The sequence below is a fragment of the Glycine max genome, chromosome 8, assembly GCF_000004515.6.
Source record: "Glycine max cultivar Williams 82 chromosome 8, Glycine_max_v4.0, whole genome shotgun sequence".
Lineage (NCBI taxonomy): Eukaryota > Viridiplantae > Streptophyta > Magnoliopsida > Fabales > Fabaceae > Glycine > Glycine max.
The window spans coordinates 25,370,979-25,443,067 of NC_038244.2; the positions used below are offsets into that span (position 1 = coordinate 25,370,979).

At 39.0% G+C, this 72,089-nt stretch overlaps 2 protein-coding genes across 2 annotated transcripts; one reads left to right on the top strand and one right to left on the bottom strand.

Moving 5' to 3' along the window:
• The first annotated feature begins 16,966 nt into the window (after positions 1 to 16,966).
• On the top strand, positions 16,967 to 17,476 carry LOC102669766 (uncharacterized). The gene has a single exon (XM_006586411.1). It carries the CDS (start codon positions 16,967 to 16,969, stop codon positions 17,474 to 17,476), a length of 510 nt encoding a protein of 169 aa, XP_006586474.1.
• Positions 17,477 to 29,992: 12,516 nt separating this feature from the next.
• Positions 29,993 to 30,328, bottom strand: LOC106799567 (troponin I 1-like). Its single transcript, XM_014778461.1, has one exon. It carries the CDS (start codon positions 30,326 to 30,328, stop codon positions 29,993 to 29,995), a length of 336 nt encoding a protein of 111 aa, XP_014633947.1.
• Positions 30,329 to 72,089: the final 41,761 nt, after the last annotated feature.

Genomic DNA, 72,089 nt, shown 5'->3' on the forward strand with positions numbered 1-72,089 from the left:
AACATGGTCCATGACATTTTTGTCAAGGTGAAACTGGAAGTAACAAGGACATCAACAATCCTAAATATGTTTGGCAGTAGACGAAGCAGTGATGTGACTCGATTCATCTTTTGCCCCAATTTTGCAAGACGGTTACTTCCATATTTCCACTTGACTTGATGAACTTTTTTGTAAAAGCATGAGCTTGGTTCAACCCTATAATCCAAGGAATGGCAATTCTGATCGCCAATATTTCAACAACATCTCATAGGGATGAATGACTCGGGCATACTTTAAGTTATGCATGGAAAATGTAATTATGAAATTGAGATGCCCGAAGAAACACCATTTCCTAGTTAACCATGCATTAGGTACCATGTTCAATTATTTTGTTTTGTTGTTGTGTGTGTGTGTTTTTTTTTTTTTTTAGAAATGGGTTTATGATCCCAACATGGTTGGCTCATGGTGCCTAACACATGCAACTAAGAATGTAGTGTGAAGTTTCACGCTTCCCGTTTTTTGTTTTTGTAGAGGAAAACACAAGGATGAGCAAACATGAAAACAAATGGTATGCAATTTTGCAGATCAAAAAGTTTGTTGAACGCATATGCATGATGATGCCATAACTCATGCAAAATGTGAGGCTGGAATATGATAATGGACAAATGCATGAACGATATGTTCATTATGCTGCCATGAAGAGATGCTTATGCAATGCATGATATGAATGCATTTTACGGACACGAGAGCCCGAAAAATTATCTCTTCTTACTTGCGCATTTGGGGGCGCAGTGCCCCATGTGTACAATTAAGAAGGTGATATGGACCTTCCGGCTTCCCGTGACAAAGGACGAGACCCACATACAATGCATGCTAGAGATAAAATGTGGGAGTGACTTGATTCGCACTGATTTTTGGAGTAAAAACATGGGATAAACTCATTTTTTTCAAAAAGTTATAACTAGTCAAGATCTAAGCGACAATACAAACTTCCTAGCGGTTTCTAATCATATGGTCCATTAAGTCTATCATATGCTGACAATAGCTGAGAAGTCCGTGGATCTCCTCGGGGGCAGAGTAGGTGTCCGCCACTGCTTTGGCCTTGGCTAGCAATGGGGGAAGTTCTTGACTCCTGTTCAAAGTAAGAGCAAATCGGTCCGTCCACATTGTTGCCTCTTGGTGCAATGAATCAATTACCCTTTCCCTTGCTTCCCTTTCTGCTGATATCTTGGCGTACTCATCCTCTAGCCTTTGCTCGTGAGTCGCCGCTAGATTTAGCTTCTCTTTGCACTTATCGATGATGGCCCACATATTCCCTTCAGTCTCGCTTAACTGTTGGGACAAATTTCTTTTCGACCTAAGGCAAACCTTTAGCTCGTCCTTCAAGATCATGCCTTTGACTCGTGATGATTCCTTTCACCTCTTCGGAGCTTGAGCTCACTATTGCTGCCCTATAAAGCCCCTCAAAACTTTGCTTTGGTCGTGTTCTTCCTTTCGGGCCTTCTTGGTTTCTCATTCCAAGGCTTCATCGGTGGCCATATTGACATCCCTTAGTTCATCATACTCTTTTCTGACTTTGATGGCTATGGACTTGAACTTCTCTTCGACTACCCTGGCTCTTTCAAGCTCTGCCTTTAGGGCTTGTACCTCATCACTTTCTTCCGAAGCTTTAACCTCATCGTCTCTCACAGTCTTTAGATTTGGGAGCTAATCCAATCCTTGTGTTCGGACTCTCAACCACTTATGATAGCCACCGATGATCCCATTACTGCTTCCCCTAAGCTCTCTGTCCTTTCTTCATGCCGCATCCCATGCCTTGCGAACTCCTTGGAGTACCTTTGCATTGGGGTCACTGAAACCCCGTGTAATGAAAGGCATGATGCTTTCGTCTAATGGCGCTCCTCTCATGGGGTAGCCAAGCTGTCTTATGGCGAGGACGGGATTATAATTAATACAACCCCATGTTCCCATCCAGGGAACATTTGGACATCCTTCGCATGAAGATACAATCCTGATTCTTCCTTCCTTCTAGCGAGGGAACCAATTAACAGACGCCCCTCCATGCTAGCCAAGAGTTGGTCCCAATTCGCCTTTCCTTTTTCGACGCACGAGCGGTGACCTTGTAGCGGATAGACGGGCCTGCCTTCTTGGAGAAAAAGGTGTGAAACTAACCACACATAGAGAGCCAGTGCACAACAAACAATTCTTGCGCTGCTCTTTTCACATCCCCGGTCGAACGTGTCATATAGGTCGGCTAGCATAGCGACAACCGGGCTTTCCTTGTGGTTATGATAGGCGAGAAAAGCGTCGATCGCTGCCAGGTCCACCAACCCATCCACACTCGAAAAGAGGACTCCTCCAAAGATCAACAGTGCGATAACGTCTATAAACGGGGCCCATTCGTTTCTACCTGCCAAGATTCTTGCTTTTGCCTCCAAACATTTTCTCGGTATCCCGACCACCCCATTTTTGACTTGCTTTTGGTGGTCTAATTCCTTCGCCAAGATTTGGAATATTTTACAAATTCTAGCTAATGAGGGATAGAACCCTGAGAAGAGGTATGGTTTCCTTCCCCCTAGAGGACATCCTAGGATTTCTTCGAATTCTTCCACCATGGGTGATAGTTGGAAGTCCCCAAAAGTGAAGCACCTCAACGGATGATCATAATACTGGGCAAGGGAGGCAATGGACTCTGTGGAGACTTCTACCCTAGCTAGGTCCCAAATCTTACCATAGGCTTTGCGGAAGGCTTGCCGTTGAAGTTGACCCATTAATTGCCCCAACTCTCGTAAACTAGTGACCTCTAAGCTCTTGATTTTGACTTGATAGAACCTCTTTTTAAACGAAGGCTTTTGACTTGATCCCATGTTTTACTAAAGTGAAATAAAATCTAGTGCGAATCAAAACTCCGACATCTATCATGGGTGGAATGGATGAATGCATGAAGAAATGCATATGACACAGATGCAATTTACGAATACGGGAGCCCGAGAAACTGTCTCCTTCTTAGATACAACGTCTAGGGGTAGCAAAGTGCCCCAACGTATGTATTTAAAACGGTGACACGGACCCTTCGTTGGTTTGCTAAAGTGAGGGGATCAAAGACGAAACCTACGCATGATGCATATGCGAAAGGCACAACACGGGGATGTACATAGTACGACAATATTCACAAACAAATATAAGCAAAAGGGTATATGATACTTATGCATGGCAGTGTGAAAAATGGCACGCAACGTGTTTGCTCCGTGCCCCTATTTAAGGGACCTATAAGGGAAAAAGCTAACTAGGCTTTTAGTAATAATCCCCAAGGTAGTCATATCTCTCTTGATGGTTTCTAGAGGTATCATCCCCTTCGAAGAACATATTGCAGCAGTAGGGACTACTACCAACAATAAGTTTTCAAAGAGAAAAGCTCTAGATGAGGGTTCACTGTAATCAAGCAAGTCGGAGACCTAGCATGATCACAGATTCACCTCCACTCCTTATGTTCCGATGAACCCGGCTATAGGGCCCTTTTTCACTCACAGTGTGTGCAAATAGTGTTGGTGTTTGTGTGCATCAAATGAATAAATATTTACCTCATGCATACATTTTAAAACGCACTAAAAGCAACAAAGAGTTTATATACACAAGTACATAATGAAGGAAAACAACCAAGGAGTAAGTCATGGTAAAGCATTTGCACAAGATTAAATGGCCTAACTCTCTAAAAATTGTCCCCAGTGGAGTCGCCAACTGTCGCAACCTACCCTTCGGCGGGAGGGCGACGCGTGACTCGCGGGATGCGTGTTCCACGAAAGGAATACGCGCGGAGTCGCCACCAATGTTTATTTGAGGAAAACGTCGGAAAAACCGGAAAAGACGCGATCTACGAACTTTTAAGTGAAAGGTTCGGGAGTTGTATTTACGCACGGGGAAGGTATCAGCACCCCACACGTCCGTCCCAAGGGACGGCAGCCTTTAATCGAATGTGCAAACATGACTTTGATTTTTACGTTCCCTTTTATGTCCTTATATCCTTTATACCCTTTTTATATTTTTCCTTTTTTGTGGTCGACAAGGGTGTTTCCCTTTGCTCCTATGTATTCCTCAATTTGGGATGAAAAAATCAGACCTACGTAGTTCTTTCTTATCAAGTGATTCTTTTTTACTTAAGTGGTGATCATTTTAAGGCGTTGGACCTTAAAAATGATCCATTTTACTTAGTGAGAAATTGAAATGACAAACTTCAAAAACCTATTTTTTATGGACGAGCTTGACTAGGCGAGTTGATTTTAGCCTTAGTTTCACTTTAGTTATTAATCAATTCGATTAAGAATGAGAAATCCCAAAGAGAAAACGTCCGATTGATTTTCCGCTTTATTTTGCTAAAAGATGTTTTTTTTTATTATTATATTATTTTTTACCTCTTTTTGATTTCCAACGTGGTTACGGCACGACCGAACGGTCGGAATTTATTTTAACCGAAGTTAACGGATAATACAATTCAAACGTTCGGTGGAAATTTATTTTATTTTTATGTTAAGCGAGAAATGACTTAAGTAAAATGGCTTAAGCACATCAACAGGGGGTATAAAAAGTAAACAAAACGAGAATAAAAATGCACGAAACACAATGTGGACCACTACGGGTACATAGAATGAATCGAAAAGCTTGGTTCGAGGTACTTACCCATTGAAGATCGAAGAACGATGAAGAACGAATGAAGAACGTCGAAGAACGGTTCAAATCTTTGCTAAATTCCTCACGGAAAACGTTACGGAAAAGTTTCGGAAGCGCCTCGGCTTAGATTTTCATCACGGAAACAATTTTTCCAAGCAAATTCGAAAGAGAGAGAAGTGCCAAAGGGGCTGAACCCTTTTCTTCTTCACTTCCTCCCCGATTTATAGCAAAATAGGGGAGGTGGTTGCCGCCCAGCTCGCCCAGGCGAGCCAGGTTGCTTCCTCCAGAAGCAACAACCTTCTGGAGGAATATTCTGGAGGGCCCAAATGGGCTTGGGTGCTATTTGCACCCCCATTTTTACTAAGTACACCCCCCTCTGCTTTTTTTGGTGATTCTTTTTTCGTAAAGTTACGGAAACTTACGAATTTCGTAACGATACTTGTTTTCTTTCCGTAATGTTACGGAACCTTGCGGATTACATAATCATCCCCTTTTTGACTTACGGAATGTTACGGAACCTCACTTAATTATGCAACGATGCTTCCATTCGATTTCCAGTGTGTCACGGAAACTTACGGATTGTGCATCAATATTTTTTTGGTTTTTCGGCATGTCCTTGAATTTCAAAAATTGCCTAATGATAGGTGCCAAGCACCTCACAAGGACCAAAGAAAGGTCGCATGTCATCAAGCAAAGGTCCCCGGACGAAATTAGGGTATGACACCTTCACCTGTACCTCATCCACTGCAAGTATATGTGATGGATCTGGGTTGTACCGTCTCAGTTGAGAGACATGAAACACAGGATGCAAATTCGATAAACTCGGAGGTAAGGCGATATGATAAGCTACAGGCCCAATCTTCTTCAAAATCTGATACGGACCTAGATACTTGGGTGTCAACTTCCTAGCCTTGAGAGCTCTTCCAACTCCGGTTACGGGAGAAACCTTCAAAAACACATGTTCTCCTTCCCGAAAATCTAGTGGCTTCCTCCTTCTATCATAATAGCTCTTCTGCCTATCCTGAGATGCTTTTATCTTCTCTCGAATCAACTTCACTTGTTCGTTAATCTGTTGTAGCATTTCAGGTCCAAGAAGTACTGCTTCTCCATCATCGTACCAACAAATAGGAGTTTTGCACTTTCGTCCATATAGAGCTTCAAAAGGAGCCATACCAATACTGGCTTGATAGCTATTGTTGTAAGTAAACTCAATCAATGGCAAACAATCCATCCAACTACCTTGTTGCTCTATAATACACGCCCGAAGTAGATCCTCTAGAGTCTGAATGGTTCGTTCAGTCTGACCATCTGTTTGAGGATGATAAGCTGAACTAAGCTTTAGCTTTGTCCCCAAGGCTTCATGTAGACTGGTCCGAAATCGTGAAGTGAACCTCGGATCCCTGTCAGATACAATACTAGAAGGAATTCCATGCAACCTTACCACTTCCTTGATGTACAACTCTACTAGCTTCTCCATTCTATACTTCATATTCACTGGGATAAAATGAGCAGATTTGGTGAGTCGATCAACTATGACCCACACAGCATCATGCCCACGACTAGTCTTGGGCAAACTAGATACAAAATCCATAGATATGCTCTCCCATTTCCATTCCGGAATTTCCAATGGTTTCAATTCTCCTGATGGTCGCTGGTGCTCAACCTTAGCCTTTTGACATGTCAAACATCTTGCTACATATTCAGCTACATCTTTCTTCATACCATGCCACCAAAAACTTCTCTTCAAATCTTGGTACATCTTAGTCATTCCTGGGTGGAAACTAAGACGACTTTTGTGCGCTTCCTCCAAAATCTTAACTTTCAAATCCTCTAAAGATGGCACACATATCCTCCCCTTGAATCTAATTAACCCGGTTGTGTCCTTCTCAAACTCCACATTCTTATCCCTCATTACATCTAACACCTTGCCTTGCAAAAACGGGTCATCCTCTTGAGCCTTGCGTATGTGATCTACGAATTCATTCGTGATCTGCAACGCTCCCACAAATAAGCTCTTGGGTCGCACCTCGATTGCTAGATTCAGATCTCGGAACTCCTCTATCAATCTCTGCTCCAAACTCATCATAGTCGTAACATGTAAGGACTTTCGGCTTAGCACATCGGCTACTACATTAGCCTTTCCCGGGTGGTAGGAAAGACCAAAATCATAATCCTTGAGGAACTCCATCCATCTTCGTTGCCTCATATTGAGTTCCTTCTGATCGAACAAGTATTTGAGACTCTTGTGATCACTGAAAACTTCAAAGCGAGTACCGTATAAGTAATGCCTCCAAATCTTTAAAGCAAAGACCACCGCTGCTAGTTCCAAGTCATGGGTCGGATAGTTAACTTCATGAGGACGTAATTGACGTGAGGCATACGCCACTACTCTTCCCTCTTGCATCAACACACATCCCAAGCCTTGCCCGCTTGCATCGCAATACACTTCAAATGTTCTCTTAGGGTCGGGCAAAATTAACACTGGAGCTGTCGTCAACCGTCTCTTCAACTCTTGGAAACTTTGATCACACTTCTCATTCCAGACAAACTTCTCATTCTTACGAGTCAACTTAGTTAGGGGCAATGCCAATTTAGAAAATCCCTCAATGAATTTTCTATAATAACCAGCCAACCCCAAGAAGCTTCGAACCTCCGTTGGAGTTGTCGGTTGTTGCCACTCCATAACCGACTCCACCTTGTTCGGATCCACCGCAACCCCATCCTTAGAAATCACATGCCCTAAGAACTGCACTTTCTCCAACCAAAAGTCACATTTCGACAGTTTGGCGAACAACTTCCTATCCCTCAGAATATGCAACACAATCCTCAAGTGCTTCTCATGCTCCTCCTTATTCCTCGAATACACTAGGATATCATCAATGAACACAACCACGAACTGGTCCAAGTAATCATGGAATATACGATTCATATAGTCCATGAAGATGGCAGGAGCATTAGTCACTCCAAATGGCATGACTAAATACTCGTAGTGCCCATACCGAGTCCGAAACGCAGTCTTTGGGATATCTTCCTTCTTAACTCGGATTTGATGATACCTCGATCGCAGATCGATCTTCGAAAATACCGTCGCTCCCCTCAATTGGTCAATCAAATCATCTATCCTTGGTAGAGGATATCTGTTCTTGATAGTGACCTTGTTTAACTGCCGGTAGTCTACACACATCCTCATACTTCCATCCTTCTTTTTAACCAACAAGACCGGCGCTCCCCACGGTGATGCGCTTGGACGAACAAATTGTTTGCTCAAAAGGTCCTGCACTTGTGCCTTCACCTCTGCTAGTTCCACCGGAGACATTCTATAAGGCGCAATCGACACTGGATTTGCCCCAGGCACCAAATCAATAATGAATTCCACTTCTCTCTCAGGTGGCAATTCACAAATGTCGTCAGGAAAAACTTCCGGAAATTCCGACACCACCGGTATACTATTAACTTCAGCGTCCTCTTCCACATACATCAAGAACAACACCATGTAAGTTCGAACATCACCCGTTCCTTCGTTGGCCGCGTCCTCTTTCAATGGTTCACTTGGAAATACATCTCCACCAAACACTAGCATCTTCTCCTTACAGTCTAGAAAGATATGGTTAGTAGATAACCAATCCATCCCCAAGATCACATCTAGATGAGCTAAAGGTAGGCAAATCAAATCCGCCATAAAAGATCGACCCTCAACAATTATAGGACACCTCAAACACACCCGAGAGGTGGTTACAGGCTCGCTCGTCGGAGTAGACACCACCATATCATATGGTAACTCCGTCGCACATAACCCCAACCTCTCTACACATGCATGAGATATGAAAGAATGCGTAGCACCTGAATCATAAAGTACATCTAGTAGTTTATCAGCAATCAAACACTTACCCCATATCAAATCGTCGGAGGCAGCTGCTTCTGAACCACTTATAGCAAACACCCGAGAGGGTACTTTTGGTCTTCCACCACTAGTGTTGTTGTTGCTAACATTACCGCTCCTTGTGGAATTAGTGGGTCCACGATTGACGGTGTTGGAATTGGCCGTTACCGTCGGTCTCCCTGTAACCCTACATTCCCGAGCATAATGGCCCACCTTGCCACAAACATAGCAACGACTCTCCTGTGTCTGCTGGAGCTGTGGGCAATTTCTCTTAAGATGCGGTCCTCCACACTGAAAACACTGTACTCCAGTCCCCCTTGACTGGCTCATGTTGGAGGTAGCCATAGGTTGCTTCCCTTTGTTGCTAGCATACGACTTCATCCTCTTGTTACCATTTCCTCTGAAAGGATGGTTTCTCTGAGGTCCTCCAACGCCTCTAGCTTGCCTCTCCTTCATCTTATCTTCAAAAATCCTGCACTTTGTCACCAACTGATTAAAATCCGTGATCTGCATATAATTAACTGCCTGTTGGATCTCCAACCGAAGCCTATTCTCAAACTGAGCACATAAATCTTCCTCATTCCGAGCATCTTGGTATTGAGGCCAATACTGCAGAAGCTCATTAAACTTAGCCGTGTACTCCCCAACAGACATGTTTCCTTGCCTCAAATCTAGAAATTCCCTCGCCTTCCTCTTCCTGAGATCTCGTGGAAAGTAATTCTCCAGGAATTTGTCCTTGAAGGCATTCCAAGGAATCACGCCTCCAGGTGCAACAAACGAAGGCTTCACGAACTTCCACCAATTCTCGGCCTCCCTTTGGAGCATAAATGTTGCATAAAGGACCTTATGCTCCTCAAGGCAACCCATCGCCTCGAAAATCTTCTCCGTCTCAGCTAACCACAACCTAGCACCCTCCGGATCATAGTCTCCACTGAACTTTGGCGGGTGGTTCTTACGGAAAGCCATGAGTCCCCGATACTCCGCCGGCTCCACATCACGTTCCTGCACTAGAGTTTCCAGCACAGCGGTGATGCGGTCAAGGACATCACGGTTCTGATCCCTACCACGTCCTGCCATACCTATCCTATAGGGAAACTATTAGCACCCAAGAAATCCTAAAGAGAGAGTGTACCACACAGGCTATGACAGTTATAACAACATCCTTCTCTTTATACATACTTATACCCACAACAACCCTATGAATCAGTCACACATCCATGCTCAAGACAAGAAGGCAGAAATACACACAATGTGTGACTTAACGTCACTCCCCGAAACCTACTCCCAAGTTTCAGAGATACACAGCATTCACACAGCAAGACCATAACAGGTTCACTAGAATCCAACTTTTGCTCTGATACCATCAATTGTGGCGTCCCTAAATTAATGACTGGTTTAATAGTAATAATTTAAATAACAAAAACCATGGTAAATTTTTTTTTCTTCTTTTTCTTTTTCATTTCTTTCTCTTTTCACCATAACTAGGTTTAGAAGGAAAATCCTCACTACAGAGTCCTGAATGGCCAGTTCACAACTCTATTCGGAGTCATTTCTTTCTTACCGCTCATAATCTCTAAACTATTTTGCTGTTTCAAAAGGAAGAATGTACCAGCCATTACTTTAGGTCGTCACATGAAAATAAAAGAATAAAATACGGTCGATAAACTCTTTTACAAATAAAGTTGCTAATGCTTTCTTTTCAAATAACAAGATCGATCATAAATGCATTCATCATTTAAAGCTGTCCAAAATATGGGAGTTTTACAAAATACATAGTGTCATCCAGAGCAAAGGTGTTCATAGTGGTGGCTTCAGCCACATGTATACAATCATCAAATTCCTATACAACAGGTCTACCCATACAAAAACAAAAGAGTAAACCTAACAGTCAGTCCTAGATACACCCACCCTCAAAAGTATACAAAACGAATCCAAAGAGCTGTCCACTAGGATGAAGAGCCTCCGCTGATCGTCATCTCCCCCGGGCCACCATCCTCCGTAGAATCTGCCTCAGATGCCAACATGACTTCCTCGGGAGAATCCACCTCAGGAAGTGGGTCCTCATCGCCCTCTAGAAAGTCAAGGGCATCCACAGCAGGCTCAGGAGGTAGCTCCTCCAGATCCTCCTCAGGGTCTTCCTCGGATGACGTTACCTCGATCACTTGGACGGGCTCCACTAGACGATATGGTGTAGGCGTGGGTAGTATCCACTCCACCGTGCGCTGAAGCGTCTGTGCAGGTTCATCTGGATGCACCAAAGAAGTAGCCGTGAATCGAATGGTGCCCCGAAATCGGCACCTCGTGTTGCCTTCGAGGGTCTCCCAGGCTCCCTCTAGGCACTCCATCTCTACTCGATCATGGATTAGCTGTGCCGCCATCACGATCCACAAGGAAGAAAAGAAAGGGGTAGACTCTTTCACAAGAATCTACTATGCCGCCGCACAATGCGTCTCATAACCACTACATGCAATTAAAAGGAGTATCTTAAGGCTTTTCATCTCTGGTAATCGATTACACAGCCTTGGTAATCGATTACCAGAGGCTAAACTTGAATTACACAGCCTCAGGACATGAAATATGCAAAAATGCACTGTGTAATCGATTACACATACCTGGTAATCGATTACCAGTGACCCATTCCTCTGTGTAATCGATTACACAGGCTGGTAATCGATTACCAGAGGCTTCCTTAGTTTCCTGACTTCGTTTTCAAGCCTGGTAATCGATTACACCCCTTGGTAATCGATTACCAGAGACCATCTTAGCCTCCTGTCTTCATTTTTAAGCCTTGTAATCGATTACCCACCCTTGGTAATCGATTACCAGAGGCCATAATCCACATATCACACAAAATTCACAGCTGGCCAGCCACCACAAGCCTCCTTGCTTTGTGGTCTTTGTTCCTTTTATCTGTTGACTGCCAGGAGCTTGCCTGTTTAGGTACATCACAGGTTCTCACTGACCGACTATGCCCGGGGTGGGTCGGGATTGGTCAAGCTTGGTTTTGGGCAATAGCACCCCACCTGACGTCCCAAAGGTCTCCTGACCCCCGCGACATATCTCCAGGTACCACTCTGTGGTCAACAATAAAAGTAGGAAGTTTCACCCTTCAACACTTCCTCATCTCAAGCTTGTAGGATTATGAGGTACCCATCACATGTGGTACTAGGTGGCGGTCGGGCGATGGTGCACAACAAGTTTTCCACATCCACAATGCGCGCATAAACCCACCATCCCCTGTTGCCCACCTCCAACTGAGCTCACGTACTCCCACGTAGCCCATATCCTCGTTTCTCTCAACACCGGGTCCCCATCAATCCTCCCAAGCTTCCACAACATCCAAGCAAAACAACATTCAAACAGAACAAGCTATCACAGCCAAGCAAAACAGAGCAAAGGCAGAAAACTCTGCCAAAACACCAACCAAAATCACAACTTTCCACACTTAAAGACCCCAGTAACAATTCCTTCGATCCAATTCATTAACCGTTGGATCGACTCCAGAATTTTTCTGCACTTGTGCAAAATCCTGCTGCACAATTTCACAGCAAAAATCTACACAAAGTGTAGATTTCGAAAATCACACTTCCCCTCATCCAATCTTGCCCAAATCAAATCCTACAAGTCCCAAATCATGTATCAATCATGTCTAAACCAAAATCAAGCCTTACAGCACAGCAACACAGAATCTAGGTGTCCAACACCCCTCAATTTAATGGATTTTCTAGGCTTGAGAAGTGAAATTTAGAATGAGGTAAATTTGAAGCAAACTCTCACCTCACACAAGTCCATAACATCTATTTAGACTTGTTCAAACTGGATTTACACCTAAAATCTCACCGAATCAAAATTTGACTCTTCAACACCCAATTTTGCCCTAGAAATGGCTCTTGGTTCACCTTGGTCATTTGTTTTTCTCCCTAGCACAGTCCAAGCTTTCTCATAAGTCCTAAATGACATTTCAAGCTAGGATTAACTCACTTTAACCTCCATTTACCACAGAATTCAGACTTAACCTTCTAACTCTCAAAGCCTCACTCTTTTTCCACTCATAACACCACATTCTCACTTTCCAACCCTAGGTTAACTCTTCCTTTCATCTCTAACAGTTTTCCATGAGCAATTTCAGTATATAAACATCACAAATATCATCACAAAAACCCTAAAACAGAATGGGTATGTTTAACTCATCCAAACATGGCAATTTCAACAAGCTTTCAACAAATGTCTTCACAAATAATCATCACACAGCAGAAACCTAGCAAGACTACCCATCATATCTCCCAAAACCCCATACCCACGAAAATCAAAGGAGAAAGAAGTCAACCCAAACCTAAATTTTCGAAGTCCCACTCGTAGCCACGCACTTCACGACCCCGAAAATGCCCTCCTTTCGCGATTTGGGGCAGAAATGATGGCCAAAGGTTGAAGCTTTGCTTGGAGCTTCAATGGAGAATGAAGAAGAAGAAAATGGAAACGTGAGGGAGAGAGAGAGCTGTCTGAAAAGTGTGGGGGCTGAGTGAAGAGAGAGAAAAGCTTTTTGGTTTTAAATGAAAGGGTTTTCTCTTTTTTTCTATTATTTTATTCAAGCTATGCCACATGTCTTCATTTGAGTGGAGCAAAAGGGCCCACTTTCCCTTTTTACTGTGACCCACACTCAGCCACAAAAGTGAGAAAAATCTGACCTTTGAAACACTAAAATCATGCCTCGGTTTGCGTGCCGTTTCTCTGGTTCCAGTTTCTCGCGTTTCTCTGCGTCTGTCAGGGCCAGTTTTCGAAAGTAGGCAATATATATATCAAAACGCTCACAATAAAACCCCGAGCGTGGTTCAGAGGTTGGTTTCGTTAAATTCTAAGTCGCACGCAAAACGATGATTTTTAGATTAATTACTTAAGAATTAACCCATAACCTCCCAGTTATGGATTTCTCTTCCATAATTAGCCTAACCTGCATATTTTGCCCCCACTATTCCTACTTCTACCAAGAACATATAGGCATATACACTGAATAATACTTATATATATAATCATTCAAAATACATCGCTTCCAAAAACTCCGGGTAGAAATTTCTAGGATGTTACAACCCGTTGGTGCGATCCAACGATGCCAATGGAAAAGCAAAGGTTGGCACGGAAGGGAGCGACAAAGTAAGCCCCACTTTGGATGAGGATGTCTCAGCCGGGAGATTCAATGAGAAGGAAGGAGACTTCGGCGGAAAGAAGGTTCCATTGAAGAAGTGAATGAGTTCCATCGGATCGTTCAACAAAGCGAATTCAAAGTAATTGAACAGCTCAACAAGACCCCAGCTAGGGTCTCTCTGTTGGAGCTACTCATGAGTTCCGAGCCTCATCGGGCACTGCTGGTTAAGGTATTAAATGAAGCCCATGTGGCCCAAGATATCTCTATGGAGGGCTTCGAGGGCATTGTCAAAAACATTACTACCAGTAATTACCTCACCTTCGCCGATGAGGAGATACCCTTCGAGGGGCGGGGACATAATAGGGCCTTGCATGTGTCTGTCAAGTGTATGGACCACATCGTGGCTACGATACTCATCGAAAATGGCTCATCACTTAACGTCATGACCAAGAGTACATTGGACAAGCTGCCTTTCAACATGTCACCTCTAAGGCCGAGCTCCATGATAGTACGTGCTTTTGACGGCAGCCGCAAAAACGTAATAAGGGAGATTGACCTCCCAATTCAGGTTGGACCTCACCTTTGTCAGATCACTTTCCAAGTGATGGATATCAACCTGGCCTATAGCTTCCTTTTATGCCGGCCTTGGATTCATATAGTCGAGGTGGTCCCTTCGACGCTCCACCAAAGGTTGAAGTTTGTGGTGGAAGGGCAGTTGATCATCGTCTCAGGGGAAGAAGACATTCTGGTAAGTTGTCCTTCCTCTACGCCCTATGTAGAGGCCATAGAGGAATCCTTGGAGATGGCTTTTCAATCATTCAAGGAAGTGAGCAACACCACTGTCGAGTCTTTCCCTATGCAACCATGTCCATCCAGTGCCACATTGATGGTGGCTCGAGTGATGTTGGGGCATGGGTACGAGCTCGGAATGGGCTTAGGTCGGAATGATTGCATGGCCAGCTTGGTGGAATTCAAGGAGAACCGTGGAAGGTTCGGGCTAGGATATAAGCCCACACATGCCAATGTGAGAAGAAGCGCCCTAGAAAGGAAGGGCAGAAGCATGGGCCAACAGCTAGGGCCACAATCGAAAGAGACTCCTCTATGTCACATAAGTGAAAGTTTTGTCAGTGCGGGCTGGATGTGTGAAGGGCGAGTCGCCATGATCCACGACAAAGTCCTCCAAGAGCATTTGAACTGGGTACAGTCGTGCCTTCCTGAGTTCGAGCTAGGAAACTGGCAGATTATCGAGCGACCCGAAGTTTCTGTGGCAAACATAATGTGATTTGTTAGTCTTAACCCTATAGCTGGGCCTAGGCTTTAGGGTTTTCTCCCTGTTAGGGCGTTCGTCTTTTGCTATCAGATATATATAAAATACGATCTTTTCTTCATTTGTTTTTGCATCTTCATCCATTCTCATTTGTTTGCATGTTTATTTTTGTTACGATTAAGCGGTACAGATCCAACGACGAGTCTTGTGAAGGTACTAATATCGAGGACCCTGACATCAATTTTGAGAAGATAGAAAACCAAGTTGAGGATGAAGAAGATAAATATTTAGGGTTTGCCCCAGACCTAGAAAGGATGGTCGCACGGGAAGACCGAGAAATGAAGCCACACCAAGAAAAGACGAAAATCCTGAACTTGGGTGTTGGCGAGGAAAAGAAAGAGGTAAAGGTTGGCATGGGCATGACCACATTAGTCTGAGATGAGTTGGTGGTTTTGCTATGAAACTACCAAGACATCTTCGCTTGGTCGTACCAAGATATTCTTGGTTTGAACCCCGACATTGTACAACATCGGTTACCACTGAATCCCGGTTGTTACCTGGTAAAACAAAAACTAAGAAGGATGAAGCCCGAGATGTCCTTAAAGATCAAAGAAGAGGTGAAAAAACAGTTCGACACTGGCTTTTTGGTTATGGCTGGATACCCTGAATGGGTAGCCAACATCATGCTAGTCCCTAAGAAAAAAGGTAAGGTACGGATGTGCGTGGATTATTAGGACCTAAACCGAGCCAGTCCAAAGGATAACTCTCCTTTACTGCATATTGATGCCCTCATGGATAACACAACCAATTTCGCTTTGTTTTCCGTCATGGACGGGTTCTTGGGTTACAATTAGATAAAGATGGCGCCAGAGGATATGGAGAAGACTATGTTTGTCACTTTGTGGGGAACATTATGTTACAAGGATGTCCTTTGGGCTCAAAAACACTGGGGCAACCTATCAACAGGCTATGGTGGCATTATTCCATGATATGATGCACAAAGAGATGGAAGTCTACGTGGATGACATGATTGCCAAGTCTAGAACTGAGGAGGAACATCTCATCAACTTGCAGAAGTTGTTCTAGAGACTGCGACAGTACCAGTTAAGATTGAATCCTGCCAAGTGCACCTTCGGGGTCAAGTCGGGAAAATTGCTCGGCTTTATCATAAGCTAGAAAGGGATAGAGGTGGATCCTGACAAGGTGAAGGCCATCCTTGAAATGCTCAAACCATGCACCGAAAAGCAGGTCTAAGGTTTCTTGGGATGCCTAAATTATATAGCAAGGTTCATATCGTAGCTCACCGCCACCTGTGAGCCTGTCTTTAAGATTTTGCCCAAGAATCAATCCGTCCAGTGGAATGACGACTGTCAAGTGTCATTCGGAAGGATCAAGCAATGCCTTATGAATCCTCCTGTGCTCATGCCACCGATGCCTGGGAGGTCTCTTATCCTATACATGATAGTGTTGGATGAGTCGATGGGGTGTATGCTAGGGGCAGCATGACGATTCCGAGAAGAGGGAACGGGTTGTCTACTACTTGAGCAAAAAGTTCACCGCTTGTGAGATGAATTACTCTTTGCTTGGAAGGATGTGTTGTGCCTTGGTGTGGGCAGCCCATTGTCTAAGGCAGTACATGCTAAGCCACACCACTTGGTTGGTATCCAAGATGGACCTAGTCAAGTACATTTTCAAGAAGCTCGCTCTCACCTGACGAATCGCTCGGTGGCAGGTTCTGCTGTCTGAGTTCGACATTGTTTATGTCACTCAAAAGGCAATAAAGGGAAGCGCCTTGGCAGACTATCTAGCTCAGGAGCCCCTCAATGACTACCAACCCAGGCATCCGGAATTCCCGGATGAGGACATCATGGCCTTGTTTGAGGAAGAAGTGGAGGATGAAGATAGGGATAAGTAAATCGTGTGGTTCGAAGGCCCATCCAATGCCCTAGGCCATGGAGTTGGGGCAGTTTTGGTCACTCCCGACAATCAATGCATACCTTTCATGGTAAGGTTGGGCTTCGATTGCACAAACAACATGGCAGAATACGAGGCATGTGCCCTTGGGATCAAAGCAGCAATTGACTTCAACGTTAAATTGCTCAAAGTATATGGAGACCTAGCCTTGGTGATCCATCAGTTGAAAGGAGAATGGGAGACTAGGGATCACAAATTGATACCTTATCAGGCCTACATCAAGAAATTGATGGAGTTCTTTGATGATATCTCCTTCCACCATATTCCCAGAGAGGAGAATCAAATGGTCGATGTGCTTGCCACTCTAGCATCCATGTTTCAGCTAACCCCACATGGAGACTTGCCGCACATTGAGTTCAGATGTCGTGGCAAGCCTGCACATTGCTGCTTGATAGAAGAGGAGCAAGACGATAAACCATGGTACTTCGACATTAAGCGATACGTCGAGGACAAGGAGTACCCACGGGAGGCTTCCGACAATGGCAAGAGGATGTTGCAAAGGTTAGCAACTGGCTTCTTTTTAAGCGGAGGTATCTTGTACAAGAAAAATCATGATATGGTCTTGCTCTGATGTGTGGACACCAAAGAGGCCAAACAAATGATCATGGAGGTGCATGAGGGGTCCTTTGGGACGCATGCCAATGGACATGCCATGGCCCGAAAGATTCTGAGGGCAGGGTATTACTGGCTCACCATGGAAAACGATTGTTGTATCCATGTGAGAAAATGCCACAAGTGCCAGGCATTCGTAGATAATGTCAATGCTCCGCCCATGCCTTTGAACGTGTTTGCAGCGCATGACCCTTCTCTATGTGATACAATCCTACCCCGCAAGGGCATTGGGTAGAAGACTCCAAGTAGATTGGGCTAGAGATCCAAGGGAAGGCTCTAGGGTTCTTATGAGCCTTAGGGTAGATTTCGAGCCCATGGGCTAAGTATGAGCCCGCTTATCTTTGTAAATATTAGAATAGGTATTTCCTTCGTCTGGGCCTTGTATTTTGGCCATTCTAGTAGTATAGGGTTTTAGCCTTGTATTTCGGGGCATTTTGAGTAGTTTTTGTAGTAAGGACTTTTTTTGTATTTTCATATTTTTTTGTCATGGGTGTGAGCTTAGCTATTATAGGGGGTGTGTAGCTAAGCTCTAGCTTCTCATCTCAAGAAGGTGAGCTTAGCTATTAGAGATGTATGTGTAGCTAAGCTCAATCTTCTTTAGGAATCTTCTTAAGGAAGCTTCTCAAGGAGGTGAGCTTAGTTATGAGAGGGGTGTGTGTAGCTAAGCTCTAGCTTCTCAAGGAAGTTTTCTTAAGAAAGCTTCTCAAGGAAGCTACCTAGTCTATAAATAGAAGCATGTGTAACACTTGTTGTAACTTTGATGAATGAGAGTCTTGTGAGACACAACTCAAAGTTCAACTTCTCTCCCTTTTTCTTCCTTCAATTTCGTGCTCCCCCCTCTCTCTTTCTTTTCCTCCATTGAAGCATCCTTCCAAGCTTCTTATCCAAGGCTCATCTTGGTGGTGAAGCTCTTTCTTCCATGGCTTATTCCCTAGTGGATGGTGCCTCCTCTCACCTCTTGTCCTTTGTCTTCCGCTGCATCTCCATGGTGGAAAATCACCATTAAAGGACCTCATTGAAGCTCAAAGATCCAGCCTCCATAGAAGCCCCACAAGCAAGCTTCCATCACTATGTGGGGAATAAATATGATCGAAGCTATTGAGCCCAAGGTTTCAAACAGACATCGGTTCATCTTGGTCGCCATTGAATACTTCACCAAATGGGTTGAAGCGGCTTCATACGCCAGGTTAACAAGGAGCGTGGTGGTTAGGTTCATCAAAAGGGAGATAATCTGTCGGTAGGGGTTGCCTAGGAAGATTATCACTGACAATGCGACCAATCTGAAAACCAAAATGATGAAATAATTGTGTGAGGATTTCAAGATCCAACATCACAATTCCATATCTTATAGGCCCAAGATGAATGGGGTAGTTGAGGCGGCAAACAAGAACATCAAGAAGACCGTTCAGAAAATGACCATGTCATACAAGGATTGGCACGAGATGCTCTCTTTCGCACTGCATGGTTATCGAACCTCAGTACGAACATCAATCGAGGAAACTCCATTTTCTTTAGTGTATGGGATGGAGGTCGTGTTGCCGTTTGAAGTAGAGGTACTCTCCTTAAGAATTCTGGTAGAATCTTGGTTGAAAGAGTTGGAATGGGCCCAAGCACGCTTTGATCAGCTAAACCTTATAAAAGGTAAGAGATTGGAAACCATGAGCCATGGGCGATTATATCATATGATGTAAGCTCCATTGGAGCTTGAAGGCCTAGGATCTTCTTCATCAATGGATTCCTTTTCTTCTTGGAAGATGAATGGTAGCGAAATGGAGAAGGAAGAGAGAAAGGAGACGCCACTTCAAGGAGAAGTGAGCCTAGAAGAAGCTCACCACCATAGGAGGCCATGGATAAGAGCTTGGAGGAAGAAGGAGACGAATGAAGGGAGAGGGAGAGAAGAGCACGGAATTTGGTGTTCTAAAAGAGCTCTGAAATCTGAAGTTTAATATTCAAATGATCAAAGTTGAAAAAATGCACACACATGACCTCTATTTATAGCCTAAGTGTCACACAAAATTGGAGGGAAATTTGAATTTCTATTCAAATTTCACTTGAATTTGAAATTGAATTTGTGGAGCCAAAATTTCACTAATTATGATTAGTGAATTTTAACTATGGTTCAGCCCACTAATCCAAGATCAAGTTCAAGATTCTCCACTAAGTGTGCTTAGGTGTCATGAGGCATGTAAAGCATGAAAAACATGCACAAAGTATGACTATATATGATGTGGCAATGGGGTGTAGCAAGAAAATGCTAACCTCCCCCTCTAAAATTTAATTGGATTGGGCTTCTCTCAATTCAATTAAATTTATTTCTCAACACACACATCAAATATTCACTTAATGCTGTGAAATTACAAACTACCCCTAATACAAAAACTAGTCTAGGTGCCCTAAAATACAAGAGCTGGAAAATCCTACATTTCTAGGGTACCCTACCTACATTATGGAGTCCTAAATAAAAGGCCCAAAATTAAAGAAACCTTAATCTAATATGTACAAAGATAAGTGGGCTCATACTTAGCTCATGGACCCGAAATCTACCCTAAAGCTCATGAGAATCCTAGGGCCTTCTCTTGCATCTTTTGCCCAATCTTCTTAGAGTCTTCTATTCAATGCCCTTGGGGGGTAGGATTGCATCATCATAGATGGGTGAAGAACACCTTCAACAAGAAGGTACGGCCATGCAAGTTCAACGAAGGGGATCTTGTCTTAAAGAAGGTATCCCACGCCCTGAGGGACCATAGGGGAAAATGGGCTCCAAACTACGAAGGGCCTTTCGTCGTGAAGAAGGCCTTTTCAAGTGGAGCATTGGTGCTTGCCAGCATAGTGGTAAGTATTCTCGCCTGTCATGTGGGTGACCCGGGTTCAATCCTCAGTAACGGCACCATAAATACTTTGTTGGATTTCCCCTGCAGTTGTTTTTTGTTCCACCTTTTCTTTGTTCAAATATATTCAAGGGAAATCTGGTTTTTCAGAAAGCGCACCATATCATCAAGTATTTAAAAATTAAAATGGATGAATCCGAGTATCGAACACAGGGAACTAATGTTAGCCTGAATTAAGTTCAGAAATGAGAAATTGTTATGAGAACATGTATGATTGTTAATTTCAAACAGAATTTAAACTAACTTTTATGATAAAAACTATAAAATGAAAAGTAAGCAAAAGTGACAGCAGTAGATAGAAATGTTGGGTCTTTTTAACAAACAAGCTGATGCATATAAGTATATTTCTCTAATCAATCATGCTCTTGTGTTCTATGTTGTAGCCTAAATTATTAAACCTCGATCCCTCGTCAGACCTAATCAATCCAAGAATTGTCCTCAGATCCCTCTTGTTGGACTAGGCCAATTGAGACACCCCTCTTGGGTTTAGACTAGCTTAAACTGAGTTTCGTCCGCAGATCCCTCTTGTAAGACTAGACTCAGCTCAAGCAGCTTACGAAAGTTTAGCCTAATTTAGCCTAAGCTTCGTCCATAGATCCCTCTTGTAAGACTAGGCCTAGACTAAACATCATTATTTTAACAACATAATTAAAACCAAAACTTAATCCGCAGATCCCTCTTGTAAGACTAAGTTTCAATCCTACTTCAATCAAGTTCTAGGGCAACAGTACATTTCCCAATGCTAAAGTCACCTAACTATGCACACAAATGGATGATCAGACCAAAAGAATACAAACATTATGATGCAATCCTCCCTAGGAAGGGACCAGTCACTAGAGCCATGAGCAAGAGGCTCTAAGAAGATTGGGCTAGACCTACTAAAGAAGACCCTAGGGTTCTCATGAACCTTAGGGTTGATTTCTGAGCCCATGAGCCAAGGTTGGGTCCAATTATCTTTGTACATATTAGACTAGGATGTCATTATATTTGATACTTGTATTTAGGGCTCCATAATGTAGGTAGGGTACCCTAGAAATATAGGAATTTTCAGCCCTTGCATTTTAGGGCACCTAGACTAGTTTTTGTATTAGGGGTAGTTTTGTAATTTCACATGCACTAAGTGAATATTTGATGTGTGTGTTGGGAAATAAAATTTAATTGAATTGGTAGAAGCCCAGTCCAATTAAATATTAGAGGTGGAGATGAGCATTTGCTTACTACACCCCATGACCACATCATATAGTCACACTTTGTGCATGTCCTTCATGCTTTACATGCCTCATTGATCGAGGTCGTACTCGAATCAAATAAACATTAAAATGCAGTAACTAGGAAGTGATCCTAGGTCGTTTCCCAACGAGCAATGATAAACCAAATGTTCATAATATACTTGCAGTAACAGTAACAATGGGGGGGGGGGGGGGGTTGTTTGTTGTGTGAATTAAAGAACAAGCAAACTGGAATACGAAATTAATAATAGTAAAAATGTGTTGTTTCCTCTGATTCAGAAGCCATTCTCTTGTCCTAGGTTATGAAGCATTCGTCCCTAACAGTTAACCACTTAATCCAACCCTATTTTAATTTACTAAGCGAAAATCAATTTAGGGTTGTCAATATGTGATTAAGCAACACATACACCAATTAACCCCTTGTTCATTAAGCACGAACGCAATTTAAGCACAGAGGCAATTAATCAAACATGAAGCGTGCACAGATTAACAGAATGCATGTGGGTTAATTGGTGAAGGGAAAACTGCCAGAAAGCCACATTATAAACAGAACCTCGAAGAGAGTTAAGCTTTGTCCTCAGAAGGAAACAACACCAGAAATTTAGCCTTCCATAATTTCAACCAAAAACAGAAAACACAATTGAAGCTAAAGGTAGAAACGTAAATGAAACTAGAAATAGAAACAAGAATGAAACTAAAGCAGAAACGTAAATGAAACTAAAGGCAGAAGAAGAAATAAAAACGAAATTGCAATTAGAAGCAGAAAATGGAAAAATGCATTACGTGAACAGTAACAATAAGCTCCAAAAACGTAAAACCCTAAACCCTATGCTTTGAATAATAGTCTAACAGAATAGCCTCTACACGAATCCCAAGGCTACTATTTATAAGGGTCACTCAAAGTCACTGGGCCCTATTACATTATTCTGGCCCAAAACGAAATAAACACTGAACAACATAAAATAAAATTACAATCTCCTAATTAGAAATTCACTAAGGTAAACATTGCTTTATTTGCCCTCTTTAAGTCCACGACCAAAATCCGGATTAAGCCCAATGCTTCATTAATTCCTGAAATTAGATTGAAAACATCAAATTAGCTGAATGAGCCCAAGTAATTAAACTGCCTAATTAATTTGACAATTAAGATTAATCAGTATTTAACATGGTGCAAAAAAGGTTAAGAAATATGAGAAAATAATGGCACATCACTCATGCCACCTAAGCACACTTAGTGGAGAATCTTGGAATTGATATTGGATTAGTGGGCTGAACCATAACTAAAATTCACTAATCATAATTAGTGAAATTTTGGCTCCACAAATTAAAGTGAAACTCGAATTGAAATTCAAATTTCCCTCCAATTTTGTGTGACACTTAGGCTATAAATAGAGGTCATGTGTGTGCATTTTTTCAACTTTGATCATTTGAAAATTAAACTTTAGATTTTAGAGCTCTTTTAGAGCACAAAATTTTGTGTTCTTCTCTTCCTCTCCCTTCATTCATCTCCTTCTTCCTCCAAGCTCTTATCCATGGCCTCCTATGGTGGTGAGCTTCTTCTAAACTCATCTTCTCCTTGAAGTGACGTCTCCTCTCTCTCTTCCTTCTCCATTCCGCTGCCATTCATCTTCCCAGAAGCAAAGGAATCCATTGATGAAGAAGATCCTAGGCCTACAAGCTCCAATGGAGCTTACATCATGTGGTATCAGAGCATCTTCATCTAGGTGATGTTCTTTTGTTTCCTCTATCTTTTTGTTTGGTGAATTCTCTTTAATTCCTTGTTCTTCATCTTATTCTCCATGTATATCCTCCATTGTCTTGTGGTTTGGTGCTGTTTAGAGTAGATTAAAGAAAATAAACCGATTAAATCTTAGATCTACACTTGTTCTTGCATTTCTATGGTTCAAATTTTGTAGATCTACTCTTGAATCATGTTTTTGTGTTGATTTTAGGTTCTATCATTTTTCATTCATAATATTCTGGTGCTGAACCTTAGATCTAAATTTTCTTCCAAAATATTGATTAGAAAAAAAAACACAAAAATCTAAGTGTAAATCACTTAATCCATGTTGTCTTAGAGTCATGTTTAGTCATAGTAATTGTCACATTATGTTCTCAGTTTGTGTTGAACTTTTATTTTGTTGATTGAATTCTAGATACATTTGTTCATGTATTCTTGTCATTCTTAGCCTATATTTTGAATTTTGAGTCTAATTAATGCATGTTATTTAGTTCATAACATGTTGTAAATCAATTCCTAGACGTAGTGTTGTTGTTGAACTCTTTTTTTTTGTTTTCAAAGTTTCCTACATGATGTCTATGATGAAGTTGAGTTGTGGTGCTGAGTTGTGGCTGGATTTGTGAATCAAATAAGTCTTAAGCTCTCTTGAATTGTGTTATTCAAGATAATGGAGCATAAGCTAACACAAATTGTAACTATCCAAGCCTTAAGCAACATAAACACTACTCTTGATTTCTAGGTTGAAATCGCTGGTGTTGGCAGCTTGAATATACGAACTTGTATAAATTACTGGGAATTGGTCACTACATGTTTTGAGCTAAAATTTTTACTTAATTTTCTAGACATCTGGACCAAAATTATAAAAAAATAACCAAGCGATTTGGATTAAAGTAAAAAATAAAAAAAATCACACAAGTTGGCAGAAAAATCAGTGTCCAGGAAAAAAAAAGTGAAAGGGAAGTGTGCTTGTTGTTTTGGCTCAAAATTTGTTCTATAATTGGTGCCTATTTTATACCAATCCTAGTTCTCAAACTTCAATTTAAAATTATTGTGAAAAAAAGTGCCAAAACTAGAGGTTTCTTGAGTCTTTTTTTTTTGTTTTTCTACTCTACTCTAGAGCCATTCTAGGTTTCTCTTTGAGTCCTAGCTTGCTTTTGTGTGCTTTTCATTGCTTTAATTGTTGAATAATCCTTGAAAATTTGTCTTTTTAAAACTCTATTGGTTTAGCTTTCATTTATTTTTTTTGGGTCTTTGGTTATTGCTTGTCTCTTTGTTTCCTTGCTTGGGAGTTGCCATATAAGGAATTGGAAAGGAGGATTGGTGCCATACCTTGAAGAATTTGAGTCAAGACGCAAAGGGCCAACCACCTTAAGAGCAATTGGACTAAAAAGCACTCCAAAGTCTTGCTTACTTTCATAGCTTATTTCCTTTACTCTCCATTGTCAAACCGCCTAGGTAGCTTGCCTTTTACCAATTAGTTTTTACCTTATCTTTCACACCTCTTTTAGTGTTTATTTTGGCTAGTTTCAACCATAGTTTCTTTTACCTTTTGTTTTCTAACCCCCAACAAGAAAGAACCATAACTTAGGAACTAACATGAGTCTTCATTCTTCATCTAGTGTTAATGGTGAGGGTTCTACTCCTAAGGACCCCTTGTATAAGATATTAGATGAGTTGAGATCCCTTAAGTTGTGGAAAGAAAAACAAGAGAGAAAAGAAAAAGGTAAAAAAAGAGAGGAAGAAATAAGTAAAGATGAAAGAGAGAAAATAAGAGAGGAAGAAAGAAGAAAAATAATGAAAGAAATGAAAAGAGAAAAGCATGCCTCCTATAGTAGTCATGACTCTTGCAAAAGTTTAAGTGAAGAACTTAGCGACTATTATAGAGGGTGCCATAGTTCACATACTAAAAATCACTCCCAAAGAAGAGAAAAGGATAGAAGGCCTCAAGAGGTTAACATTAGCTTCCCATATTTCCATGGAAAACATAATGTTGAGGCCTCAAGAGAAATGAAGGTTGAACAACTCTTTGCTTGCCATCATATTAGCAAAGAGGGAAAAGTTCCATTGGCTACCCTTAGCTTTCAAGGGTATGCCCTCTATTGGTGGACTTCCCTTGTTAGGGAACGAAGGATTCATGGGGATCCTCCAGTAGAGTATTAGAATGATCTTAAGAGTGCCCTTAGGAAGAGGCACATTCCCTCCTACTATGAAAGGGAGCTTATGGACAAGCTCCAAAGGCTTAGACAAGGGAGTATGAGTGTTGAAGAATATAGACAACAAATGGAACTACTCCTTTTAAGAGCTCGACTTAGGGAAGAGGAAAGAACGAGCATAGCTAGGTTCCTTAGTGGGCTTAATATGGAAGTGAGGGACAAGGTTGAACTCCTTCCATATAGGGACCTAGATGAGCTAGTCCAACTTTGTATAAGAGTGGAGCAACAACTTAAAAGAAATCCTTCTTCAAAATCTTATGGCTCTCACTCTTATCCAAGGAAGGACCAAGCCCATGGAATTTTAGGGGCTGCACCTTCAAAACCCAAGGAAGATAAGGGTAAGATCATAGAGAAATACGCCCCTAAGACTAGTTCCCAAGAAAGGACTAGCAAGAGGAGACTACTTCTTGCCCTTCCTCCAGTGGAAGTGAAGATGAAGTAAGGGGTGAAGAGTCTAGTGAGGAAGTCTACCCCCATGAAGAAGGTGACCTCTTAATGGTTAGAAGGCTCCTTGGAGGTCAATCTTGTGATCTATCCCAATCCCAAAGAGAGAACATCTTTCATACAAGATGCAAAATTTTAGATAAAACTTGTTCTCTCATTATGGATAGTGGATCTTGTTGCAATTGTTGTAGCACAAGATTAGTTTCCAAGTTGAACCTCACTATCATTCCCTACCCAAAACCTTATAAACTTCAATGGCTCAATGAGCAAGGGGAAATGATAGTTAACTAACAAGTGAAGGTACCTTTCTCCATTGGGACATATAAGGATGATGTTAATTGTGATATAGTTCCCATGGAGGCAGGACATATTCTTTTAGGAAGGCCGTGGCAATTTGATAGGAAGATCATTTACAATGGCCTAATTAATGAGATTACCCTCACCATCTTGGCACTAAATTTGTGTTGCATCCTCAAACACCTTCACAGGTGGCCAAAGATCAACTAACTATGAAAGATAAGAGGGATGAGGAAGAAAAACTAGAAAAACAAAAGAAAAAGAAGGATAGTAAGGCCTTGTCTTCAAAGGCCAAAGATCAACTAACTATGCTTTAGATGAACATTTCTCTCCCATTTACGAGAGTTGTGGGAAAAAGGCCCAAGATGGATTCTATTTGGCTGAGGGGTATTTGTTCAAAGAGGGAAAGCTTTGCATACCCCAAGGATCCATTAGGAAATTACTTGTGAAAGAGAGCCACGAGGGTGGGCTCATAGGCCACTTTGGGATAGACAAGACCCTTGTCTTACTCAAAGAAAAGTTTTATTGGCCCCATATGAAGAAAGATGTCCATAAGCATTACACTAGGTGCGTGGCTTATTTACAAGCCAAGTCTACGGTGATGCCTCATGGGCTATACACACCCTTACCCATCCCCTATACACCTTGGGTAGACATTAGTATGGACTTTGTCCTTGGGCTTCCTAGAAGCCAAAGAGGTGTAGACTCTATCTTTGTGGTGGTGGATAGGTTTAGCAAGATGGCACACTTTATACCATGCCACAAGGTGGATGATGCTTCCCACATCTCAAAACTCTTTTTCAGGGAAGTTGTGAGACTCCATGATTTGCCTAGGACCATTGTGTCAGATAGAGATGCTAAGTTCCTTAGCCACTTCTGGAAAACCTTATGGGCTAAGCTAGGAACTAAACTTCTTTTCTCTACCACTTGTCATCAACAAACTGAGGGGCAAACAGAGGTAGCAAATAGGTCTTTATCCACCCTTTTAAGGGCTCTTTTGAAAGGCAACCATAAGTCTTGGGATGAGTATCTTCCTCATGTAGAATTTGCCTATAACATGGGGGTTCATAGAACCACCAAGCAGTCCCCTTTTGAGATTGTCTATGGGTTTAATCCCCTAACACCATTAGACCTCATTCCCCTCCCACTGGACACTTCATTTATACATAAAGAAGGGGAATCTAGGTTGGAGATTGTAAAGAAGTTACATGAGAGGGGTAAGAACCAAATAGAGAACCAAACAAAGTTGTATTCAACTAAAGGCAATAGAGGAAGGAAAGAGCTAGTTCTTAATGAGGGTGACTGGGTTTGGATCCATCTTAGGAAGGATATATTCCCTACTAAAAGGAAATCCAAGCTTAGTCCTAGAGGGGATGGACCTTTTCAGGTTTTGGAGAGGATCAATAACAATGCCTATAGGTTGGACCTCCCAGAAGAGTATGGAGTCAGCACCACTTTTAACATTTCTGATTTAACTCGTTTTGCAGGAGGAGCTGATATTAAAGAGGATGAACTAATATATTTGAGGTCAAATCCTCTTCAAGGGGAAGGGGATGATGCAATCCTCCCTAAGAAGGGACCAGTCACTAGAGCCATGAGCAAGAGGCTCCAAGAGGATTATGCTAGAGCTACTGAAGAAGGCCCTAGGGTTCTCATGAACCTCAGGGTAGATTTCTGAGCCTACGGGTCAAGGTTGGGTCCAATTATCTTTGTACGTATTAGACTAGGATGTCATTATAGTGCAAGTGAAATTACAAAACTACCTATAATACAAAAACTCGTCTAGGTGCCCTAAAATACAAGGGTTGAAAAATCCTATATTTCTAGGGTACCCTACCTACATTATGGAGCCCTAAATACAAGGACCAAATATAATGACATCCTAGTCTAATATGTACAAAGATAATTGGACCCAACCTTGGCCCATGGGCTCAGAAATCTACCCTGAGGTTCATGAGAACCCTAGGGCCTTCTTCAGCAGCTCTAGCCCAATCCTCTTGGAGCCTCTTGCTCATGGCTTTAGTGACTGGTCCCTTCCTAGGGAGGATTGCATCACTCGCGCTAAGCCCAACATGAAGTTGTAATATCCTGTAAGCATTTGGGGCTTAGTGCTTGCGCAACACCAAAAAATTTTCTGCAATATGCGCTTAGCCTGAGATGCGAGGCTTAGCGTAACATCAAGCTTCAACTTACAGTGAGTTATTCAGGCTTAGTGCCATTACTTGCCCTAAGTGCACTTCTAATGATTTCAAAATAGAATGATGTTGGTGCTTAGCGCATCCTTTCCCGCTAAGCCCAACTTGAAAGCTCAACTTACAGAATGAATTTGGGGCTTAGCGCAAAATGGCGCACTTAGTGCAGCTATAATAAATTTTCATGGAGAGGAAGTGGCGCTTAGCGCATCATCCACGTTAAGCCCACTGCTTAAGGTGCAACTTATAGTGAAGATGTTGGGCTTAGCGCAGTGATGTGCGCTTAGATGAACCATTCAGCAAATCAATCAGGGGTCTTTGCGCTTAGCACGAACAAGCTCGGCTTAGCGCGTGAAGAGATGGCACTTAGCGCAAGGTTTGCGCTTAGCGGATTAGCAATCTGAAACTTTTTCTAAGTCATTTTCATCTTATCTCTTCACACATAATTTAAAAACCCTTTTTGTTCATTACTAAACAAGCTGAAATAAATCACAATCACAAGCAACTACATGCAAAAAATAAAAATGGAGATAGAGAAGGGAACGAAAAGATAGGTTGCCTCCCAATAAGCACTTCTTTAACATTACTAGCTTGACGCATCATCCTGTTATCCAGGATCCAATAAAGTTCCCACTTCAAGGACCTCCTTCTCAGGTCTTCTTTCCTCCATCACATGAACTTTAAAACAGACCTTCCGGCCAGGTGGCTCTTTATCTTCATGAAATAGATCAAAGCTGATTTTCTGATCTTCGATGTCCATTTTCACCATCTTCTTTCCCATATCTACTACACAACTTGTAGTAGACATGAATGGGCGGCCAAGAATGAGAGGAATATCAACATCCTCTTCTATGTCTAACACCACAAAATCAGCTAGAAATATAAGTTGCTTCACCTTCACCAAAACATCTTCAATCACTCCATATGATCTTGTGATGGAGCAATTAGCTAACTAGAGGGTCATGCGTGTAGGTATTATCTCTATCTCTCCAAGTCGCCGACACATGGAGAGAGGCATTAAGTTGATACTAGCTCCCAAGTCTATGAGAGCTTTTCCTATAGGAACCTCACCAATGGAACACGACATCGTGACAACTCCTAGATCTTTGTGCTTAGGTGGAAGAATGCGTTGAATCACAACACTACAATTTCCTTCCACCATAATTCTGTCACTATGGATGTACCGATTCTTCTTTGTTAGCATATCTTTTAAAAATTTGGCATAGAGGGGCATTTGTTGAAGTGTTTCTCCAAAGGGTAAAGTAATTTGTCTTTCTTTCTCTTTCCGGGAAGGTACCAAAGGATAAGGTACTTCCTTGCCTTCATTTGGAGTAGTATCCTTCTTCTTTTCAGTGTTTAGCTCACTCTTATCTCTCCTCATCTCATCATCAACAACTTTCTTTTTTTGTTTTTCATTTTTCAACTTTTTTTCTTTTTCTTTTTCTTCTTCTTTTATTCTTTCTTTTTCTTTCTATTTTATTGGTGTCTCTTCTTCCTTATCATCTTCAGTCTCCTCATTAATCTCTTCAAGTTCTACAAAATCAGAAACGGGTTCAAGTGCTGGCTTAGGTGCCAGCTGTTGTTTATGTTCCTCCATCTTCTTCTCAGTTTCACTCTCATCCACATGGATTTCCCTTTTTCTTCTAGTCATCACAACTTTACACTCCTCCTTGGGATTTTTCTCTGTATTAGCTGTAAAACTGCTTGATGATCTATCTACCAATTGCATTGCAAGTTGTCTCACTTGGACCTCCAGATTCTTTATGGCAGACTCTGTGCTCTTTTGGTTGGACATAGAAACCTGCATGAACTGAGCTAGAGTCTCTTCCAGCTTCGTTGTCTGATCATAGAGACTAGGCCCTTGTTGTTGTGGCCTTGTGGATGGTCCACCTTGATATTTATTGAATTTATTTCCAGGGTGGTTCCTCCATTATTCTTGCTATTGATTGTATTGATGGCCATGTTGGAGTCCAGAAAATCCTCCTGCATTAAAATTGTTTCTGGGTTGATTTCCCATGTAATTGACTTCATGAGTGGGTTGTTCTTCAATAGGGATAAAACATCCAAATTCATGAGCTCCCCCACAGATGGTACATCCTACAACCTGCAAAACATAGGCATGTGAAGTATGTGCAGAATGAATTTGAGTTGGCAACTTACTTAGTGTTCCAGTCAATGCCTCAGGTTGCTTAGAGAACTACTTATTTTGTGGCAACAATGCATCTTGGGAGGTTAGCTCCAATAAACTCTTTTCAGTAGGAATGTGAGTTCTATCTCTCAAAATAGCAATGTCATTTGCAGCCATATTTTCAATGAGATCCATGGCTTCTTTAGGGGTCTTCAATTTGATTTTCCCACCTGCAGAAGCGTCCAATAGCTGCTTGGACTGGGGTTTTAACCCATCTATAAAAATGTTGAGCTGTATCGGTTCTGAGAATCCATGAGTGGGACCCTTTCTCAATAAACCACCTAATCTTTCCAAGGCCTCACCTAAAGATTCATCGGGAAATTGGTGAAAAGAAGATATGGCAGCTTTGCCTTCTGCAGTCTTAGACTTAGGAAAATATTTCTTGAAAAATTTCTCCACAACCTCATCCTATGTCTTAAGACTATTGCCTTTAAATGAATGAAGCCACCTCTTAGCTTCTCCCGATAAAGAAAATGAAAACAAGCTTAATCGGATTGCATCTTCAAGCACTCCAGCCAACCTGATAGTATTGCATATTTCTATGTAGGTGGCTAAGTGTGCATATGGGTCTTCATTGGGTAAACAATGAAACATATTATTCTGAATTAGCTGAATCAATGATGGTGGATATGTAATGGTTTATGCTTGAACTTCTGGTTGAGCAATGCTGGTGAAAAATTATGGCACATTAGAACTTGAATAATCTTCTAGGGTGACTCTTCTTGGCTCTTCCGCCATGATGCGGTCTTCGATATGATCTAAATGAGAATGTCCTGCAATAGGAAAACTAGAAGATGCCTCAGAAGATTGAGGTTCTCCCTTTGGAATTGCTGCTGCTTCTAAATCCTGCAAAAAGTTTCTAATTCTTTCTTGATTACACCTTCTACAAGTGGTGTTAATCTCCAAATCAATGGGGATCAAATCACCTGCAGTAGATCTTCTTTGAATACAACAAAACATAACAACAATTATCCAGTTCAAAAGAACAATGAATGTGCTATAACTGTTATGTTAGTCAAAAGAATCAATAAATCAAAGAAAGCAAAAATAAAGCGATGCTGCACAAGTATACAAAACTCTACCAACAGCTTAGTTCCACGGCAACAGCGCCAAAAATACTTTGTTGGTTTTCCCCTGCAATTGCTTTTTGTTCCACTTTTTCTTCATTTAAATGTATTGAAGGGAAATCCGATTTTCCGGAAAGCACACCGGATCGTCAAGTATTTAAAAATTAAAACGGATGAATCCGAGTATCGAACACAGGGAACTAATGATAGCCTTAATTAAGATCAGAAATGAAGCATTGTTGAGAGAACATGTATGATTGATAATTTCAAACAGAATTTAAACTAACTTTTATGCTAAAAACTATAAAATGCAAAGTAAGTAAAAGTGACAGCAGTAGGTAGAAATATTGGGTCCTTCTAACAAACAAGTTGATGCATATAAATATATTTCTCTAATCAATCATGCTTTTGTGTTCTATGTTGTAGCCTAAATTACTAAACCTCGATCCCTCATAAGACAGAATCAATCCAAGCTTCGTCCTTAGATCCCTCTTGTTGGACTAGGCCCAATTGAGATAGCCCTCTTAGGTTTAGACTAACTTAAACTAAGTTTCGTCTGCAGATCCCTCTTGTAAGACTAGACTCAGCTCAAGCAGCTTACGAAAGTTTAGCCTAATTTAGCCTAAGCTTCGCGCAGATCCCTCTTGTAAGACTAGGCCTAGACTAAACAACATTATTATAACTGAAATTCTGATACCAATGCCAGATGTCGTACAGGATGTCACGACATCACGCTTCAGAACATGCAGATTATCTCTGAGTGTATGAACAGATTAAACAAGTAAATAACACAAGAGAATTGTTAACCCAGTTCGGTGCAACCTCACCTACATCTGGGGGCTACCAAGCCAGGGAGGAAATCCACTAAAATAGTGTTAGTTCAAGGTCTAACAGCCACTGTTTACAACCTTCTCACCTAACCACTACCCGTGCGACCTCTACCTAAGAGCCACTCTTAGATATGAGAACCCCTCTCACTCCCTCTCAAACACTCTCCCGTGTTTACAATTAAATCAAGGACACTCCAGAGATTGCTCTCTGAACAAAAGAGATCAACTCTACACACTAGAGATCAACTCTACACACTCAGGTCCAACACTTGATGTTAGGGTACCATCAAGGTGGCTCACAAAACACTCAAGTCCCAAAACTCACAAAACAACTCTTCAATCCCGGACTTGGTACAGAACTCGTGCAACCTCCATGTTTTTATAGCAGTGTGTGGGTCTGGGCTGCAACAGCTTGTGCTGGATGAGATCTATCATTCTTCCTGAAAATCTGCACTTAAAGAACTAAAAGATAACGTTTGATCTTTTAGTTTTTATCTTTAATCTTTAATCCCTGAACGAACTCTTCTAGTTTGTAATTCGAACTTTAATTATCTTTTAATTCGTTCCTAAAGATAGATCATCTAATCTCTTGCTAACTGCACAATAATCTGTTAAAGATATAACAGATTTATATGTCCAGTATTTTCGGGCAAGATGTCCTGGACATCGTATCCGACATCGTGGATCCTGCAACTTCAATGCTTTTAGCAACTCCAGTATTTTCGGGCAGGATGTCCTGGACATTGTATCCGACATCGTGGATCCTGCAGCTTCAATGCTTTTAGCAATTCCAGTATTTTCAGGCAGGATGTCCTGGACATTGTATCCGACATCGTGAATCCTGCAGCTTCAATTCTTCATTTGACACTTTATCTTGCCTTGTGCATTGTGCAACCCGATCTTATTCTTTGACATAACGTTGGACATCATGTGCAGCAACTCCAGCTTTCCTTCATTGTCTAAGTGCTTATGTTTTAACAAAATCTTAGCCAATCTTTTAAAGCTTAGTAAAGCTAAGCACTAACAATCTCCCCCTTTGGCAAATTTTGTCTAAAACATACTTAGACACTTCCTGAGCAGGTACGAGCAGTTATGCAAGTGGGATCAGCAACTTTCATTATCAGAGTAATCAAGCACAGCGGAAATTCTGCAAGTTGCAAGTCGTTTCCAGGATGTCAAGACATCTCACATGACATCAGCTTTCTTCTTCTGCTCCCCCTGTCTCCATGCTCTTACTGCAGCATCTTCTATCAGCTACTAGTCTTTTCCAGGATGTCAAGACATCTCATGTGACATCAGCTTTCCCTTGTCTCCATGCTCTTACTGCAGCATCTTCTATCAGCTACTAGTAGCTTACATCAGTCATCATCAGCAGCAGCAGTCTCCCCCTCAAAATCATATACATACAACTCCCCCTCAAAATCATGAATCATGCATACATCGTATCCTACTTCTCTAAATCATAAGTCATGCATAATACTACTACTGCATACACAAAATCATGCATATAATACTATTACTCCCCCTTTTTTGACAGAATTTGACAAAAGTAGAATGCATGAACTTAAGGTGCAAATATTACAGACCAATAGTAATTAATTGTTCAAAGGGACATGCCCCTTTAGCTAGTAAAAGTAAAAAGCAAAAATAAAGGTCTGATGGTCATGGGGTGGCTTCAGAATCATCATCATCTGATTCAGTATCCTCTGCTGCATCTTCCTCTTCCTCTGCTGCAGCATCTTCTTCCTCAGCTGCTTCTTCTTCTTCCTCAGCTGCTTCTCCATCATCAATGCCACTTTCTGAGAGCCTTTTGATCAGCCGTTCCAGCTCCATCTTCTTCTCTGTGGTGGCTTTGATGGTTGCTTCCAGCACCTTGCATGTGTCCTTGAGTTCAGCAATCAGAGCATCCTTGGACACAGCACCTGAGGCAGCAGCTTTCCCTGATGTCGAGACAATGTCTGGGACATGTGTCCCCTCAAACAGTTTGTAATGCAGGGATAGAGGAGATTCTCTCTTCATCACAGAGTCAGTGTAGTTTAAAATATTGGGATGTTGACTCAACATAATGCCACACAATACAGTTGGGAAGGCAATGGGTAATTTGACAGCAAAGGATTCTGAATGCTTAACAGTTTGATCAAATATATAGTTTCCAAAATTAAATTTGGACTTGGTTCCAACAGCATACAGAAATTTACCCAAACCTGTGGCAACAGTGGAAGTATGATTGGTGGGTACCCAGTTTGCAGCTCCAATCTTGTGCAGGATTGCATATTTCACACTTAGCTTCCCTGCAGACAGCTTCCCTTTCTTTGGCCAATGCTGGATTTGTTTGGCAGTGATTTCCTTGGCAATTTGATGCTCAGAAATAGTAATGTCCACCACTCCATCTGTTGGTCTGCCCAGGTATTTGTTGATCACAGCAGGGGAGAATCTAACACATTTTCCTCTAACAAACACTCTTTGATACTCATCACTCTTTCTGTTTGTTATGTCAGAGGGAATGTTGACAATGAATTCCCTGACTAGACTCTCATAGCAATCTCCCAACTTGGTGACAGTCTTCAGCAGTCCAGCAGCCGTGATGAGGTCCATGATCTCCTTGCAATCCAAGGCAGCTCTTCCCAGTTCTCTTTCCAAGGCAAGTCTGCGTTGATACACGAATTTCCACCTTTCAGCATTGCCAATGGAGTGGAATGAGATGTTGTCCAATGGTGCATCAGGGACATTACCAGGCCCCTTCTTCCCTGATGTCTTGGTCCTCTTGATGTCGGGAACATCTAGTTCGACATCATCATCAGAGTCAGATGAGGAAATTTCTTTCCTCTTCTTGGAAGGGATTGCAACTTTGCTCCGTCTGGATGTGGTAGGAGTGATCGGAGTGCTCTTCTTCTGTGCCATAGTCTTGATTCGTCCTGACCTCTTAATGGGGGTTTTTCCTTTTCGGCTTTGTAATCGTTCTGCAATGCCAGGTGCCAATTTGTTGGCAATGGGTTCCTCATCAGATTCTACCTCTTCTAGGTCAATGAGGTCACCTGGAGCAGGTTCTGGTGCCCGTGGTGCAGGAGTCTCCTCTGCGGCTTGATCATCTTCCTCTGTTGATCTCTCTTTGCTGGAGGAAGAGAGGACTTCGGCATTTGGGGCGGAAGATGTTGGAACATCTTTCTCAACATCAGGCACAGAAGCATTTGGGGTGGAAGATGTTGGAACATCTTCATCAGCATCAGGAACAGAGGCATTTTTCAGAATGTTACTCACAATACTGCGGATCTTCTTATCCATCTCTGTGTCTACTTCCCTAGGACTTGTTGCAAGGCTAGGGTTTTCAGAAATCTTCACACCCTGTTGTCGTTTGGGAACCAATTTTTCAGGAACAGGGGCTTGACCAGGAATCATCTGTATGGGTTGGATATGGAATTCAGGTTGTTCCTGGATTGATGGCGCTTTGGTGGATGATGGGGATGATGGTACAGAGGGTGAACCAGGAGCTGAAGTTTCTTTTGGTGAGGTAGCCATGGAAAAGCAGAGCGTTTGGAATGGTTTCGCAAATTTCTGAGAGCTGTTGGGGAATGCTGAAAACGAGATTACCACGAAAATATAAGTTTGAATGAGGAATGTAGAGGGACGTGTGAAGCAACGGTCGAATTTGTTTTGGCTTAGTAGTGAACGTGCTATTAATGTTAAGTGAGACGTTTGAGCACGTTCAGATAGCAGTAACTGCTATAATTCCTCTAGCAGACAAATGCCCAGCTTGCCCCTCAGTTTTTCAAACTGATTTGCATCCAATGCCTTTGTGAAAATATCTGCTATTTGTTCCTCAGTGTCAACATGCTCCAGTGTGATAACTTTATCATCAACAAGCTCTCTGATATAGTGATGTCTAATGTCAATGTGCTTGGTTCTGCTGTGTTGCACAGGATTTTTAGAAATATTAATAGCACTCAGGTTGTCACAGTATAATGTCATGACATCTTGTTCGACATTGTACTCCTTCAGCATCTGCTTCATCCAAACTAGTTGTGAACAGCTGCTTCCTGCTGCAATATACTCTGCTTCAGCAGTAGATAGGGACACACAGTTTTGCTTCTTGCTGAACCATGAAATAAGATTGTTCCCCAAATAGAAACATCCACCAGAAGTGCTTTTTCTGTCATCTGCACTTCCAGCCCAATCAGCATCACAATACCCAACCAGCATTGAATCTGAACAATGACAGTACATAATCCCATAGTCACTGGTGCCATTTACATATTTCAGAATTCTCTTTATTTGATTCAAGTGACTTATCTTAGGATTGGCTTGATATCTTGCACAAACACCTACTGCATAGGTGATGTCAGGTCTGCTAGCTGTTAAATATAGTAAGCTCCCAATCATGCTTCTGTACAGACTTTGATCAACACTGGTGCCAGCTTCATCCTTTGACAGCTTCAAGTGAGTAGGTGCAGGTGTTCTTTTATGGCTGGCATTTTCCATCCCAAACTTCTTGACAATGTTCTTTGCATACTTGCTTTGTGAGAGGAATATGGAGTCTTCCATCTGCTTCACTTGGAGTCCCAGAAAATAAGTCAGCTCTCCAACAAGACTCATCTCAAATTCAGATTGCATCTGTTGGACAAAATGTCGAAGCATCTCATTCGACATCCCTCCAAACACAATGTCATCAACATATATCTGTGCTATCATCAAGTTTTCAGCATCTTGTTTGACAAAGAGAGTCTTGTCAATTCCTCCCTTCCTATACCCTTGCTGAGTAAGGAACTCTGTTAGCCTTTCATACCAAGCTCTTGGAGCTTGCTTCAATCCATAGAGAGCCTTCTTGAGCCTGTATACATGATCTGGATGAGCTGGATCTACAAATCCCTTTGGCTGCTCCACATAGGCTTCTTCATTCAGGTATCCATTCAGAAATGCGCTCTTCACATCCATTTGGTACAGCTTGAATTTGAGGATGCAAGCTACACCAAGTAACAATCTGATGGACTCAAGTCTAGCAACTGGGGCGAATGTTTCATCAAAGTCTACACCTTCAATCTGAGTGTAGCCTTGAGCAACAAGTCTGGCCTTGTTTCTGGTTATAACACCTTCTTCATCGGTTTTGTTCTTGAAGATCCACTTGGTGCCAATCACATTAGTTCCCTCGGGTCTCGGAACTAGCTCCCAGACTTCATTCCTTTTGAATTGCTCCAATTCTTCTTGCATAGCATTGATCCAGAACTCATCAGCCAGTGCCTCTTTCACATTCTTGGGCTCAATTTTGGAGACAAAACATGAGTTGGAGACAATCTCAATCTCCCTTGATCTTGTAGTGACTCCTCTGTTTGGATCTCCTATAATCAGCTCCTTGGGGTGTATCTTCTGGATTCTAATGGAGGGTCCCTTGTCGGTTTGGTTGATGTTTGATTCATCTGTAGCAGAATCAGAGTTTTCTGCATTCTCTGCACTTTTAGCTGTATCTGCTACATTGTCTCCCGATGTTCTGACATCTTCTTCGACATCCTTCTTTCTTGCTGGAGTTAGATCATCAACAACCACATTGATGGATTCCATCACAGTTCTGGTTCTGGAGTTGAATACTCTATATGCTCTGCTGTTTGTAGAGTATCCCAGGAATATTCCTGCATCACTCTTGGGATCCATCTTTCTCCTTTGCTCTCTATCTGCCAAAATGTAACATGGGCTTCCAAAGATGTGAAAGTGCTTGACAGTTGGCTTCCTCCCTTTCCAGATTTCATACAGTGTGGTTGAAGTCCCTCTTCTAAGTGTGACTCTGTTGTGGATATAGCATGCTGTGTTCATGGCTTCAGCCCAGAGATTATAGGGAAGTTCTTTGGCATGAAGCATGACCCTAGCAGCCTCTTGCAAAGTCCTGTTTTTCCTTTCAACTATGCCATTTTGCTGTGGTGTAATGGCTGCAGAGAACTCATGAGTGATGCCTTCAGATGTGCAGTATTCAGTAAACTTGCTGTTTTCAAACTCTCTGCCATGGTCACTCCTGATTCTCTTGATCACACAGTCTTTTTCTCTTTGAAGTCTTAGACTCAACTCCTTGAATACTTCAAAGGTGTCTGATTTTTCTCTGATAAAGTTGACCCAGGTAAATCTGGAGAAATCATCCACAACAACATAGGCATACCTCTTTCCTCCAAGGCTTTCAACTTGCATAGGCCCCATCAAGTCCATGTGAAGTAGTTCCAGCACCCTGGAAGTGGTCTGATGTTGAAGCTTCTGGTGGGACATCTTGACTTGCTTTCCAATCTGACATTCACCACAGATTCTGCCTTCTTCTATTTTCAGATTGGGAATGCCTCTAACAGCACCTTTGTCAATGATTTTCTTCATGCCTCTTAAGTGCAGATGTCCAAATCTTTGATGCCATATTCTGACTTCATCTTCTCTGGAGAATAGACATGTGGAGGAGTAACTGGTTTCTTGAGGTGTCCATAGGTAACAGTTGTCCTTTGATCTGCTGCCCTTCATTAGGACTTCACTCTTCTCATTTGTCACCAAGCATTCTGACTTTGTGAAGTTTACATTGAATCCTTCATCACACAGCTGACTGATGTTGATCAAGTTTGCAGTCAGTCCCTTCACCAGCAGTACTTTGTCCAGACTAGGAAGTCCATCATGGACTAGCTTTCCCATTCCAGTGATCTTTCCTTTAGAGCCATCTCCAAATGTCACATAGCTAGTGGAGCAAGGTTCAATGTTCACCAGGAATTCTTTAACTCCTGTCATGTGTCTGGAACAGCCGCTATCTAGGTACCAATCTTCCTTAGCTGATGCTCTAAGTGAAGTATGAACAACAAGACTAACAGTTTTGTGTTTTGGAACCCACATCATCTTCCTTCCACTGCTGCTATTTTGAGTTCCATGACGTGGATGACCATGTAAATGATAGCAAAAGGGCTTTATGTGACCATACTTGCCACAGTAGTGACACCTCCAATTCTTTCTTTTCCTCCTTTTCTGCTGCGTTCCATGATGTCGAGACCGATGTTGTGACATCGTGGCTCCAGTGCTGTTTTTGGCAGGAACAAATTCTGTCATGGTTGTTCTGCCAGCAGACTTAGGATAAATCCAAGTCCTCTCTGGTTTCCAACATTCTTTCCAAGCTGTAGCACCTCATCAAGCGTATCTGAGCCTTTATTCAGCATCTTTATTGATTTTGTCATGTTTTCCAGTTTAGAGTTCAGAAAACCAACTTCTCCTTTAAGCTCAGAGATCTCCTCTTCATGTGCCTCCTTTTCAGCCTCCAGATTTGCAATGACCTTCTTCAGTTGTGCTTCTTGCTGAAGAATCTTCTCACTTTTGATGCATAGTTCTCTATAGGATGTAGCAAGCTCATCAAAAGTGATTTCACTGTCTGTATCACTTGAATCTTCAGCAGATTCAAATCTCCCAGTGAGTGCATTCACATCTCTGTCAGAATCACTTTCTTGTTCACTCTCTGTATCATCAGACCGACATACAGAAAGTCCTTTCCTCTGCTTCTTGAGATGAGTGGGACATTCAGCTTTGATGTGTCCATAGCCTTCACACCCATGGCATTGAACTCCTTTGTTGTGACTGGGCTTTTCATCTGACCTTTTCTGGTATTCACTACCTTTCCTGATGTCGAAAGGGATGTTCCGGACATGTGGTTTCTGCCTCCTGTCCATTCTGTTCATCACTTTGTTGAACTGTTTTCCAAGGAGCACAACTGCGTTAGTCAGACCTTCATCAGTGTCCAGGTCATACTCATCTTCTTCTCCTTCATCATTGGACACGAAAGCCAGATTCTTGCTCTTCTTTTCAGCCCTATCCGAGAGTCCTAGCTCAAAGGTTTGAAGGGAACCAATGAGTTCATCTACTCTCATGTTGCAAATGTCTTGGGCCTCCTCTATTGCAGTGACTTTCATGTCAAATCTCTTAGGCAAGGATCTGAGGATCTTTCTCACCATCTTTTCATCTGTCATTCTCTCTCCCAAGGCAGTGCAAGCATTGGCAATTTCAAGAATGTTCATGTGGAAGTCATGAATACATTCTTCCTCCTTCATCTTCAGATTTTCGAATTTTGTAGCCAAGAGTTGCAATCTGGACATCTTCACTTTGGAGGTTCCTTCATGAGTGGTTTTCAGGATCTCCCATGCATCTTTGGCCACTGTGCATGTGTTGATCAGTCTTAAGATATTCTTGTCAACTCCATTGAATAGAGCATTCAAAGCTTTGGAGTTTCCAAGTGCCAATTCGTCTTCTTCTTTAGTCCAGTCTTCTTCTGGCTTCAATCCATCAGTGGGCTTTCCTTCTGTGTCCAGCATCTTGGGATGTTCCCAGCCTTTGATGACAGCTTTCCAGGTTCTGCTATCCAGTGATTTGAGGAAGGCCACCATCCTTGCTTTCCAGTATTCATAGTTGGTTCCATCCAGAATTGGTGGTCTGTTCACTGGTCCTCCTTCTTTCTCCATGTTCATCAGAATTTATCTCCCTAGGTCTCACTCAGTGATTTCGAGTGCCCGCTCTGATACCAATTGAAATTCTGATACCAATGCCAGATGTCGTACAGGATGTCACGACATCACGCTTCAGAACATGCAGATTATCTCTGAGTGTATGAACAGATTAAACAAGTAAATAACACAAGAGAATTGTTAACCCAGTTCGGTGCAACCTCACCTACATCTGGGGGCTACCAAGCCAGGGAGGAAATCCACTAAAATAGTGTTAGTTCAAGGTCTAACAGCCACTGTTTACAACCTTTTCACCTAACCACTACCCGTGCGACCTCTACCTAAGAGCCACTCTTAGATATGAGAACCCCTCTCACTCCCTCTCAAACACTCTCCCGTGTTTACAATTAAATCAAGGACACTCCAGAGATTGCTCTCTGAACAAAAGAGATCAACTCTACACACTAGAGGTCAACTCTACACACTCAGGTCCAACACTTGATGTTAGGGTACCATCAAGGTGGCTCACAAAACACTCAAGTCCCAAAACTCACAAAACAACTCTTCAATCCCGGACTTGGTACATAACTCGTGCAACCTCCATGTTTTTATAGCAGTGTGTGGGTCTGGGCTGCAACAGCTTGTGCTGGATGAGATCTATCATTCTTCCTGAAAATCTGCACTTAAAGAACTAAAAGATAACGTTTGATCTTTTAGTTTTTATCTTTAATCTTTAATCCCTGAACGAACTCTTCTAGTTTGTAATTCGAACTTTAATTATCTTTTAATTCGTTCCTAAAGATAGATCATCTAATCTCTTGCTAACTGCACAATAATCTGTTAAAGATATAACAGATTTATATGTCCAGTATTTTCGGGCAAGATGTCCTGGACATCGTATCCGACATCGTGGATCCTGCAACTTCAATGCTTTTAGCAACTCCAGTATTTTCGGGCAGGATGTCCTGGACATTGTATCCGACATCGTGGATCCTGCAGCTTCAATGCTTTTAGCAATTCCAGTATTTTCAGGCAGGATGTCCTGGACATTGTATCCGACATTGTGAATCCTGCAGCTTCAATTCTTCATTTGACACTTTATCTTGCCTTGTGCATTGTGCAGCCCGATCTTATTCTTTGACATAACGTTGGACATCATGTGCAGCAACTCCAGCTTTCCTTCATTGTCTAAGTGCTTATGTTTTAACAAAATCTTAGCCAATCTTTTAAAGCTTAGTAAAGCTAAGCACTAACAATAACAACAAAATTAAAACAAAAACTTAATCCGCAGATCCCTCTTGTAAGAATAAGTTTCAATCCTGCTTCAATCAAGTTCTAGGGCAACAGTACATTTTCCAATGCTAAAGTCACCTAACTATGCACACAAATGGATGATCAGACCAAAAGCATACAAACATTAAGCATTGAAGGAAGCATTGAACTCAAAACATAATCAATTAGGTATTAGGTATTTACATCAGCTGTTCATTAGAAATACCCAACTAGGGTGTTTAGCCAGCCATTACAGAAGAAACCCTAACAATAATAAGCTTACAAAACCTAGGTATCTTTGCAAAAGTTGCTCCTCTTGCTGCCTCCAGAGCTCTTTTCCCGAAGTAGACACTACGGTGTGCTCTAGAATCTGTGCCAATCCTCTGCTTAAAGTCTCTACCCTAATTCTGCACAAGATAAGCTTTAAATAGGCTTTGAATTCGCGACGTTGCACTGGATGAACACACCTGCTGCGCTTAGTGCATTGATCTCGTGCTTAGTGTGCGCCCTTGATGTTGATGCCCTACCAGATTCTTCTGTCGCGCTAAGCGTAGCTTCAGCGCGCTTAGCGATGGATGCGCGCTTAGCCCACTGATGAGCTAAGCTTAATCTGTCACTTTTGGGACTTCATGACTTAGCCTCTTTTTCACCTAAAATTGCAGATATTTCATCATTAAATCCAATGGATATATTCTAGAGACAACTTTATCCATAAAAGATAATTTATTTACAAAAATCACTAAAAAATAACCATAAATTGGGGAACTGTACAAGTTTTGGAAAATGATTTCTATACAAAAGTTAGTCGTATAAGGCGACTAACAGAGGCCGTGTTACCGTTTGAAGTAGAGGTCCCCTCCTTAAGAATTTTGGCACAATCTGGGTTAAAAGAGTCGGAATGGGCCTAAGCGCATTTTGATCAACTAAACCTTATAGAAGGTAAGAGATTGGCAACCATGAGCCACGGGCGATTATATCAAAGATGGGAGAAGAACACCTTCGACAAGAAGGTATGCCCACGCTCTTGGATCAAGTGGCCTCAGAATAATTAAGAAAGGGGGGTTGAATTAATTATTCCTAAACCTTTACTAATTAAAAATTTACTCTTCTAAGGATTTTACTATGTTGTTAAGAGAGTAGGGAAAAAGGAGACAAACACAAAAGATTTTTATACTGGTTCGGCAACAACACGTGCCTACATCCAGTCCCCAAGCGACCTGCGGCCCTTGAGATTTCTTTCAACCTTGTAAAAATCCTTTTACAAGCAAAGATCCACAAGGGATGTACCCTCCCTTGTTCTCTTTGAACCTAGTGGATGTACCTTCCACTAGAACTAATCCACAAGATATGTACTCTCTCTTGTTCTCAGTCAAACCCAAGTAGTTGTACCCTCTACTTGTACCAGAAAGGATGTACCCTCCAATGTGTTAAGACAAAGATCTCTGGTGGTTAAACCTTTGATACTTTGTGAATGGGGATACAAAAGAATTCTTAGGAGGTTAGTCCTTTGAACACTTTTGTATAAGGGAATGGGAAGAATAAAAAGAATTCTCAAACTGTGTCATTTTGAATTCTTTTACAAGGGAGAAGGGAGACACAAAAGAATTCAGGCGGTTAGTCTTTTTTTCTTTTGGAAAAGTGAGAAGAGAGACACAAAAAGAATTCAGGCAGTTAGTCCTTGGCGAATTCTTTTTGGCAAAGGGAGAAGGGAATGAAAAGATGAATAGCACAAGTTTTCAAGGATTAGAAAACCAGAAAAACTGTGGAAAGCTTTTGGCACAAAGAAGAAGAAGAAGAAGAAGAAGAAGTTCAAAGAGATTCAAGGCTTGTAAAGAATTGTAATAGATTGATTGGAATAGTATATATATTGAAAAACAAATCAAAGCCTTGCTTTTATAGATTCTTCATGTGTGGCCAAGAGGACCATTTAGAAGAGTTATAACTTTTAGAAAAACTTAAAACCAATTCGAAAAAGTCAAAAACCTTTTGAAGAGTTACATCTTTTGATTTATTCAGAAACAATCACTGGTAATCGATTACCAAATCAGTGTAATCGATTACGCAAGGCTTTTATGTGAGAGGATGTGACTCTTCCCATTTGAATTTGAATTTCAACGTTCAAAGGCACTGGTAATCGATTACCAAAACATTGTAATCGATTACAGCTTTTTGAAATTAATTGGAACATTGTAAATTCAATTTGAAAACTTTTTCAAAACAATTTTGCTATTGGTATTCGATTACAGCAATCTGGTAATCGATTACGAGAGAGTAAAAACTCTTTGGTAAACATGTTTTGTGAAAAATTCATGTGCTACTCAGTTTTTGAAAAATCCTTTTCATACTTATCTTGATTAAGTCTTCTCTTGATTCTTGAAGCTTGATCCTTGAATCTTGATTCTTGAATTCATCCTTCTTCTTTAATCTTGAAGTGTTCTTCAACTTTTCCTCTTGAGTCTTGAATTGTTCTTGATTCCATCGTGAACATCTTGAACTCATCCTTTGATTGACCTTTGAGCTTTTTGTCATCACCTTTGTCATCATCTTTTGTTATCATCTTTGTTATCATCAAAACATCTTTGAATCATTCTTGATTCACCATGAAGCTTTGCTTCTATAATCTCCCCCTTTTTGATGATGTCAACTTCTGAAATCAAGAAACACACACACTTTTTCCTAGTCGATCACTCACATAAATTCTCCTCCTTTGTTTTTGATTTTATGCTTATCTTTAAAATTAAGTTGATTACTCATGTGAATTCTTGATTTAATCCCATTTATCTCCCCCTTTGGCATCAACAAAAAGACAAAGTGCGTATCAAACTTAAAGTATACAGATATAACTTAAACATCCATACAATCTTCATGGAAAAATATCACCCAAACCATGAAGCAAGAATCATGAAGTAACAATCATAAATAGATTAACTATAAAACCCATATAGTCAAATAACATACTTAAAACATACCATGCAAATAAAGGAAATACTAATTTGTTCAAATGTCATAATAATATAGGCAAATACACGAGAATAGAAAACAATCAAACAGGATATCATAACCATTCATCACACTAGAAATATAATACTTCATAGAATGTCATATAATCCAGAAGGTCATTCGTAATAACCAAATAAAAGTACATACCACTAGTCATATATCATCAAAATAATCGAGTTTAAAACTCATAACCATAAACAACCAAGAGCAAGTAAATATAATCATCATGTTCAGTCATACTAATCAAATAATAAAAGAAATACTAAGTATTTAAATTTCATAAAAACATACCCAAATTCAAGGATTAGAAACAAAATATAATCATTAAACAAGAAAAGAGAAGCTTATAGAAATCAAACACGATAATAAATTATCCTCACATTATAATAGAAGCATATGTGCATAAATAACAAATAATTCATAAGTCATCAAAACACAAATCATTTGTCTAAGTTAGAAAGAGTCTTTGGTTAGTGGTTTTGTGAAGATGTCTGCAAGTTGGTTTTTAGTATCTACAAAAATTTTAAAAATACAGTCACTTTTTTTTCAAAGACTAAGTGCTAATTGACTACCAACACTTACGAAGATGAGTTTATATTAACATAGAAGGTTGTATCATATCAAAATAATTTTATTTGAAATACAATATAATAATTTTGAAAAGCATAAAAAATATTTTGAACAATCAATCAAGTAATTCAAACATATCAAACAAGAATTGTACAAGGATTGAAGGATATAGATCACATGCATTATCAAACATTCAGATTTGTTAAAGATAATTTAAAAACTTAGAAAGTTCAAAGAACTCAATCAATCATGTAATCATTATTTTCTTTGAAACCTACATGCTCAATATCTTTATCATGCTCATGCGTGATAACACATTTTTCAGAATCAAAAAGATACTTTATATATGAAATTCTTCTATAAAAATAAATAAATATAACATAATGGATTTTGAAAAACTTTATGAATGAACCTTAAGCAACTAATTCACATGTCATATTTAAAAATTATGCAAGAATCATACAAGAGATATAAAATCATACATAACCATTCATAAATGACTAATCACATATCACATCAAAAATCATGCATAATCATTTTAAAAATATATATTATCAAAATAATCAACATAACTTTTAAGCACAATACTTTTAAAAAATTTCAAATTTCAAATTTCAAATTTTAAATTTCAAATTTCAAATTTCAAATTTCAAATTTTAAATTTTAAATTTCAAATTTCAAATATTAAATTTTAGATTTCAAATTTCAACTTCCAACCTCTAATAACTTCCACTTCCAACTTTCAACTTCCATTTTCAACTTTCAATTTCTAGTAACTTCCATTTTCAACTTCCAATTTCTATTTTCAACTTTCAACTTCTAATAACTTCTAAATTTTAATTTTCAAACTTCTAAAAAGTTGGACACAATTACCAAAGACAAAAATATCAATCATGTATATTGAAATTCTTTTAAATTAAATATAGTTAATTAATCATGATAAATTTTAACATAATCAAATAATTCTGGACTTATCATCAATTTATAGAACTAAGTCTGTTCTACTGTAATCAATTACACATAGTGGTAATTGATTAACAGAAAATTTAAATACTAAATTTTAAGTATCAAATAACAATCATCATCACATATCATGGTAATTATTTACTTAATTCAATTATTCTATCATGTCAAAACAAACAAAACATAAGCAATTCAAGAATTAATCAATTCAAACAAAATTCAATTAATCATATATATTCAAAATTAAAACTAAATATAATTAACTAAACATTGTAAACACAATCAAACATTTTCAACAATTATTTTCTATTAGCCACGAAAATAACTTAACTGAAAATACTAATCATACCTTAATTCATAGAGATGGCTTAGATGTTACCTCTTTTGAGATTTTACTAATATTGTTGTCGCCGTATGTAACATGTCCACTTTTCTTGGGAGAAATGGTTGTAAATTTGGATACATCTCCTGTCATATGCTTGGAACATCCACTGTTGATGTACCACTTCTTCCTTACAGATTCTTCTTTGTTGTTCTCGTGAGATTTTGTCATGAGACAAAAATTGACTTGGTCTTCATCATGATCTTGGAATAACCTATTCCTGAAAATACTTTTGAAAAACAAAGAATCTAAAGAGGCCATTAATCTTGAAGTGGTTAGACATTTTACAAGAAACCTTCTTTGATACCACTTGTTGGATCAAGTGGCCTCAGAATAATTAAGAAGGGGGGTTGAATTAATTATTCCTAAACCTTTACTAATTAAAAATTTACTCTTTTAAGGCTTTTACTAAGTTGTTAAGAGAAAAAGGAGTAGATGAGAAACTTAACCAAAAGTAAAAGCGGAAACTAAAATCCACAGTGGAAATTAAAAGAGTAGGGAAGAAGGAGACAAACACATAAGAGTTTTTATACTGGTTCGGCAACAACCCATGCCTACATCCAGTCCCCAAGCGACCTGCGGTCCTTGAGATTTCTTTCAACCTTGTAAAAATTCTTTTACAAGCAAAGATCCACAAGGGATTCACCCTCCCTTGTTCTCTTTGAACCTAGTGGATGTACCCTTCACTAGAACTGATCCACAAGAGATGTACCCTCTCTTGTTATCAGTCAAACCCAAGTAGATGTACCCTTTACTTGTACGACAAAGGATGTACTCTTGGATCGAGTGGCCTCAGAATAATTAAGAAGGGGGGGGGGGGTTGAATTAATTATTCCTAAACCTTTACAAATTAAAAATTTACTCTTCTAAGGCTTTTACTACGTTGCTAAGAGAATGAGTAGAAGAGAAACTTAACCAAAAGTAAAAGCGGAAATTAAAATGCACAGCGGAAAGTAAAAGAGTAGGAAAGAAGGAGACAAACACACAAGAGTTTTTATACTGGTTCGGCAACAACCCGTGCCTACATCCAGTCCCCAAGCGACCTACGGTCCTTGAGATTTCTTTAAACCTTGTTAAAATCCTTTTACAAGCAAAGATCCACAAGGGATGTACCCTCCCTTGTTTTGTTTGAAACCCTAGTGGATGTACCCTCCACTAGAACTGATCCACAAGAGATGTACCCTCTCTTGTTCTCAGTCAAACCCAAGTAGATGTACCCTCTACTTGTACCAGAAAGGATGTACCCTCCAATGTGTTAAGACAAAGATCTGAGGCTGTTAAACCTTTGATACTTTGTGAATGGGGATACAAATGAATTCTCAAGCGGTTAGTCCTTTGAACACTTTTGTATTAGGGAAAGGGAAGAATCAAAAGCATTCTCAGACTGTGTCGTTTTGAATTCTTTGACAAGGGAGAAGGGAGACACAAAAGAATTCAAGCAGTTAGTCCTTTGTTATTTCGGAAAAGGGAGAAGAGAGACACAAAAAGAATTGAGGCGGTTAGTCCTTGGCGAATTCTTTTTGGCGGAGGGAGAATAAAATGAAAAGATAAATAGCACAAGTTTTCAAGGTTTAGAAAACCAGAAAACTTTAGAAAGCTTTTGGTACAAAGAAGAAGAAGAAGTTCAAAGAGATTCAGGGCTTGAAAAAGATTGATTGAATAAGTGTATTGAAAAGCAAATCAAGGTCTTGCTTTTATAGACTCTTCATGTCTGGCCAAGAGGACCATTTAGAAGAGTTATAACTTTTAGAAAAACTTAAAACCAATTTGAAAAAATCAAAAACCTTTTGAAGAGTTACATCTTTTGATTTATTCAGAAACAATCATTGGTAATCGATTAGCAAATCCGTGTAATCGATTACACAAAGCTTTTATGTTGAAGGATGTGACTCTTCACATTTGAATTTTGAATTTCAACGTTCAAAGGTACTGGTAATCTATTACCAAAACATTGTAATCGATTACAGCTTTTTGAAATTAATTGGAACGTTGTAAATTCAATTTGAAAACTTTTTCAAAACAATTTTGCTATTGGTAATCGATTACAACAATCTGGTAATCGATTACCAGAGAGTAAAAACTCTTTGGAAAACATGTTTTGTGAAAAATCCAAGTGCTACTCAGTTTTTGAAAAATCCTTTTCATACTTATCTTGATTAAGTCTTCTCTTGATTCTTGAGTCTTGAATTTTGAATCTTGATCTTGATTCCTGAAGCTTGATTCTTGAATTCTTCCTTCTTCTTGAATCTTGAAGTGTTCTTCAACTTTTCCTCTTGAGTCTTGAATTGTTCTTGATTCCTTCTTGAACATCTTGAACTCATCCTTTGATTGACCTTTGAGCTTTTTGTCATCACCTTTGTCATCATCTTTTGTTATCATCTTTGTTATCATCAAAACATCTTTGAATCATTCTTGATTCACCATTAAGCTTTGCTTCTAGATGTACCCTCCAATGTGTTAAGACAAAGATCTCAGGCATTTAAACCTTTGATACTTTGTGAATGAGGATACAAAAGAATTCTCAGGCGGTTAGTCCTTTGAACACTTTTGTATAAGGGAATGGGAAGAATCAAAAGAATTCTCAGACTGTGTCATTTTGAATTCTTTGACAAGGGAGAAGGGAGACACAAATGAATTCAGGCGGTTAGTCTTTTGTTCTTTTGGAAAAGGGAGAAGAGAGACACAAAAAGAATTCAGGTGGTTAGTCCTTGGCGAATTCTTTTTGGCAAAGGGAGAAGGGAATGAAAAGATGAATAGCACAAGTTTCCAAGGTTTAGAAAACTAGAAAAACTTTGGACAGCTTTTGGCACAAAGAAGAAGAAGAAAAAGAAGAAGAAGTTCAAAGAGATTCAAGGCTTGTAAAGAATTGTAATAGATTGATTGGAAAAGTATATATATTGAAAAGCAAATCAAAGCCTTGCTTTTATAGACTCTTCATGTCTGGCCAAGAGGACCACTTAGAAGAGTTATAACTTATAGAAAAACATAAAACCAATTTGAAAAAGTCAAAAACCTTTTGAAGAGTTACATCTTTTGATTTATTCAGAAACAATCACTGGTAATCGATTACCAAATCAGTGTAATCGATTACACAAGGCTTTTAGGTGAAAGGATGTGACTCTTCACATTTGAATTTGAATTTCAACGTTCAAAGACACTGGTAATCGATTACCAAAACATTGTAATCGATTACAGCTTTTGGAAATTAATTGGAACGTTGTAATTTCAATTTGAAAACTTTTTCAAAACAATTTTGCTACTGGTAATTGATTACAACAATCTGGTAATCGATTACGAGAGAGTAAAAACTCTTTGGTAAACATGTTTTGTGAAAAATTCTTGTGCTACTCAGTTTTTGAAAAATCTTTTTCATACTTATCTTGATTAAGTCTTCTCTTGATTCTTGAAGCTTGATCCTTGAATCTTGATTCTTGAATTCATCCTTCTTCTTGAATCTTGAAGTGTTCTTCAACTTTTCCTCTTGAGTCTTGAATTGTTCTTGATTCCATCTTGAACTCATCCTTTGATTGACCTTTGAGTTTTTGTCATCACCTTTGTCATCATCTTTTGTTATCATCTTTGTTATCATCAAAACATCTTTGAATCATTCTTGATTCACCATGAAGCTTTGCTTCTACACACGCAAGTTCAACGAAGGGGATCTTGTCTTAAAGAAGGTATCCCACGCCCAGAGGGACCATAGGGGAAAATGGGCTCCAAACTACGAAGGGCCTTTTGTCGTGAAGAAGGCCTTTTTCAGGCGGAGCATTGGTGCTTGCCAGCATGGACAATGAAGAATTGCCTTCATCCGTGAATTCTGATGTCGCCAAATGATATTTTGCTTAGCAGTTGGGGCAGCTAGAGGAGTCAATACATGTTTGTGCTCCTAAGACTCATCAGGATCCCTGAAGTCTCCCAATCCTTTGTAAACCATGATTGCAACATTTAATAAACATTGGATTGATGATTTTCATTTCAACACCTTGTGTTGTGTCTTTTATTGTTTTAGAGTACACACTCTCGTTTTTGAATCCCGAGCCATGAATGGGCTCAAATCCATGGGGTGCCGTAAAACCGTTTAAGTAAATTGAACATAATAACACTTGTTTAATTGTTGCACTTAAACTTTCTAATCATGAGCATGCATGCATGTGCATCTTGTCATCCTGCGAGTTGGAGGACAAATCAAGATTCGTTTTGAGTGATGGTCGGTACCACAACAAAATCAAGACGAAGGTAAGCAAAAGGTGATTTGTGGTGTTTCACATTTTACTGCGTGATGCCATTTCCTTTATTCAAAAGCTTAGGGGCAGGTACGAGCGGGTGCTAAGCCCATAATCAATCCACCATCATCCAGCATCCGGCTTAAGACGTTAAAGAAGTGCTACTAGGAGGCAACCTAGTAACTTTAGAATTTCTGCTTTTTATTTTTTCATTTAGTTCCTTAAGTTATGTTTGAATATGCCTAGTTTATTTGCAACCATAGGGATTGGAAAGATATATAAGCATAACAAGGGGGTAGTCAAAATTTTGCAAAGAAATTTCTTGCAAAAAAAAAAAAGAAGAAGAATTAGCTGACCTGGGTGCAGAACGTTAAAAGTGTGAGTATAGCCAGGGGAGGAGTCAAGCCTCAGGCTTCGATGAGGAGGCTATCACCCAGTTGCCATGTGATGCAATCCTACCCCGCAAGGGCATTGGATAGAAGACTCCAAGAAGATTGGGCCAGAGATGCAAGAGAAGGCCCTAGGGTTCTCATGAGCCTTAGGGTAGATTTTGGGCCTGATGTGCCATCATTTTCTTCTATTTTCTAAACCCTTTTTGCACCATTTAAATTACTGATTGGTCATAATTTTAAATTAATCAGGCAGTTTTATTATTTGGGCTCATTTAGCTAATTTGATGTTTTTAATCTAATTTCAGGAATTAATGAAACATTGGGCTTAATCCGGATTTTGGTTATGGACTTGAAGAGGGCAAATAAAGCAGCGCTTACCTTAGTTAATTTCTAATTAGGAAATTTCGCAATTTTATTTTATGTTGTTCAGTGTTTATTTCGTTTTGGGCCAGAGTATTGTAATAGGACCCAGTGACTTTGAGTGACTCTTTTTAAATAGCAGCCTTGGGATTCGTGCAAGGCATTTTGTTATGCTATTTTCATTATCCAGAGCTTTGGTTTTAGGTTTTCACGTTTTTCTGTTCCTTTGTTACGGTTTTCGTTCTTAATGCAAATTTCCGTTTTCTGCTTCTAATTACGAGTTCATTTTTGCTTCTTCTTCTACTTTCATTTGCGTTTTCTGTTTGAATCAATGGAAGGCTAGATTTTCTATTGTTGTTTCCTTTTGAGGACGAAGCCCAACTCTCTTTGAGGTTTCGCTTGTAATGTGGTTTCCTAGCAGTTTTCCCTTCACCAGTTATCCCAATTTCGTGAATATTAATCAGTGCACGCTTCATGTTCGATTAATTGCCTCTGAGCCTAACTTGCGTTCATGCTTAATGGACGAAGGGCTAACTGGTGTATGTGGTGCCTAATCACGTATTGAAAACCCTAAGTTGATTTTCGCTTAGTAAATTGAAATAGGGTTGGATTAAGTTGTTGACTGTTAGGGATGAATTCTCCATAACCCAGGATAAGAGAATGGCTTCTGAATCAGAGGAGACAACCCGTTTTTAATATTAGTAGTTTCGTATTCCAGTTTACTTGTTCTGCTCTTTAATTACCAAACAACCAAACCCCCCCCCCCCCAATCGTTACTGTTACTGCAAGTATATTATGAACATTTGGCTTGTCACTGCTCGTTGGGAAACGACCTAGGATCACTTCCTAGTTACTGCATTTTCATGTTTATTTGATTCGGGTACGGCCTCGATCAAATTTGGCGCCGTTGCCGGGGAGCAGTGTCCAAAGGTTCATAATAGCTAGCTAGTGTTGTGTGTTTAATCCTTTCGTGTTTTATGTTTAATTGTTAGTATTGTGTTAGTATGTGTGTTAGTGTTGTTTAGTGTCCTGGTATTTTGTTTAATGTGTGTTCTGTTTCAGTTTTCCCAATAAGCGCTTCCCCTGTTTCAGTTTTGGGTGTTTTGCTGTGAATAGTGTTTTGCGACGGACTTAGCGACCATTTCTGCTTGCGGCAAACCAGAGTAGTAGTAGAAATCCCTTAGCGACGGACTTTAGCGACCACCCATGCTGAATTATTTGTGATTTTTTGTTTTAGTAGCAAAGGTTGTTATTTTTGGCTGAATTTTTTTGTGGTAACTTCTTTTAATCCATATTTTGTGGGAAAAATAGCTAGAGCCTTTAGTTTGGTCAGATTTGAAAGTTCCAAAAAACTAGCAAATTTTGTGTTTGTCAAAACTTCAAACGGCCATAACTTTTGCTCCGGTTATCAGAATCGCAATTATTATATATGCATTTGGGGTAGAAAAAAATTTCCTACTCCATCATCCAAAAAAAGCAATTCTGTCAAAAGTTTTTTATTTTTCAAGTTTTATTCACTTATTTTTCTTAACCTACCAATTTTAGCTTTCATAGTTAGACTTTGAATTTTTGTCTGAAATTTTTTGTGCTATCTTCTCATCATTTTATAAGGTTGCTCACAAAATTTCAAGTCATTTGGATATCATTTGAGGGTAGTTGTAGTTCAAACCTACACCTTTATTTACCTGACAAGGCAACTAGTTGTGTGCATGCTGAATGTAGTGTATGACTAGAGGCAATCCATCTGACTTACAACCCTTTGATCCTGGGATAGATAGGACATTTCACAGATTAGTTAGGCATCATTTTATACCTTTTGATCATTCTGAGCATTCCATAACTGGTGTATGTGGTGCCTAATCACGTATTGAAAACCCTAAGTTGATTTTCGCTTAGTAAATTGAAATAGGGTTGGATTAAGTGGTTGACTGTTAGGGACGAATTCTCCATAACCCAGGATAAGAGAATGGCTTCTGAATCAGAGGAAACAACCCGTTTTTAATATTATTAGTTTCGTATTCCAGTTTACTTGTTCTGCTCTTTAATTACCAAACAACCAAACCCCCCCCCAATCGTTACTGTTACTGCAAGTATATTATGAACATTTGGCTTGTCACTGCTCGTTGGGAAACGACCTAGGATCACTTCCTAGTTACTGCATTTTCATGTTTATTTGATTCGGGTACGGCCTCGATCAAATTTGGACAGATTCACCAGTTCGGGATGATTTCCCAGATGATCATTTGTATATACTGTATAATATTTCTGTCTCTCTTTCTACTCCCTGGTTTGCTAACATTGTCAATTATTTAGTTGCCTCTGTTTTTCCTCCCTTAGCATCTAAGGTCCAAAAAGATAAAATTAAAAGTGATGCTAAGCATTTTATTTGGGATGACCCCTACTTGTGGAAATTGTGCAGTGATCAGGTAATTAGACGATGCATTCCAGATCATGAGACTGACTCCGTCCTGCAGTTCTGTCATTCTTCCGCACCGGGAGGTCATCTAGGTGTTCAAAGGACAGCTCGCAAAGTGCTTGATTGTGGTTTTTATTGGCCCACCATCTTTAAAGATGTGTGGAAGATCTGCAGCACTTGTGAGCAGTGTCAGAGAGCAGGAAATACACTTACATGGCGACAACAAATGCCTCAGCAACCTATGCTATTCTGTGAGGTGTTTGATGTTTGGGGTATAGATTTCATGGGTCCTTTTCCTGTCTCTTTTGGTTATGTTTACATTCTCCTTGCAGTTGACTATGTTTCAAAATGGGTGGAAGCCAAGCCCACTAGAACTAATGATGCTAAAGTTGTTGCAGACTTTGTCAGGTCTAATCTGCTTTGTAGCTTTGGAGTACCTAAAGCAATTGTTAGTGATCAAGGAACCCATTTCTGCAATAGGACAATGCATGCCTGCTTAAAAAGTATGGGGTGGTACACAGGGTATCCACACCATACCACCCCCAGACCAATGGACAGGCAGAAATTTCTAACCGGAAAATCAAGCGAATTTTAGAGAAGATTGTGCAGCCAAGCAGGAAAGATTGGAGTACCAGGCTTGATGATGCTCTCTGGGCACATCGGACTGCCTACAAAGCACCCATAGGAATGTCTCCTTATCGGGTTGTCTTTGGAAAGGCATGTCATCTTCCAGTGGAAATTGAGCACAAAGCTTACTGGGCAGTGAAGACTTGCAACTTCTCTATGGATCAAGCTGGTGAGGAAAGAAAGTTACAACTGAGTGAGTTAGATGAAATCCGCCTATAAGCCTACGAGAATGCCAAGTTCTACAAAGAAAAGACCAAGAAGTTCCATGATAGCATGATAGTTAAAAAGGACTTCATGGTTGGGCAAAAAGTGTTATTGTATAATTCTAGGCTTGGACTCATGAGTTGTAAGTTGAGGTCTAAATGGATTGGTCCTTTTGTTGTTACTAATGTTTTTCCTTATGGTACAGTTGAGATCAAAAGCGACTCCATAAACAAGAGCTTCAAGGTCAACGGACATCGACTTAAGCCATTCCTCACGAACCCTTCTTTAGTGGACGTAGTGGTGGAAGAGACTTCCTTACTCCACCCTACTCTTCCTCCACCATGACTTAGGGAGTTTTTCTTTTCCTACCTCCTTCTTTGATTTTATTACACTTGTTCGATTCTCTTTGATGATTTAATTGTTTTTAATCTTTTAATTGTGCTACATCGAGGACAATGTGTTGTTTAAGTATGGGGGGGGGGGGGGGGAGTGTTCTTTGGTTTTGCTAGTTTTGTTGGTCTTGTTAATTTCTTAGTTGTGTTAATTTGTTAATGTTGTTAGTTTCGTCGGATTTTTTGTTTAATATTTTGGGTCAATTTTGTGTGCATGTACGACTTTGCATGTTTTTCTTTGAATTATAGGATATGTTCAAGAAATGGGTAATTGTTTTGAAAATAAAAGTTCTTGACATTTTGTGACTTGAAATCCTTGATTCTCCTCTACATGTCATGATAGTTTTGAAAGCTCAATTTGAAAGTGATGAGTTTACCTTTGTGAAAATTTGAGCCATCCATCATCATAATCATTTGGTGTGTTTTGTCCCATTGATTGCTTGCACAATAGCCTTGGCTTGATTCTTGTTGATGCTTCCTAATTCACATGCATATTTGGAAATGATTGAGGCAATTTTGTTGTTATAAGCTTCTAGCCAAATGGACTTACCTTGAATTAATTCCTTTGATAGCCCTTTTAAGCCTTGTTTCCCCTTCCTTGTTTTGAAGCTCACTACAAGCCTTAAATGAAAAACCATGATATCACCATATCTTTAAGGAATTTTGGAGCTTTGGAATTGTTTTGGGAATAAGTGTGGGGGGGTTTTTTTTGTTTCATTGGATAACTTGTTTTGTTGGCTATGCTTCGTGATGTATTTTGGGCCATACTTGATGTACATTGTATATTGGTTAAATGTTGGACATGCTGAATGAAATGTTGTTTCTCAAAGGTTATATTCTAAAAAAAATTTAAAAAAAATTCGAAAAAAAAGAAGAAGAAAAAGAAAAGCAATAAAGTTGAGTGAATAAGATCTTAAATGGCACAAGAATGATGAAACTCTTGGTTCTACTCTTTATGTTTAATATTTATCTTTACTTCTTTTTATTTTCTTATTTTTTTCTTAATATGCACTTATTCCCCATTGCTCCTCTATTCCTTTGGGATTTAGCCACTTATTCCATATTTCTCCATACCTTGTCCTTGGCCCCATTACAACCTTAAAAGACCTTTTGATCCTCATGTGCTTGTGTTTGTGGGTTGATCGTCAATTTTAGAATCTTGCCAAGTTTATGCAGTGTTTGCTTTCATGGGTGCTTAGAGGGTAAATAGTAGCCTAGACACTTGAGAGATAGAGTGTATATCTTGTGAGGCTTTATCACTTTTCATTCTTGAGCTGATTAACTATTTTGCCATGATTGGGTTGCTTGGATGATTTTCATGAATGTCTTGACTTTTTGGATCTCCTTATGTTAGATGTTACTCATTCCTTTCATTCCTTGATGTTCATTGAGAAATATGTGAATATTTTTGTCTGTCTCTCTTTGATATCCTTGGATTTTGTTCTTTGTTTCATTTTGCCCAGGAGTGCAAAAGGCTAAGTATGGGGGGTTTTGATGTGTCATCATTTTCTTCTATTTTCTAAACCCTTTTTGCACCATTTTAATTACTGATTGATCTTAATTGTCAATTAATCAGGCAGTTTTATTATTTGGGCTCATTTAGCTAATTTGATGTTTTTAATCTAATTTCAGGAATTAATGAAACATTGGGCTTAATCCGGATTTTGGTTATGGACATGAAGAGGGCAAATAAAGCAGCGCTTACCTTAGTTAATTTCTAATTAGGAAATTTCGCAATTTTATTTCATGTTGTTCAGTGTTTATTTCGTTTTGGGCCAGAGTATTGTAATAGGACCCAGTGACTTTGAGTGACTCTTTTTAAATAGCAGCCTTGGGATTCGTGCAAGGCATTCTGTTATGCTATTTTCATTATCCAGAGCTTTGGTTTTAGGTTTTCACGTTTTTCTGTTCCTTTGTTACGATTTTCGTTCTTAATGCAAATTTCCGTTTTCTGCTTCTAATTACGAGTTCATTTTTGCTTCTTCTTCTACTTTCGTTTACGTTTCTGTCTCATTTACGTTTCTGCTTCATGTTTCATTTGCGTTTTCTGTTTGAATCCATGGAAGGGTAGATTTTCTGGTGTTGTTTCCTTTTGAGGACGAAGCCTAACTCTCTTTGAGGTTTCGCTTGTAATGTGGTTTCCTGACAGTTTTCCCTTCACCAGTTATCCCAATTTCGTGAATATTAATCAGTGCACGCTTCGTGTTCGATTAATTGCCTCTGAGCCTAACTTGCCTTCATGCTTAATGGACGAAGGGCTAACTGGTGTATGTGGTGCCTAATCACGTATTGAAAACCCTAAGTTGATTTTCGCTTAGTAAATTGAAATAGGGTTGGATTAAGTGGTTGACTGTTAGGGACGAATTCTCCATAACCCAGGATAAGAGAATGGCTTCTGAATCAGAGGAAACAACTCATTTTTAATATTAGTAGTTTCGTATTCCAGTTTACTTGTTCTGCTCTTTAATTACCAAACAACCAAACCCCCCCCCCCCCCAATCGTTACTATTACTGCAAGTATATTATGAACATTTGGTTTGTCACTGCTCGTTGGGAAACGACCTAGGATCACTTCCTAGTTACTGCATTTTCATGTTTATTTGATTCGGGTATGGCCTCGATCAGGACCGATGGGCTAAGTATGAGCCCACTTAATTTTTGTACATATTAGATTAAGGTTTCATTATTTTTTGGCCTTGTATTTAGGGCTCCATAAATAGGTAAGGTACCCTAGAAATGTAGGATTTTTGAGCTCTTGATTTTACGGCACCTAGACTAGTTTTTATATTAGGGGTAGTTTTGTAATTTCACATGCATTAAGTGAATATTTAATGTGTGTGATTGGAAATAAATTTAATTGAATTGGGAGAAGCCCAATCCAATTTAATCTTAGAGGGGGAGGTGAGCATTTGCTTGCTACACCCAATTGCTACATCATATAGTCACATTATGTGTATGTCCTTCATGCTTTACATGCCTCATGACACCTAAGCACACTTAGTGGAGAACCTTGGACTTCATCTTGGATTAGTGGGCTGAAGCATAACTAAAATTCACTAATCATAATTAGTGAAATTTTGGCTCCAAAATTTGGCTCCACAAATTCAAGTGAAATTTGAATAAAATTCAAATCACCCTCCAATTTTGTGTGACACTTAGGCAATAAATAGAGGCCATGTGTGTGCATTTTTCAACTTTGATCATTTGAGAATTAAACTTCAAAGTTCAGACCTCTTTTGAGGCACAAAATTTCGTGCTCCTTCTCTCCCTCTCCCTCCACTCATCTTCTCCTACCTTCAAGCTCTTATCCATGGCTTCTTATGGTGGTGCGCTTCTTCTTGACTCATCTTCTCCTTGAAGTGGCATCTCCTCTCAAATCTTCTTCTTCTACATTCCACTACCACTAAAATTCAAGAAGCAAAGGACTCCATTGATGAAGAAGATCCAAGGCCTACAAGCTCCAAGGAGATCATGTGGTATCAAGAGCATCTTCATCTAGGTGATGTTCTTTTGCTTCCTCTATCTTTTTATTCAGTCAATTCACTTTAATTCCTTATTATTCATCTTATTCTACATGTATATCCTCCATTTTCTCATGGTTTGGTGCTGTTTAGAGTAGATTCAAAAAAATAAACCGATTAAATCTTAGATCTACACTTGTTCTTGCATTTCTATGGTTGAAATTTTATAGATCTACTCTTGAATCATGTTTTGTCTTGATTTTAGGTTCTATCATTTTTCAGTCATAATCTTCTTGTGCTGAACCTTTAAATCTAAATTTTCTTCCAAAATATTGATAAGAAAAATAAACACAAAAATCTAAGTGTAAATCACTTAATCCATGTTGTCTTAGAGTCATGTTTAGTCATAATAATTGTCACATTATGTTCTACGTTTGTGTTGAATTTTTATGTTGTTGACTGAATTCTAGCTACATTTGTTCATGTATTCTTGTCATTCTTAGCCTATATTTTGAATTTTGAGTCTAATTCATGCATGTTATTTAGTTCATAACATGTTCTAAATCAATTCCTAGAAGTAGTCTTGTTGTTGAATTGTTTTTTTGTTTTCTAAGTTTCCTACATGATGCCTATGATGAAGCTGAGTTGTGTTGCTGAGTTGTGGCTGGATTTGTGAATCAAAATAAGTCTTAAGCTCTCTTGAATTGTGTTCTTCAAGATAATTGAGCATTAGCAAACACAGATTGTAACTATCCAAGCCTTAAGCAACATAAACACTACTCTTGATTTCTAGGTTGAAATCGCTGGTGCTGGCAGCTTGATCATACAAAATTATATAAATTACTAGGAATTTGTCACTATGAAGTTTGAGCTGAATTTTTTACTGAAATTTCTGAACATATGTAGAAAAATTATAAAAAAAGAACCAAGTGATTTGGATAAAAATAAAAATAATAAAAATCACACAAGTTGGCAGAAAAATCAGTGTTCAGGAAAAAAAATGTGAAAGGGAAGTGTGCTTGTTGTTTTGGCTAGAAATTTGTTCTATAATTGGTGCCTATTTTGTACCAATCTTAGTTTTGAAATTTCAATTGAAAATTAGTGAAAAAAAGTGCCAAAACTAGAGGTTTCTTAAGTCTTTTTTTTAGTTTTGCTACTCTACTCTAGAGCCTTTCTAGGTTTCTCTTTGAGTCCTAGCTTGCTTTTGTGTGCTTTTCATTGCTTTAGTTGTTGAATATTCCTTGAAAATTTGTCTTGATAAAACTCTATTGGTTTAGCTTTCATTTCATTTTTTTGGTCTTTGGTTATTGTTTGTATCTTTGTTTCCTTGTTTGTGTGTTGCCATATAGGTAATTGGAAAGGAGGATTGGTGCCATCCCTTGAAGAATTTGAGTCAAGAAGCAAGGGGCCAACCACCTTAGGAGCTATTGGACAAAGAAGCACTCCAAATTGAGTGAATCACCAAAGAGAGAACAACCACCAAAATTGAGGACCTTTTTGTAATTTTTTTAATTGAGAATTTACTTACCTTCATTGCTTTCAAATTTTGTAACAAAAAGGGTTGTCATTGGAAGTAAGTTGGGAGCCTCCAATAGGCCACACTACTTTCATTTGTGTGTAATAATTTTAGGCAATTTTTCCTTAGGATAGTGAGTGTTTTGTTGGAACCTTAAATGAGGTCATCCAAACACTCTTAGGATCCGCCTAGTTTACATTTCTTTCACTTTAATTTTCTTGCTTACTTTCATAATTTATTTTCTTTACTACCCACACCTAGTTTATCTTGTTATTGCATAGTACTTTCTTCTTTCATATCACGCTTATCTTGAGTTCTTTTGGAACCTTTGATTTTACCTTTTCTAGAAACCCCCAACAAGAAAGAACCACAACTTAGGAACCAAGTGTTAATGGCGAGGGTACTAGACATAAAGACCCTCTATCTAGAATCTTAGATGAGTTGAGTTCCTTCAAGTTATGGAAAGAAAAACTAGAAATAAAAGAAAAAGGAAAAGAGAGGGTAAAAATAAATCAAGATGAGAGGAAACAAACAAGGGAAGAAGAAAGAAGGAAAATACTAAAAGAGTTAGGAAAAGAAAAACATGCCTCCTATAGTAATCATAACTCCTGCAAGAGCCTAAGTGAAGAACTTCGTGACTATTATGAAGGAAGGCATAGGTCACATCTTAGACCTCACTCCTATAGAAGAGAAAAGGAAAGAAAGCCTCAAGAGGCTAACATTAACCTCCCATACTTCTATGGGAAAGACAATGTAGAGGCTAACTTAGATTGGGAAATAAGGATATAGCAACAACTTAAAAGGAAGTTTACTTCAAAATCTTATGGCTCTCACTCTTATCAAAATAAAGACCAAGGTCATGTAGATGCAATTGGCTTTGATGTTTTGATGATGATCATGATGATGTGTTGCAATTGATGCAAATGGGCTTTTCAAGATTAAAATTCAAGACAATACTTCAAGATTACAAGTCACAACATCAAGATGATCACTAGAATATTAGGAAGGGAATTCCTAATTGAATTAGCAAAGGTTTGGCCAAGTGATTTAAAATAAAAAGTGTTTCTCAAAGGTTTTACTCTCTGGTAATCGATTACCAGAGGATGTAATCGATTACCAGTGGCCAAATACGTTTTATAACAGCTATAAAAATTTGAATTCGAAATTTTAAAAGCTGTAATCGATTACACAATTTTGGTAATCGATTACCAGCAGTTAGTAAACGTTTTAATTCAAATTTTAAAAGTTGTAATCGATTACACAATTACTGTAATCGATTACCAGACAAGATTTTCAGAAAAATAATTTCAAGAGTCACAACTTTTCAAAGGCTTTACTCATGACCACCAATGGTCTATATATATGTGACTTAAACACGAAATTGCTCAGAGATTTTCAGAACAACAAAGTGTTTATCCTCTCAAAGAGCAAATTCATTTTATCCTCTTAAGAATTCCTTGGCCAATTCAATTGCAATTCATTAAGGAATTATTTGAGTGCTCAATCTGTAAAATCCATCTCTTTCTAGAGAGATTTGTTCCTCTTCTTCTTCTCATTCTCTAAGGGATTAAGAGACTGTGAGTCTCTTGTTGTAAAGGATCTCTAAACACAAAGGAAGGATTGTCTTTGTGTGTTTAGAACTTGTAAAAGGAATTTACAAGATAGTGGAACTCTCAAGCGGGTTGCTTGGGGACTGGACGTAGGCACAAGGGTGTGGCCGAACCAGTATAAAACTGAGTTTGCATTTTCTCTTCCCTTAATCTCCTTTATTTATTATTGCTTTATATTCATATTCAAGTTGCTTCATTTGAATTAATATTTAAGAAGATTGTCATTAAGGGAATTCATAACTTGAGTAAAAAGTGAAATAGATTTTTAATTAGGGGAAACAATTTGGAATATCTTAATTTAACCCCCCCTTCTTAAGATATCTGAGGCCACTTGTCTAACAAGTGGTATCAGAGCTTCATTCTTGTACAAAGTTTAGAAGCTTCAAGAAAAAGATGGCCTCAGCAAATTCCTTATTTCCAGAAGGGAATTCTATCAATAGACCTCCAATCTTTAATGGAGAGGGTTACCACTACTGGAAAACCCGAATGCAAATTTTTATCGAGGCAATAGATCTAAATATCTGGGAAGCCATAGAAATAGGGCCTTATATACCCACCACAGTAGAAAGAGTTTCAATAGATGGTAGTTCATCAAGTGAAAGCATAACCATAGAAAAACCTAGAGATAGATGGTCTGAAGAGGATAGAAAACGAGTACAATACAACCTAAAAGCCAAAAACATAATAACATCTGCCCTAGGAATGGATGAATATTTCAGAGTTTCAAATTGTAAGAGTGCTAAGGAAATGTGGGACACTCTTCGATTAACACATGAAGGAACTACAGATGTTAAAAGATCTAGGATAAATGCACTAACTCATGAGTATGAATTATTTAGAATGAATGCAAATGAAAATATTCAGAGTATGCAAAAGAGATTTACACATATAGTAAATCATCTAGCAGCCTTAGGCAAAGAATTTCAAAATGAAGATCTTATAAACAAGGTGCTAAGATGTTTAAGTAGAGAATGGCAACCCAAAGTAACGGCTATTTCTGAATCAAGAGATTTGTCTAACATGTCTCTTGCCACTTTATTTGGTAAGTTGCAGGAACACGAGATGGAACTATTGAGATTGCACCAAAATGAAGAAAATGACAAGAAAAAGAAAGGAATTGCTCTTAAAGCATCATCCTCAATTCAAGAAGAAAGTGATCAGGATAATGATGCAGATGATGATGATGATCTAAGTCTCTTTGTAAAAAGATTCAACAAATTTCTTAAAGTAAGAGGAAATCAGAGGCGACCAAATTTTAAATCAAAGAGGAGGACATAAAATTCATCCTCTACTCTAAAATGCTTTGAATGCAATCAACCTGGACATCTGAGGGTTGATTGTCCCATCTTCAAGAAAAAGATGGAAAAATCTGAAAAGAAAAATCATAGTGAGAAGAAACTAAAGAAAGCATACATCACATGGGATGAAAATGATTTGGAATCCTCTGAAGATTCTGAAAATGAAGAGATAAATCTTTGCCTTATGGCAAAAAGTTACGAAAGTGATGAAGAGGTAACATCTTCAAACAACTTATCTATTTCTTTTGATGAATTGCAAGATGCATTTGTTGATTTGCATAAAGAATCAATTAAACTTGCAAAATTAGTTTCATCATCAAAGAAAACAATTTCAAATTTAGAAAATGAAATTTCAAAATTAAACAAAGAATTAGATCTTCCTAGAAATGAAGTCTCAATCTCTAAAACAAATGAAAAAGTTAATATCTCCACTATTAATGACAAGAAAATAACAGATTCTTGTAGTTGTTGTGATAAATATGTAAAAGAAATTAAAGAGTTAAAAAATTCACTTGTAAAATTTTCATATAGTAGAAATAATTTAGATGTTATATTAAGTAAACAAAGATATGTGTCTAATAAAAATGGACTAGGGTATAAATCTGAAAAACTACAAAAGGTTCATAAAAGCTTTTCCACTTCCACACAAAAATGTAATTCTAATTCTATCACTTGTTTTTACTGTGGAAGAAGAGGACATGGCATATCAACTTGCTACTTCAAGAAAAATTATAGTAACATTAAAATGATATGGGTCCCAAAAGGATCCTCAGTTTATACTAACATGCAAGGACCCAATAAAATTTGGGTACCTAAGTCAAAAACTTGATTATGCAGGTATCTTTGAGAAAGAAGTGGTACATAGATAGCGGATGCTCAAAATATATGACTGGAGATGCATCAAATTTTACACACATATCTCCAAAGAAAAGCGGGCATGTAACATATGGTGACAACAACAAAGGTAGAATTCTTGGAGTGGGTAAAATAGGTACAAATTCTTCAAACTCCATTGAAAATGTTCTACTTGTTGAAGGCCTTAAGCACAGCCTGCTTAGCGTTAGTCAACTATGTGACAAAGGCTATCTAGTATCATTTGATTCTCAGAAATGTCTTATAGAACATAAGCATGACATTAATATAAAGCATGTAGGACATAGAGTCAATAATGTTTACATGATACACTTAAGCATAAAACAAGAAAACAATCATTGCTTTCTTAGTAAAGATGATGATCCATGGTTATGGCATAAAAGAATTGCTCACATAAACATAGATCACTTAAATAAATAAATTTCAAAAGATTTAGTAGTTGGTTTGCCTAAATTTAAATTTGAAAAAGATAAACTATGCGATGCATGTCAAAAGGGCAAACAAACAAGAGTCTCATTCAAATCTAAAAATGTTGTTTCAACCACTCGACCATTACAGTTATTGCATATGGATCTATTTGGTCCATCTAGAACCATGAGTTTTGGAGGAAATTACTATGCTTTAGTTATAGTTGATGATTTCTCTAGATATACTTGGACATTATTTATTACACATAAAAGTGATTCATTCCAAGCATTTAGGAAACTTGCTAAAGTCATACAAAACAAGAAAAATCTCAAGATTGCATCCATTAGAAGTGATCATGGGGGTGAATTTGAAAATAAAGATTTTGAATTATTTTGTGATGAACATGGTATTGAACATAATTTTTCTGCACCAAGAACCCCTCAACAAAATGGAGTTGTTGAGAGGAAAAATAGGTCATTGGAAGAAATTGCAAGAACTTTATTAAATGATACTTCTCTTCCAAAGTATTTTTGGGCTGAAGCTGTCAATACTGCATGTTACATCATGAATAGAGCCTTGATAAGACCTATTTTAAAGAAAACCCCATATGAGTTATTTAACGGTAGAAAACCTAATATTTCTCATCTACATGTTTTTGGTTGCAAGTGCTTTGTACTTAATAATGGTAAAGATAATCTAGGAAAATTCGATGCAAAATCTGATGAAGGCATTTTTCTTGGATATTCTTTACAAAGCAAAGCATATAGAATATATAATAAGAGAACTATGAATATAGAGGAATCCATTCATGTTACCTTTGATGAATCTAATGCTATATTGTCAACAAAGAATATGCTAGATGACATTGCAGATTCTTTAGAACATATGAACATTCATGAACAAGATTCCAAAGGAAATGACAAAGGAAACAATGAAGATCCTCCAGAAGAAGGCAAATCCAATGATGCACTCCCAAGAGAATGGAAAACTTCAAGAGATCATCCCCTCGACAACATTATTGGTGATATCTCAAAAGGGGTAACAACTAGACACTCTCTTAAAGATTTATGCAATAATATGGCTTTTGTATCTATGATTGAACCTAAAAATATAAAAGAAGCCATAGTAGATGATAATTGGATCATTGCCATGCAAGAAGAACTAAACCAATTTGAAAGAAACAATGTGTGGAAATTAGTAGAAAAACCTGAAAATTATCCTGTCATAGGAACAAAGAGGGTTTTTAGAAATAAATTAGATGAACATGGTATAATTATTAGAAATAAAGCCAGGTTAGTAGCAAAAGGGTATAATCAAGAAGAGGGAATAGACTATGAAGAAACATATGCTCCTGTTGCAAGATTAGAAGCCATTAGAATGCTTTTGGCATATGCATCCTGTGAATGTATGTATACATGATTTTGATGATGTCAAAGAAGAATCTAACAAGGCTGCTTCAAATGATAAGCATTTGCTTCAAGAATAATTCAAGATTGCTTCAACAAACAAAGCCTTTCACTAAAGACCAAGCCTTGCCTTAAAACAATGTGCTTTCAAGACATGCAAGGCTCTGGTAATCGATTACCAGGAAGTGTAATCGATTACCAGAAGACAGGGTTGAGAAATAGCTGTTGAAAAAGGTTTTGAATTTGAATTTTCAACATGTAATCGATTACCATATGTCTGTAATCGATTACCAGCAACGAAACTTTGGAAATTCAAATTCAAAAGTCATAACCCTTCAAATTATAATTGTGTAATCGATTACACAAACATTGTAATCGATTACCAGTGGAAAGTTTTTAGAAAATCTGCCAACAGTCACATCTTTTCATTAGATTTGTGAATGGTCATCAAAGGCCTATAAATAGGTGACTTGGGCACAAATTTTAGACAGAGAGTATTTTTGGTCCAAAATGTCTTATCCTCTCAAAAGACAATGAGAGAGATTCCAAAAGAACTTCATTGTCAAATGCTCTCTCAAAAGAAATCCTTGACCAAACACTTGCAAAATCTATAAGGATTCTTACATGATCTTCATTGTAATATTCTTCTCTTGAAGAGAGAATTCTTCTTCTATTCTTCTTATTCAATGAGATTGGTTAAGAGACTATGAGTCTCTTGTTGTAAAGCATCTGAACACAAGGGATGGGTTGTCCCTGTGTGGTTCAGACTTTGTAAAGGATTTTACAAAGATAGTGGAAATCTCAAGTGGGTTGCTTGAGTACTGGACGTAGGCACGGGTTGTGGCCGAACCAGTATAAAACTGTGTTTGCATTCTCTCTTCCCTTATCTTATTTATTTTGTTGCAATCAATTGTGTCTTGCATGTTTAAAGAACATTGTTAAATTGATTGTTGTTGCTTCTTCTATATTCTAAGCCTATCCCTCTTAAGATTATTGAGGCCACAAGGTCCAACACATCCATAATAAACTTTAAACTTTATCAAATGGATGTTAAGAGTGCCTTTCTAAATGGCTTAATTCAAGAAGAGGTATATGTTGAACAACCCCCTGGTTTTGAAATTTCTGATAAACCAAACCATGTTTATAAATTACAAAAGGCTCTTTATGGTTTGAAACAAGCCCCTAGGGCATGGTATGAACGATTAAGTAATTTTCTTCTAGAAAAAGAATTCTCCAGAGGTAAAGTGGATACCACATTATTCATAAAGAGAAAGCATAATGATATTTTTTTGGTTCAAATATATGTTGATGATATAATTTTTGGATCCACTAATGATTCATTGTGCAAGGAGTTTTCCCTTGATATGCAAAGTGAATTTGAAATGTCAATGATGGGAGAACTAAAGTACTTTCTGGGATTACAAATCAAGCAAACTCAAGAAGGTATATTCATCAATCAATCCAAATACTGCAAGGAATTGATCAAAAGATTTGGGATGGATAGTGCAAAACACATGCCTACACCGATGAGCACTAATTGTTACTTAGATAAAGATGAATCTGGTCAGTCTATAGACATAAAACAATATCGAGGTATGATCGGATCTCTTCTTTATTTATCTGCTAGTAGACCTGATATTATGTTTAGTGTATGCATGTGTGCTAGGTTTCAATCCAACCCCAAACAATCACATCTAAGTGCAGTAAAGAGAATCATGAGATATCTATTAGGAACAATCAATTTAGGATTATGGTATCCTAAGAATTCAACATGTAACTTAATAGGATATTCTGATTTTGATTTTGCCGGATCTAAAACTGATAGAAAAAGTACAAGTGGAACTTGTCAATTTATTGGATCGGCTCTTGTCTCATGGCATAGTAAGAAACAAAACAATGTTGCTTTATCTACTGCTGAAGCGGAGTATATCTCTGCCGGTAGTTGTTGTGCACAGATTTTATGGATGAAGCAACAATTATCTGACTATGGCATCATTCTTGATCGCATACCTATTAAGTGTGATAATACTAGTGCCATAAATCTATCCAAAAACCCAGTTCAACATTCAAGAACTAAACATATAGAGATTAGACACCACTTTCTTAGAGATCATGTCTTAAAGGGAGAGTGTATATTAGAATTTGTTGATACTAAGAATCAACTTGCTGATATTTTCACTAAACCTCTCCCCAAGGAAGTGTTCTTCTCTATTAGAAGAGAATTAGGTCTCTTAGATGTAAGAGATTTAGAAAAATAGGGATTGATTGGTTGATTGATTGGTTGATTTACTTTTACCTTTTGATTGTAGATTATTTTGTTTGATCTTGTTTGAATTCTTGTTTTTATGATAGAATTTATGATTTCTTGTGTATATAGTAATTGAATGATTGAATTTAGTGTATTAGTAGTGAAAATTAGTCATATAGGATGTATTTGAGCATAAATATAGATATTCTCTTAGAAACTAGCCTAGGATAGGCTCTGGTAATCGATTACCATCCAGTGTAATCGATTACACATGAACAGGCAGCCTGTAATCGATTACAACATCCTGTAATCGATTACCAGAAGGCTTATTGGGCCTGTAATCGATTACCAATACCTGTAATCGATTACAATGCGTCATCTTCTATAAATACTCACGAAATCAGAGCTGCTGCGCAGCCAAAGCTTCCTCCACGTTTTCCTCCATACCTAGAACTTCAAACCTTCGATTCTCACTCAATTCTTCACCAAATCACGTCCCGTAAAGCCCAATCTTCCTCTTTTTCACTCCTCTTTCACTTCCACCGATCAAAATCCAGAAAAACTTCATCAAATGGCAGAGCCATCAAAGAAGAGAAAGGGATCATCCTCCACCGCTACCGCTGCTGCCCATCGCCGTCACGGCCCATCCGGAGCACCCACAGCACCTATTCCTCCTTCTTTGTCATCTCCAAGATCATCAACACTGTTTTCATCCGATGATCAATGTATACGGTACCTTTCTCAGTTTTCTTCTAGAATAATCTTAGACCCTAAGTACCTAGACGTAGAGTTCTTTAATGATGAAACGTTTGATTGCTATCAAGTGTTTCAAAATTCTGGTCTTGTTGATTTCATGTCATTTAAATTGCCATATTATCCTGAACTTGTAAAGGTCTTCTACTGCAATTTAAAAATTCAGGATGGTATTATTATGTCTGAGGTGCATGGTACTTCTATGGTCATTGATCAGTCACTTTTCTTTTCTTTGACTCATTTACCCAGTCAAGGTGCACCTTTTGAGGGCACCATTGTTGATGACTGGAAATTCGATTATTCGAGTCATGATGCTCGTCGCATGGTCTGCAATGATCAAGCTGAAATGACCGGTAGATTGTTGGCCGGGTCATTAACTTTTGATAATCGCATCATGCACTATATCATTGTTAGAATTTTGCTTCCTCGGTCTTCAAATTTAGCACAAGCCTCTGAGGAGGATTTGATTCTTATGTGGGCTTTTCTAACCGGTCGTCAGATCGACTGGGCCCATTTGGTTCGGTACCGAATGCATAAGGCATTACGGGCCAATGCACCTCTTCCTTATCCACATTTGATTACTCTGTTTTTGCGTCATTTTCAAATTCCGCTTGATGATGAACCCTTTGTTCAAGTCAAGCGTTCCTTTGCAATTGGTGCTGGTGCAGTGACCTCCTTTGGGTATCGTAAAGATCGGAATGGACAATGGCTGAAGAAGGATGCACTCCCTCCTCAAGATGAATGTACTCCTTCACCTCCCCCTCAACGTGAAGATTCCGCACTCATGAATGAAGTCCTCTCCGAATTACGGGGTCTTCGTTCTTATGTTGGTGACCGCTTCGACTCGTTAGATTCACGCTTTGCCGGTATGGACATTCGTCTTACACAGCTTGAAGAGGATGTCGGATACATTCGTCAGAGTTTCGATCTTCCACCACCACCTCCGTCTTCTTAGATTTTAGTTTCTGATTATTTATCTTTTATAAGCCGTGTATTTTGGCTTTTAGTTTCTTAGAATTTACATTATTATGCTAAGTACTTTGCTTATTTATCTTGTGGTTTTTAAATTTCAGTCTTGGATGTTTTGTGATTGTTGACATTTTCAGTTATTTGGATTCTGGTTTGATTATTTCTTCTTTGTGAGTTTGGCTTCTTGTGTTTTATACTCTGATATTTATATATATATATATATATATATATATATATATATATATATATATATATATATATATATATATATATATATTTTTTTTTTTTTTCTACTCCTTTGTCATATCTGTGTTGATTTCCGAGGTCTTTGGCTTTTTGATGTTGCCAAAGGGGGAGAAAAGGTTGTAGAAAAAGCTTAACAAACTTAGAAATCAAGTGATCATGAATTCCGAAATATAGGGGGAGTAAACGAATGCACATTTTATCTATATACAATTGTTTGTTGCTTGCTTGAATCTTGATTTCAGGTATTGTATTGTCATCATCAAAAAGGGGGAGATTGTAGATGCAATTGGCTTTGATGTTTTGATGATGATCATGATGATGTGTTGCAATTGATGCAAATGGGCTTTTCAAGATTAAAATTCAAGACAATACTTCAAGATTACAAGTCACAACATCAAGATGATCACTAGAATATTAGGAAGGGAATTCCTAATTGAATTAGCAAAGGTTTGGCCAAGTGATTTAAAATAAAAAGTGTTTCTCAAAGGTTTTACTCTCTGGTAATCGATTACCAGAGGATGTAATCGATTACCAGTGGCCAAATACGTTTTATAACAGCTATAAAAATTTGAATTCGAAATTTTAAAAGCTGTAATCGATTACACAATTTTGGTAATCGATTACCAGCAGTTAGTAAACGTTTTAATTCAAATTTTAAAAGCTGTAATCGATTACACAATTACTGTAATCGATTACCAGACAGGATTTTCAGAAAAATAATTTCAAGAGTCACAACTTTTCAAAGGCTTTACTCATGACCACCAATGGTCTATATATATGTGACTTAAACACGAAATTGCTCAGAGATTTTCAGAACAACAAAGTGTTTATCCTCTCAAAGAGAAAATTCATTTTATCCTCTTAAGAATTCCTTGGCCAATTCAATTGCAATTCATTAAGGAATTATTTGAGTGCTCAATCTGTAAAATCCATCTCTTTCTAGAGAGATTTGTTCCTCTTCTTCTTCTCATTCTCTAAGGGATTAAGAGACTGTGAGTCTCTTGTTGTAAAGGATCTCTAAACACAAAGGAAGGATTGTCCTTGTGTGTTTAGAACTTGTAAAAGGAATTTACAAGATAGTGGAACTCTCAAGCGGGTTGCTTGGGGACTGGACGTAGGCACAAGGGTGTGGCCGAACCAGTATAAAACTGAGTTTGCATTTTCTCTTCCCTTAATCTCCTTTATTTATTATTGCTTTATATTCATATTCAAGTTGCTTGGGGGCAGGACTTTTGTTGGAACCCGGCAAGTGCACCGGATAAGAACCGAGTATCGAACTCTCGAGGAACTTATGTTACTTGGTAAAGCTATATTCAGTGAATAGGTGTCTAGTATGAAAAGAGATGTGTTGACTATGAACTGGTATGTAAACTAACTATTAAAAGGAAAATCACGTGACTAATGATATGTAAAGACAAGTAGACAACACGTTGGTCTTCCTATTAGGTGCCTGATGATAAAAGGA

Coding starts and splice junctions, on each gene's coding strand:
- LOC106799567 (XM_014778461.1), bottom strand. CDS start 30,328: ATGCAGGTTTCTATGTCCAACCAAAAGAGCACAGAGTCTGCCATAAAG.
- LOC102669766 (XM_006586411.1), top strand. CDS start 16,967: ATGGCAGAATACGAGGCATGTGCCCTTGGGATCAAAGCAGCAATTGAC.